We start from the raw sequence: 72,089 nt of genomic DNA on the forward strand, positions 1-72,089 counted from the left end.
ATTGAAACTAAAAAACAAATGTAGACACTAAATTAAATAATTTTGACACATATCACGACCGTGAAGTGACATGTGTAAGAAAAATAAAAAAATAATAACAAAAAAAAATCACAAATTGACACGTGACTTTAATATCATTTGGTCAAACTAATGGTAATGACTAAATTGAATCATTTTTAAAAAAACTACGACGAAATTAGGAGAGCGAAAGACTTGAGCACTAATTTGACACTTGTTAACCAATAGAATGAACAAAAGTATAATTTAACCTTCTAATTATTAGAACAAAAGGTAGAAAAGAAAAGATGAAAATGAAAATATGTTGCATGGTTAGCCTCACGAGGAAGAGTGTAATAACTTAAAAACAAATTAAATTCTACCTTTTTTTTTTTTTACTTTTTTTTACTTTTTTTTTCTTTTTTTTTGTTAAAATTAAACTTTGAAAATCTTTGGAGAAAATTTTATTTCACTCCTTCCCATTTTCTAAAAAATATTTATTTATTTATTTTTATTTTTTTAAAAAAATAAATTAATTCATTTGGACAAAAATTGAATATTGACAATGAAGATTGTGGAAAATATGCATATAAGGTGATCACTTAATTTCTGGAAATGTAACAACTATTAACCACTATAAGTTCAATGTGCACAAAAATAACTCCAGCCACATGTTTGCAGAATATATAAAATAGGTCATCACTTAAATCAACATAACTCATATTTTAAAATAATTGGTCACTTATGTCCTAATACAGTACTAGTAATCTTAAAATTCATGGCATGCAAAACTTTTGCAAAAATAGCTTTTAAAGTGCTTGCTTCAATGAAACCCAATAAGAATAATGCCTATATAATACACTGTACATTCAATTTAATGAGGCCAATAGTCAAACCATTTAGCAATCAAACATGTTCTCTTATTAGCAAATGTCCAATAAGGATCAAACACCAATTTCAAGGATAATAAACTACATCAACTCTTACACACTGAAAACCGTGTGCACAACATGCATTTTGATTTACCAAATTTCAGAAACAATTACGACATCAAATAAAAACCTAACCAAGTTTATCGTACCCAGCCACAAAAGAGGCAACAAACACAGCCCCAAACACACAAGAAATTAAAACCAACATATCACATTTCAAATTAAAAAACTCTGTTTTTACAAACTAAAACAAAGCATAGGCAAAGTAAAACTAACAAACACAGCCGATGCTTCAAATCTTATTGATAATTTTATTGACTTGAGATAAAGTCAATTCACAATATATAAAATCTTATTGATAGTCTCACATCAATTAAAGATAAAATCAATTCACAATATATAAGTGGATGTAATTCTCACCTTACAATTCAGTTTTGTAGTTCGAAAATCACAAATCAACGAGACTGCCACCGTAGCAAAGGGAGGACGACCACGACGAAAAAACCGTTGTTGCCATTGTAACGGTGAGGGAGGCGCAACTAAAACCCTGTCACGTAGGATTACAAGATGGATTCGTAGTGACCAAACCAACTTTGATAGTCCTTCACGAAGAGCGACGACACAAAACTTTGAAGAAGCACAAACACGAAGTAAACACCATTATCACGACTCCCTGACCAACACATAAAAGCAAACTTTGACGACATTGTGTATATATACAATATTTATAGGACTCACCAATGAGATAATTTATTTAAACTTTTAAATATGCATTTTTAAATAATCACTTCTTCAAAAGCCACTTATTTAAAATATACAGATTCCACAAGCATATAAAGAAAGTATAAGCCTATTTACTTTATTGACAAATAACTTATTTTAAAGAATAATCATAAAAATTATTCAAGATACTATCATTATTTATTAATTTTATTTTCATCTACAGATATATAGAAGTAATAAAAAAGACTTATGTGAAAGACCAAATAAATTGTACAAGGACTATAATATCATTACCTTATCCACCTTAGTATTAACGGAAGACTGCTACTTTGACATAAATATTGTCTGCTAATTTGTTCAAGAACTTGAAATAGGCATGTCTCCAGGAACGCTTGAATAAAATTGAGAAGAATACCATCACAAAGCTTATCACAAATCCAAATGCCATACTGATGAGAAAATCATTATCAAGAAATGAATATTCATCTTGATGAATTTTAACATTTTTATCTTGTGCCGGTTTAATACACAATTTCTCAAGTGGTAGTCCACAAAGATCGAAATTATTTTCATAACTCGATGCATTGAAACTTTGCAATTGTGTGCCAATTGGAATTTCTCCGGATAGATAGTTATGTGATAGATCTAACATAGTGAGTCGATTAATTTGAGCAAGACTAGTAGGAATTGAACCAACTAGTTTGTTTCTTGAAAGATCCAAAAATTCAAGTGATGCAAGCTTTCCAATATTTGAAGGAATTTTTCCTATTAAATTGTTTCTTGATAAATTCAATGAAACCAATTCAAATAAATCCACTATTTCCATGGGAATTTCTTTGGAGAAGTGATTGCTCGAGAGATCAATGCTTTTTAAGAGAGATAGCTCTTCGTTCATGAACATTTGTTTTGAACCTTTCCACGTCAAGATTTCATTCAACTCATACGAACCGGTGCCATGATCTTCCCCTATGTGGAAACTATAATCATGGTATCTTTCTGAAGATGTCTTTTTAGCCATTGCAACAAAATTTTTTATACATTTAGGAATTTTCCCAAATAAGTAGTTGATTGAGAGATCCAATAGTTGAATGTTTCTGAGATAGCAAATTTGTATTGGTAAAGTTCCATACAAATTATTACTTCTTAAACTTAAAAATTGAAGCTCTTTTAAACTATTTCCAATCCAAGCAGGAAAAAGTCCTGATAATTTATTTTCTGCCATATCTAACATTACTAGTTTTGTGCAACTTCTCAAAGACAAAGGAATTCCACTTATTAAGTTATTGTTTCTCAATAACAATGCTTGAAGATCAAAAAGTGAACCCATTGAAGTAGGAATTTTTCCCGAAAAATTATTGTAACTTAGATCCAAATAAGTTAATGACTTGAAATGACTCCAACAATCTGGAATTTGTCCAGATAATCTATTATTTGAAAGGTCTAATTGGTACAAAGTCTCAATTGTATCATTCAAACATAAAAACAAACTAGAACTTGAGAATTTATTTTTTGACAAATCAAGGGTTCCAGAATTTCGTAGAAATTGAGGAATAGGACCATCAAATTGATTTGATCCAAGTGACACATGTTGTAAAAGATTCTTCGGTGGAAAATTTGGAATTATACCTCGTAAATTGTTGCATGAAATATTCACACTGATCATTTGTTGTAATTGTAAATTAGCCCAAAACCATTCTGGAACAACATCTGATATTGAAGCATTTGAAATGTCTATATAATAAAATTTATTTTGTGTCTTGAGCCATTTGGGAAATGTTGGACCTAGCTTGCAAGATCTTAATTCTATCGAGAACAGCTGAAAAGGTGGGACCCAATTTTGGGTAAATACCAAGGCCAATGAATTGTCAGATAAATGCAATTCATGTAACTTAGACACATTAGCAAAATGGTAATCAGTGAGCACACCTTCTAAATAATTTGAATGAATGTCGATTATCTCTAACTGAGGTGGAAGTTGAATATTTGTAGGAATCCATCCATTTAGCATATTTCCACCAACATCTAATATTTTTAAAGAAGTGAATATGGAGAAGTCAGATAGTGTGCCATTAATTTGATTCCTGCCTAGATTTAATTCTTCCAATGAATATCTAGCACATCCTGACAAATGATGGATTATCCTTGGAAACTCTTCACTCAAGCTATTATATGACATATCCAGTAAACGTAAAGCACATGCATTCCCAAATGATTTTGGGATTCCACCTTCAAAAGAGTTGTCCATAATTGAGAGAGACTCCAAGTTAGGCGGTAACATGATGTCTTGAGGTATCTCTCCACTTAAATGATTTTCATTGAGAAACAATGCTTTTAGAGATGAAAACCCTGAAAGCATAAGCAAATTGCCAGTAATTTGATTTCGTGACAAATCAAATTCTTGTAGTGAGTGTGTAACGCAACCACCGGACAAATTACTGAGAATGGATGAGAGGTCTTCAGTCAAATTGTTTGCAGCCATGTTTAAAGAATGTAAGGTGCATGAATTCATGATGGATTTCAAATCCTTGTCCTTGAAAGAATTAAAGGAAACGTCAAGGTGCCTAAGCGAATTCATGACCATGACAAAATCACTTGATATGGAACCCTCCAATTGGTTATCGCTAAGGTCAAGTTCAATAAGGTTGGAAGTGATGTTTGACACCCACTGAAATACCATTGTTGACGTGAAGGTGTTCGTAGAAAGATCAAGAACAGAGAGGGAAGTAGAGAAATTGAACTTAGAGGGTGTGGATGAGAGAATGAAATGATCGGAAAGGCTACAATCAACTAAACTTAGTTGTCTTAGTTTAGGTAGCTTCGCAATCTCTTGCAACCAACTATGAGAAGGATTAGGATTTGATACAGAGCTCAAGTAAAGATGGGTTAAAGAAAAGAGATTTGAGAGCCACTTACCTTCATGGGCTAAGTTAATCCCATATCCTCCAAGATAGAGCTCATGCAATTGGGAGAGATTTCCAAGTTGAGATGCTATATTTCCTTCAAAATTATTGCAGTTGAGATCAAGATACTGTAACCGGGAGAGATTTCCAAGATAAGATGGTATATTTCCTTCAAGAAAATTGTACCCAAGATCAAGATGCTGCAACTGGGAGAGATTTCCAAGCTGATGAGGGATTGAACCGTTCAGAGAATTACTAGCAAGATTTAAGTATTTCAAATGAGAAAGAGAGCCAAACTGACTTGGAATTTCTCCGCCAAAATAACATGAAGAGAGATCAAGGTATTTCAAGTTTTTGAGAGAACCAAGAAACTCTGGGATTCTTTGATATCGAAAATAATTGAAACTGAGGTTCAAATATTGTAATTGTGGCAACTCCATCAACGACTTGTGGATCTCTCCGCTCATATATTTATAAGAGACTTCATCATAGACATATTCGTCAGGAAACCCACCGGGAAGGTGGAGGCCTATAATATGGGAGGTGAGGTTGCTGCAGCGAATCCCCTCCCATTGGCAGCAGTGAGGAGTGGTCCACGAGGAGAGCATGCCGAAGTCATCAACAATGGCAGCCTTGAATTGAAGCAGTGCTTCCCTCTCCTCTGGAATGCATCTGATTTTCTGTTCACCGTGAACAACCTGCGACACCACACACACCATAAACATCATCAATCCTAATCGAACTGGATTCTTCATTGACATCGCTGTGGGTGTTATCATGAGAAAGGAAAAGTGACGAATAAAATGCAGTAGTGAGTATTCAAACTGGATTGGTATTGATGACTAAAGCACTCTCCATAACCACATATATATATAACATTCAATGCATCCACTGTTCATAAATCACCAAACTCAAAACTACTGCGGCTGCCATTCTTTTCTTGAATTCATACTTGCCAAAAAGAGTTCTATCCTTTTAAAATTACAAAAATTATTTAGCAACACCCTTACAACTTTTCCAGAGCTAAACAATTATTATTTCTATTTCATGTTTTACAATTTTGCTATATTAATTACTTTTGCTTAAGTGTTATTAATATCAACCAAACTTTTTACCATAGTTATTGTTTTCCTGTTCTTTCATTACCTTTTATATTTGAACTATTTAAATATGAATTTTTATATTTGCGTATATATTTCTATTCTATTTTTAAAGTCTCTTACATGTATAAATGATATAAAAAATTATATTAGCTCTATCAATTTTATTTTTATCCTGTTTAAAAGCTAATACAAACTACCTAGGAATCTGTATCTTAACTTCAAAATTTATTTCAGTCTTTTATGTACCTAAAATAAAAAAAGAATATATATATATATATATATATATATATATATATATATTTATATATATATATATTTATATACAGATTATGAGACTTAAGTTTTAGGTAATTTTCTAGTGTAATGTTTGAACTAAGTTTTAGATATGATTTTTGAGTGTAATGTTGAAAAACAAATTAAGATAACTTCCAAAACTTAATTAATAAAAGTGAATTACACAAGTCATTAAAAAGATAAGAAAATCTAATATTAGAAGTTTCATATGATTTTTATTATGTTTAAGTATTTTACGTGAACATGATTCTATTTAAATAGTTTCATGTAAGTAAACAAACTTGGAGAAGACTGGAGCAATCATCACGTAAAACAATAAATGTGGGAATTGTACAGTGAAACAAAATCAAGACGACTTTGAAAATTGGGTCATCCGCGATGAGTCATTGGTTATCCTCCACAAAATTTCTAACAATGTATATTTGTCTTGGTGTTGACTTTTAAGACCAAAGCAAACATACAAGTTAGTTAAAATTAAAATTATGCTTAGGGTTGTCATTGGTTCATATAATCATAAATCAAGATCATGGAATCGTGACACAGATAGTAAATTTTGCTTTTTTATAAAAACATAACATATATCATCAAACACACATAAAAAAAATAAAATTAATTCCCGTTAATACTTAATCAAATTTTAAGTTTATAAAATTCATCATCTTTTCAATACATCATTAAACTTAATTTATCTAATATAAATCATTAAACTTAAAACAAAAACTAAAAGGATTTTCTATCTCCTCATGAACTATGTTTTTTGTCTAATATATTAATTTTTAGGATTAACTATGATTTTTGTCCTTAAACTTTTAATAAAAATTGGAATTAGTGTCCTCTTAAAAATCTTGAATCAATTTAGTCTCTCAACTAAATAAATGCGTGGATTTAGATCTTTTAACAAAATTTTATTAAGTTTATTTGACATTTCAAACACAATTCATTATAATATTTTAGTTTGTTTATACCATTTCACACATTTTCGCTTCAATATTAGTTGAGAAACGCGTTTGAAACATCAAATAAATTTGAAAAAATTTGGTTTAAAGGACTAAATTCACGCATTTCTAAAGATCAGAGACTAAATTGATTCAATGTTTCTAAAAAAGACTAATTCCAATTTTCACTAAAAATTGAAGGACAAAAACATATTTAATCCTAAGTTTTAATTGAGTGTAGTCTTCAATAAAAGCCAGAATCAAAAGTTTTGTGTTAAAGTTTTGAATGACATATAAAAAATAATTATAACTATTGAGCCAAAGTTTTGTGTTAAAAGGCGGTAGTGTAGTCTTCAATAAAAGCCAGAATCAAAAGCTAGAATTTATCATAAACTTTTATAATCTTTAAAAGCTAATACAATTCTAGGAATTTTTATCTTGACTTAAAACTTTATTTCTGTAATTTACCGAGTCTAAAATAAAAAAGAATATATTTTTTTAATAATGAACGATTGTCACTTAAGTTTTAGATATTTTCTTACTGTATGTAATGTCTGAACTATGTTTTAGATATAATTTTTTACTGTAATGTTGAAAAACAATTTGCAAATAACATAAAAATCTTAATAAAAAGATACACAAGTCTCTAAAAAATAATAAAATTTAATATATATTTTTTTCGGTTGTTATTGAGATTCAACTTCATATGATTTTTAATACTATGTTATTTTACGTGAACATGATTTTATTTAGATAGATCATATAAGTAAATAAAAAAAAAAGGAAAAGACTTGAGCAATCCCTTCCCCTACGCGGAAATTTTCATGAAATGCATTTATGTGACATTCCACGAAAGAAACAAAAAGAGTTGGAAAAGACTTTTAAAAAGCCTGGAAGCATAATCACGTAACAGTAAACGTGGAAATTGTATTGTGAGATGGTCCCTTCCACACCACTTCTCCAAAACAAAACAAAACAAAAAGACTTTGAAAAGTCAGTTACCAAATATCATTATACTGTTTCTTCACTTTTCAAATAAATCCAAAGTACAATAATACTTAAAAGATAACTTCTTTTATGCTTCATAACTTAGAAAAGCTAGATATGTTTTAACTTGCTTACAGGGGTGCTCGATTTACAAATCCAAATAAGTTCATATTCTGGTAGGTCAAAAGAATTCGAATGAAATTTGTAAAGAATAGAAACGAATATTACAAATAGATACGCATGGGCACGGGTAATGGATACATATATTTTATATATTTGGAGGTTAATAAAGTAGGTACGGATATCTAGTATTTGTATTTATGGTTACTCGTATTTATATACTATAATTTAAGTTAAAAAAAACATGATTAAAATATTAACACATTGATCTCAAATAAGTTATTTTTTATCAATTAATTTTAAAAAAATCTTCATTTTTTTATAAATGGTCATTCAACACTATTTAAATAAATTATTTAGACTTTGTTTGAAATTTATGAATGTTATGTATTGTATTTTATTTAAATTTACAGTTAAAATATATTGTTGAATATTTTATTTTATTTTATTGTAAATATTTGTGGGTACTCTTGGATATCCATAGATATTAGAAAAATATGCGAGTATCTGCATCACAGATACTCGTACCGATATAAGAACGGATAAGAGATGAATATTATCCAGTAAATAAGATACGAGAGAACTACTATATGTATCCTACCCACCCTGACATCTATATTCGTACTACTTTAAATTTTGACATCTTAAATTATGTTAGCATCTCAATATCTATATATTATTTGTTATCAAGGAATAAAAAAATATATTACTATATAAGAATGAAAGTTCATAATTTTGTAAGGTTTTGAATTAGAAATAATATTAAATCTTTTGTGACAATTGATTTCGTGTCTCATTTATATATTCAAGAAAGTGTTGAGACTCTATGCGTAGCAAATGTGGTTGTGTAAAGGAGGAAAATTTTAGGATGTGTTGAGACTTAGTGTTGATTGTCGTGACAAGAGTGTATGACCATACTAAAACCCTTTGGATTTGTATTATTCTCACATTCAATTTCATATGATTTTTATTATGTTTATATAATAGTTTCATGTAAGTTAAAAAACTTGGAGAAGAAGACTGGAGCAGTCATCACGTCAAACAATAAATGTGGAAATTGTACAGTGGAACAAAATCAAGAAGACTTTGAAAATTGGGTCATCGCATTACAGAAAACGAAATACAACACAACCACATATATATGTAAGTTCAAAACTCAAGTTTAGATCCTACGTAGTACAAGCCTACCAAAAGAAGAGTCAAGTCAAGAAATGAGAGAAGACAAAATCATACCCTGATTGAAATTATGATTGGTTAAAATTAGCCTTTAATTACTTTAATACCATCACATACACTCTCAAACAGAAAATGTTTACGAGAATTATCTGTTAGATTATGAAAAGAAAAATAATTTTGTGTTAATTTTTCAATCAAAAACATATCATATATATATATATATAGTTGTCTTTTTCTTACAGTTTTATATTAATTCATAAATTAATGTTAAGTTATGTAAATATAAATAATCCAATAATAACTTCTTCTTTTTTGTTTTAAAAATTTCCTTTTTTAATAAGCACAACAATATTTGTGACTTTCCTATCTCAAATAGTTTCTCTTAGCAAATAAAATTTCAAAAATAAAAGATAAAAGAATTCATGTATATTATATAGTTAAAACACAGAAATAAAACGGGGTTTGCATTAGAAGTATAATATGAAACTTAGCTTGTTTGAATGATTTGAGAATTGCGTGGTAGTTGTGTTTGGTAGGTGAATAGAGTCTAGGGTGCAAAGATTCAAATACTATTAAAAATAATAAATGAAGCACAACGTTACTTACAACATCCTATATATGTCAATTGAAGAAACATAAATTTTACTCAGATACCACCATTTTATTTCTTTTAGTATAAAATTGATATAAAAAATTAAATTAACTCTATCAAATTTATTTCTATCATGTTTAAAAGCTAATACAATTATCAAGGAATTTGTATCTTGACTTAACATTTTATTTCAATAATTTACAGTATCTAAATAAAAGGAATGTGATTTTTTAACTAACTATTATGACTTAAGTGTTAGATATTTTTTTACTGGTGTTTGAACTAGGTTTTAGATAAACAAATTACAATACAATAAAATCTTAATAAAAGTGAATTACAAAAGTCATTATAAAAAAAAATCTAATATTTTGTTTTCAGTCGTTAGTTATATTCAATTTCATATGATTTTATTATACTATTTGATGTGAACATTATTTTATTTAGACAGTATCATTTAAGTAAATAAAGAAACTTGGAAAAGAGTTGAGCAATACCATTCCAGAAGTGGAATATTTTATGGAGTGTATTGGCCATATCACATTCCACGAAGCAAATATAAAGACTTGTCAATGACTGGAAGGATCATCACGTAAAACAATAAATGTAGGAAATTGAAAATTCTCATTACAGCAAACCTAAAAAAAGAAACCAAAGACTTGTCAATAATTGGAAGCATAATCACTTAAAAACAATAAATTTGGGGATTGAATACCACAAGGTATAACGGTTTGAGTTGAATAAAAGAGTGTTTGGGTTGCATGAAAAGTATAAAAACATATTTGATGTGAAAAATAGTATGTATCTAAAGTGTTAAAATTGGATTAAAAACATATTCAAGGGATGATTTCAAAATTTAAAAGACGTGTTAAAGTTAGATTCACCACCTTCTTCATCTTTTGTATTGATGCACATTTTATTTATAAAGATACAATCAAACATGTTTTAGGAATTTTCTTTGAATGTCTTTCCGTACACCCAATAATTCTCACATCACTTAGAAGTTGAGATCAAGTTCGGTTTAAATACTATTTCCTCTCTCCATCTCTTGAGGTACCTTTTAAGGACAAAATCAGGATTGAGTTCCACGTCCAAAGCAGACAATACAATACTACAAGAAAATATTTAATTAACAACCAGTTTTAGTGACCAAAAGTTGTTAGTTACTATAATAACCAATTTTAGATATTGATTTGCAAAATAAAAAATTATTGGTTACTAAAATAGTTACTATTATGAATAAAAAATTATAATTAGTCGTTAAATTAGTGACAAATTAATTAAAGACTAATTTAGAAATCAATTCCCTTGGTAAGAAAAACTTTGGTAGCTAATGTTTAGTGACCAATTTCTTTTGGTAGCTAAATTTTAAAAACCAATTTAGAGACCAATTATAATTTTTTATTCATAATAGTAACTATTTTAGTAACCAATAGTTTTTTATTTTGTAATTTGATATATAAATTGGTCATTATAGTGACTAACAACTTTTGGTCACTAAAATTAGTTGTTAATAATGCATTTTTTTGTGGTGTAAGAGAGTTCCAAAGGGGTTACATCTTTGCTTCAACATTTAAAAAGATTTAGCTCCTCTGACTAGATGAGAACATTACAACATATGGAAGAATTGTCTCTTCTTTTACCCTCAAATAATGTTTACTAAGTACAAAGGAAAGTGTCTACAAAAACTCTATAGGAGTCTCTCAAAAGAACCCTCACAAAAAGTCTCTCTAAACAAGGGTGCAACTCTATTTTTATAAATTATCCAAGGTAGTGTCAGTAGTGCATTTGTGGCTTTAGTTGTATAGTTTCCTTCCTAGGTGGGTTTCTTATATGGATCAAGCCTCATATACTTCGGTGTTGTAGTTCCTGAGATAACTTCCTAAAGAAGGGATCATCATGGCTTAGCCTTAGGTTCAATGCTTGAGGTTTCCTTCTGCAATAGGTTTACTAGTGTGGTGGCTCAAGCCTCAACTTTACCGCCCAACTGCACCGGTGTCAGTTTTGCCTAGAATTGCTTGAAATTTATTCATTTTCTTTATTTTTGCACTTTGACTCTTTCTTGATACTAGGAACTGCAAATTAAAAGTTAGAGATTATACATTAATTAAAAATGTAATTAAATTATTACATATAAATAATTTTATCATAGTATAAGACTTTCTTAATTATTTTTCTTTTGAATAAATAGTTGATTAAGTATAACAAGTATTGGTATATTTATTGAGTACCATAAAAATAAGAAAAAAATTACAATATTAATACAATATTTAATTTTGTTAGTTTTGTTTAAACTTCATTAATAATTAAGATAATTTAATACGTATTTGATTTTAGTCATATGTATTTATTAAAGTAAAAATGAATGTCATTATGCAACAATGAACACAAAGAAACCTTAAAGAATTCTAAATTTGCAAAGTAAAAAATAGTTGTTTTAAATTTTTTATGAAGATTAGGATGAGTCACCACATGATGATCAAAAATTTGAAAATGAGATTTGAGAGAACTCAAGACAATTCACTTGTGTGAGCTTAGCGAATTTGACTACCAAGTGTTTGAGTTGCCCGACAACTGGTAATGTCGTTGAGTTAAAATATTTTCTAAAAATATTAGAGGACTCAAGATGGTTAGGTCGTCAGACGAGGTATGACCTCATTTGGAAAAAATTCTTAAATTTTCACTCCACTACTTGGTTGATGGGCAAGTTAGTTTTATCGTTGAGTGAAAATATTTTCATAAAATCCAAAAATCTCAAAGGGAATTGGATACTAAGCGAGTCAAGTATTCGTTGGGCGAGACCACCTCTTGGAGGAACTTGGTGGGCAAATGATGAGGGTGATTGGGTAGGTGTTATTATTTGAAAACTCCTAAGGTATACACATAAATAAATAAATAAATAAATATAAATAAAATGGATGAGACGGTAAAAAAACTTTATTATGGAATTCGTAAAGAAGTCTATGATATATCAATAAAATTTTACATATTTTATCATATGCAGCGAAAAACACAAAATTGCTAAATTTCATAATTTAGGATTATACTAATTTGAGAGAAATATCGCAATAGAAGAATCATGAATACACAAATAATAATAGGATACTAATATTGATTCATGAGAGATATTATGATAATGTGTTTTTTAATCTTTATGTTTTTCCAATATTTGTTTCCCCATTTATCTTTTTAGCTTTCTTTCTACCCTCATGCTTTTTTGATGACGTACTGTGAATGAACATTAAAGACAAAATTCTACTTCTTTTTTGTCATAGTTGATTTTTATTTTATTTTTTAAACAATAAATATATATAAATAAATATAAATAAAATGGACAAGACGATAATAACCTTTATTAAATTTAATATAAATAACATAATAATATATAAATATAATTTTAAAAAATATATAATTTTTTAATATATATATATACACATATATGTATATATAAATTAAAAATTTTGGAAGAATTGTGGCTCCTTGTGTCACAACAACAATGGTCTGCCCTTGATTAATATGAAGTTAATTGAGTCCATGATTTTCTATGGTATCGATTAGTTGATGAATCCAAAACGCATCGCATAATCTAATCTAAGCTTTGAATCGAAATCCTGAAACTGGGATCACAAACTCTCCTTTGTTCATCAATTTTATTATAGTGAGTAATACAACATGGTCCATTTCAATAAACAGAACATCAAGACAAGTGGATAGCCCGAATGGATGAAGGATTTCACTTTTTAGTTAACACAAAAATATTATGCATTTTATTTTCCTTGTACGTCCAGGGGATTTTGGCCCAAAAAGAATACCCTATTTAGGGTTGTTGCTTGTTAAAATAAAGTTGTTGCTTGTTAAAATAAAACAGAGAACCATTTTGCTATACCAAGTTTCCCTTTTACTCTTATCCTAGTATAATTATTGCAAAATCCTAACATTGGTGTTGTCATTGTTTCCTTATTGTAAAATATTTTTAGAAATATTTAATAAAAATGTTAATTTTAGTAAGAATATAACTATAAGATTTATCCAAAAAGTAAATTGAATCTCAAGTTAAGGAAGGACAATATTGTTATATTTTTACAAGTTTTTAAAAAATTATTTACTTATCTCTTTTTTCTTTTTTCTCCTATTCATCAACAATTATTTTCTCATATTTTTTTCATACATTTCACTTTATTTTTGATAAATATAATTTTATTTTATTTATTAACTTAATAACATTACAATATCATCTATTACTAATATAATATTATGTATATTAAAAAAATGTGTACACACAGTCGCGATAACGCCTATATTTACACTAGTATTTGATAATGTTAATATGAATAGAAAATGATTAAAATTAAAATCGTTAGATTTTTTATACATTTAAAAGTTAAAAAATAATTAATGTTTACTTTTTAATAATATATTATTTAAACTAACGTAAGTGTATTACAATTTTAAATAAAATACTGTTTTTAATATTTTATTATTTAGTTTATTAATAATATCATTATATTATTATTATTATATATCATTTTAATTTATCTTATTATTATTTTAAATTATTGACATATTTTTATTTAATTCTTCAATTCTTCATCTTTAAATTTTAATCCTATCTTAAATACGAATATTTTTTGAACTTTATGAATTTTAAATTTCAATTTCAAACTTCATTATCTTCTTTTAAGATTTTTAGAGATTTTAAATTTTAAATTTAATTTTTTTGTTATTATATATTTTAAATTCACGGAATTAAAAAATATTTATAAAATAAATTTATGTTTATTAAACTATAAATAAAATTTAGTATAAATATTTTATTTTGTAAATTGAAATAATAATATTATTATTATAAAAATGTATTTAAGTTGTTTATTGCTTTTTTAAATAATAAAGTATATTTAGTATTATAAATTTAAGTTTTCAAAATATCATTACAATTTAATATAATTATCAAACTAAATAATAATGTTTATTTTTATTTATAATAATTATTTATATATTTGTACCTATTATTTATTATTAGTTATTATTATGAATTATTATTTATATATTTAAGTTGTTTATATCTTGATGTACTGGTTTTTTAAATAATAAAATATATTTAGTATTATAAATTTAAGTTTTTAAAAATATGATTAAAAGTTAATATAATTATCAAACTATATAATAATATTTGTGGTTTCTTTTGAATTTTTTGAATTGTTTTTGTAACTTTTTTGTAATTGTTTTTACATATGTTACTTCACAGTTGTATCACATATCAAAATGATTCTATTTTTGTCATCATATAAAGGTATAGTGTCATATACAAATTTATTGAAGATTAAAAATCAAATAACTTGTCACACATAACTTTAGAAAGTAAATTTCATATTCAAAACAAAACCAAAATTTAAAGTTTCGTATACAATTAATTTAAAAATATTTTTAGAAATATTTAATAAAAATGTTAATTTCAGTAAGAATATAACTATAAGATTTATTCAAAAAGTAAATTGAATCTTAAGTTAAAGAGGGACAATATTGTTCTATTTTTACAAAAATTGGAACTAAAGTGAAACTAAAAAAATAATATAGGGATCAAATTGAATAGTTTTGACACGTGACACGAATGTGAAGTAACATGTGTACAAAAAATAAAAAATGATAAATATCTGAAAAAATTAAAAATAAAAAAAATTACAAATTGACTCATGACGTTGACTTTAACATTATTTAGTTAAACTAATGGTAATGACCAAATTGAATCATTTTAAAAAAAAAACTAGGACCAAATTGAGAGAGAGAAAAACTTGAAGACGGATTTGACACTTCTTAACAAATAGAAAGACCAAAAGTATAATTTAATCTTCTAATTATTAGAATCATATTATTCTTTTCTCTATCAGAAACAAATGGTAGAAAAGATAAAAACAAAGAGTAACAATGAAAATATGTTTTTAGGCTCCCTTTTTCTTCTTTATTTTTTTTTCCTTTTTTTCACTTTTTTTCATATTTTTTTTATTTCTTGTTTTGTTAGAATTAAGTTTGAAAATTTTTGATTCACATTTTTTATTTATCATTACCTAAAATACATTTTTATTTATTTATTTTTTCAAAAATAAATTTATTTATTTAAACAAAATTGAATATTGACAGTGTCGATGGTGGAAAGTATGCATGTAAGATGATCACTTAATTTTTGAAAATGTAACAACTATTAACCACTATAAATTCAATGTCCACAAAAATAACTCCAGCCACAGGTTTGCAAAATATATAACATAGTTCATCACTTAAATCAACATAACTCATATTTTAAAATAATTGGTGACTTACGTCCTAATACAATACTAGTAATCTTAAAATTCATGGCATGCTAAACTTTTGCAAAAAATAACTTTTAAAGTGCTTGCTTCGGTGAAACCCAACAAGAATAATGCCTATATAATACACGGTACATTCAATTTAATGAAGCCAATAGTCAAACCATTAAGCATCAAACATGTTCTCTGATTAGCAAATGTCCAATAAGGATCAAACACCAATTTCAAGGATAATAAACTACATCAACTCTTACACACTGAAAACCGTGTCCACAACATGCATTTTGATCTACCAAATTTCAGAAACAATTACGACATCAAATAAAAACCTAACCAAGTTTATCGTACCCAGCCACAAAAGAGGCAACAAACACAGCCCCAAACACACAAGAAATCGAAACCAACATATCACATTTCAAAATTAAAAAATCTGTTTTTACAAACTAAAACAAAGCATAGGCAAAGTAAAACTAACACACACAACCAATGTTTCAAACTTTATTGATAATCCTACGTCAACTAGAAATAAGACCAATTTAAAATATATAAGTGAATATAATTTTCACCTTACAAGTTAGTCTTATGGTTCGAAAATCACACATAAACGATACTGCCAGCATAACGAAGGGAGGACTACCTCAAAAAACCATTGTTGCCACTATAACGGTGAGGGAGGCGCAACTAAAACCCTGTCACACGTAGGGAGTATTACAAGGTGGATTCGTAGTGACCAAACCGACTTTGACCGTCCTTCACGAAGAGTGACAACACAAAACTTTGGAGAAGCACAAACACGGAGCAAACACCACTATCACGACTCCCTGACCAACACGCAAAAGCAAACTTTGACGACATTGTGTATATATACAATATTTATAGGACTCACCAATGAGATAATTTATTTAAACTTTTAAATATGCATTTTTAAATAATCACTTCTTTAAAACCCACTTATTTAAAATATACAGATTCCACAAGCATATAAAGAAAGTATAAGCCTATTTACTTTATTGACAAATAACTTATTTTAAAGAATAATCATAAAAATGATTCAAGATACTATCATTATTTATTAATTTTATTTTCATCTACAGATATATAGAAGTAAAAAAAAAGACTTGTGTGAAAGACCAAATAAATTGTACAAGGAGTATAATATCATTACCTTATCCACCTTAGTATTAACGGAAGACTGCTACTTTGACATAAATATTGTCCGCTAATTTGTTCAAGAACTTGAAATAGGCATGTCTCCAGGAACGCTCGAATAAAATTGAGAAGAATACCATCAAAAAGCTTATCACAAATCCAAATGCCATACTGATGAGAAAATCATTATTAAGAAATGAATATTCATCTTGATGAATTTTAAGATTTTTATCTTGTGCCGGTTTAATACACAATTTCTCAAGTGGTAGTCCACAAAGATCGAGATTATTTTCATAACTCGATGCATTGAAACTTTGCAATTGTGTGCCAATTGGAATTTCTCCGGATAGATAGTTATGTGATAGATCTAACATAGTGAGTCGATTGATTTGAGCAAGACTAGTAGGAATTGAACCAACTAGTTTATTTCTTGAAAGATCCAAAAATTCAAGTGATGCCAGTTTTCCAATATTTGAAGGAATTTTTCCTATTAAATTGTTTCTTGATAAATTCAATGAAACCAATTCAAATAAATCCTCTATTTCCATGGGAATTTCTTTGGAGAAGTGATTGCTTGAGAAATCGATGCTTTTTAAGAGAGATAGCTCTTCGTTCATGAACATTTGTTTTGAACCTTTCCACATCAAGATTTCATTCAACTCATACGAATTAGTGCCTCCAAGTTTGCCTATGTGGTAACTATAATGATGGTATCCTTCTGAAGACGTCTTTTTAGCCATTGCAACAAAATTTTTTATACATTTAGGAATTTTCCCAAATAAGTAGTTGATTGAGAGATCCAATAGTTGAATGTTTCTGAGATAGCAAATTTGTATTGGTAAAGTTCCATACAAATTATTACTTCTTAAGCTTAAAAATTGCAGCTTTTTTAAACTACTCCCAATCCAAGCAGGAAAAATTCCTGATAATTTATTTTCTGCCATATCTAACATTACTAGTTTTGTGCAACTTCTCAAAGACAAAGGAATTCCACTTGTTAAGTTATTGTTTCTCAATAACAATGCTTGAAGATCAAAAAGTGAACCCATTGAAGTAGGAATTTTTCCTGAAAAATTATTGTAACTTAGATCCAAATAAGTTAATGACTTGAAATGACTCCAACAATCTGGAATTTGTCCAGATAATCTATTATTTGAAAGGTCTAACTGGTACAAAGTCTCAATTGTACCATTCAAACATAAAAACAAACTAGAACTTGAGAATTTATTTTTTGACAAATCAAGGACTCCAGAATTTCGTAGAAATTGAGGAATAGGACCATCAAATTGATTTGATCCAAGTGACACATAGTGTAAAAGATACTTTGGTGGAAAATTAGGAATTATACCTCGTAAATTGTTGTATGAAATATCCACACTTATCATTTCTTGTAATTGTAAATTAGCCCAAAACCATTCTGGAACAACATCTGATATTGAAGCATTTGAAATGTCTATATAATAAAATTTATTTTGTGTCTTGAGCCATTTGGGAAATGTTGGACCTAGCTTGCAAGATCGCAAGTTTATAAAGAACAGCTGAAAAGGTGGGACCCAATTTTGGGTAAATACCAAGGCCAATGAATTGTCAAATAAATACAATTCCTGTAACTTAGACACATTAGCAAAATGGTAATCAGTGAGCACACCTTCTAAATAATTTGAATGAATGTCGAGTATCTCTAACTGAGGTGGAAATTGAATATTTCTAGGAATCCATCCATTTAGCATATTTTCACCAACATATAATCTTTTTAAAGAAGTGAATATGGAGAAGTCAGGCAGTGTGCCATTAATTTGATTCATGTTTAGATTTAATTCTTCCAATGAATATCTAGCACATCCTGACAAATGATGGATTATCTTTGGAAACTCTTCACTCAAGCTATTATTTGACATATCCAGTGAACGTAAAGCACATGCATTTCCAAATGATTTTGGAATTCCACCTTCAAATTTATTGGATTGGGTAGACAAATACTCCAACGAAGATGGCAATTTGCTACCTTCAGATACCTTTCCATTTAATTGATTTTCACTAAGATCTAATCCTTTTAGAGTTAAAAAAATTGAAAGGTCAGGAAGGGTACCATTGATCTTATTTCCTCTCAAACTCAACTCTTGTAATGAGTTTCTAGCACATCCAGATAAGTTATTAATTATCATTGAAAACTCTTTACTCAAGCTATTATAAGATATATCCAATGAGCACAAAGCACATGCATTCCCAAATGATTTTGGGATTCCACCTTCAAAAGAGTTTCCCATAATTGAGAGAGACTCCAAGTTAGGCGGTAACATGATGTCTTGAGGTATCTCTCCACTTAAATTATTTTGATTGAGAAACAATTCTTTTAGAGATGAAAACCCTGAAAGCATAAGCAAATTGCCAGTAATTTGATTTTGTGACAAATCAAATTCTTGTAGTGAGTGTCTAACGCAACCACCGGACAAATTACTGAGAATGGATGAGAGGTCTTCAGTCAAATTGTTTGCAGCCATGTTTAAAGAATGTAAGGTGCATGAATTCATGAGGGATTTCAAATCCTTGTCCTTGAAAGAATTAGAGGAGAGGTCAAGGTGCCTAAGCGAATTCATGACCATGACAAAATCACTTGATATGGAACCCTTCAAGAGGTTATAACTAAGATCAAGCTCAACAAGGTTGGAAGTGATGTTTGACACCCACTGAAATACCATTGTTGACGTGAAGGTGTTCCAAGAAAGATCAAGGACAGAGAGGGAAGTAGAGAAATTGAACTTAAAAGATGTGGATGAGAGAATGAAATGATCGGAAAGGCTACAATCAACTAAACTTAGTTCTCTTAGTTTAGGTAGCTTCGCAATCTCTTTCAACCAACTATGAGAAGGATTAGGATTTGATACAGAGCTCAAGTCAAGATGGGTTAAAGAAAAGAGATTTGAGAGCCACTTACCTTCATGGGCTAAGTTAATCCCATATACTGATGCAAGATAGAGCTCATGCAATTGGGAGAGATTTCCAAGTTGAGATGGTATATTTCCTTCAAAATTATTGTAGGAAAGATCAAGACACTGTAACTGGGAGAGATTTCCAAGCTGATGAGGGATTGAACCGTTCAAAGAATTACTAGCAAGATTTAAGTATTTCAAATGAGAAAGAGAGCCGAACTGACTTGGAATTTCTCCGCCAAAATAACATGAAGAGAGATCAAGGTATTTCAAGTTTTTGAGAGAACCAAGAAACTCTGGGATGTGACTGTCTTCAAATAAATTAGAACTGAGGTTCAAATATTGTAATTGTGGCAACTCCATCAACGACTTGTGGATCTCTCCCCTCATATATTTATATTCAGAATCATATTCGTCAGGAAACCCAGCGGGAAGGTGGAGGCCTATAATATGGGAGGTGAGGTTGGTGCAGCGAATCCCCTCCCATTGGCAGCAGTGAGGAGTGGTCCACGAAGAGAGCATGCCGTACTCATCTACGATTGCAGCCCTGAATTGGAGGAGTGCTTCTCTCTCCTCTGGAATGCATCTGATTTTCTGTTCACCGTGAACAACCTGCGACACCACACACACCATAAACATCATCAATCCTAATCGAACTGGATTCTTCATTGACATCGTTGTGGGTGTTATCATGAGAAAGGAAAAGTGACGAATAAAATGCAGTAGTGAGTATTCAAACTGGATAGGTATCGATGACTAAAGCACTCTACATAACCATATATATATAAATCATGAAAAATGATATTTTTATCCGTTTTTTTATTCACTTTTAACTCATTACATTTTAGTGTTGTGATGTGATCAGAATGATTGAATTGATGAATTAAAAATAATAAAAAAATAATTTAAAATATCATTATTCATTAAACATTATATCTATGCACTGTTCATAAATCACCAAACTGAGAATTACTGCGGCTGGCATTCTTTTCTTGAATTCATACTTAGAAAAACAGCAATGACATTTTTTAACATACAATTCAATCCTTGCAACTATTCTAAAATAATTCAATCTATAAAATGCAAAATTACAAAAATTATTTAGCAACACCTTTACAACATTTCCAGAGCTAAATAATATTATTATTTCTATTTCATATTTTACAACTTAAAATTTTGCTATATTAATTACTTTTGCTTAAGTGTTATTAATATCAACCAAAATTTTTACCATAGTTATCGTTTTCCTGTTCTTTCATTACTTTTTATATTTCAACCATTTAAATATGAATTTTTATATTTGCGTATATATTTCTATTCTATTTTTTAAAATCTTTTTAGTGTATAAATGATCTAAAAAATTGTATTAACTCTATCAATTTTATTTTTATCCTGTTTAAAAGCTAATACAAATTACCTAGGAATTTGCATCTTAATTTATTCCGGTATTTTAATGTATCTAAAATAAACAAATATATATATATATATATATATATATATATATATATATATATATTTATTTATTTATTTATTTATTTATTTATAGTTAAGGATTATGACTTAAACTTTAGGTAATTTTCTAGTGTAATGTTTGAACTAAGTTTTAGATATGATTTTTGAGTGTAATGTCGAAAAACAAATTAAGATAACTTCCAAATCTTAATTAATAAAAGTGAATTACACAAGTCATTAAAAAGATAAGAAAATATAATATTAGAATTTTTTTCAATTGTTGAGATTCAATTTCATATGATTTTTATTATGTTTATACTATTTTATGTGAACATGTTTCTATCTAAATAGTTTAATGTAAGTAAAAAGAAATTGGAGAAGAAAACTCGAGCAATCATCACGTCAAACAATAAATGTGGCAGTTGTATGGTCGAACAAAATCAAGAAGACTTTGAAAATTGGGTCATCCGTATTCCACAAAATTTTTAACAATGATATCAGAGTTCAATTTGTGTTGGTGTTGAATTTCTTATAATTTTAGTTGAGGTGGCTACGTAACTTTTTATTTTTTCCATTTTCTTATTATTTTATATTCTAAAATTACTTATAGAATATTACTTTTAAGTTATAATAAAAAATTATTAAAATATCACTGTCCTTGAAATAAATGAACAGGACAAAGTATGTCTGTGGTAGAAACTCATTATAAAACTCACTTATAGTTGATAAAGATATTCTTAAGAATCAAAAATATTAATCGAAAATCTCACATGAAGACATAAAAAATAATTATAACTATTGAGCCAAAGTTTTGTGTTAAAAGGCGGTAGGGTAGTCTTCAATAAAAGCCAGAATCAAAAGCTAGAATTTATCATAAACTTTTATAATGTTTAAAAGCTAATACAATTCTAGGAATTTTTATCTTGACTTCAAACTTTATTTTTGCAATTTACCGAGTCTAAAATAAAAAAGAATATATTTTTTAAATAATGAACGATTGACACTTAAGTTTTAGATATTTTTTAACTGTAATGTCTGAACTATGCTTTTGATATAATTTTTTACTATAATGTTGAAAAACAATTTACAAATAACATAAAAATCTTAATAAAAAGTTACACAGATCTCTAAAAAATAATAAAATTTAATATATTTTTTTTTTCAGTTGTTAGTGAGATTCAACTTCATATGATTTTTAATACTTTGCTATTTTATGTGAACATAATTCTATCTAAATAGTTTCATGTAAGTAAATAAAAAGAAAAGGAAAAGACTTGAGCAATGCATTTATATGACATTCCACGAAAGAAACAAAAGGAGTTGGAAAAGACTTGTAAAAAGCCTGGAAGCATAATGACGTAACAGTAAACGTGGAAATTGTATTGTGAGATGGTCCCTTCCACACCACTTCTCCAAAACAAAACAAAACAAAAAGACTTTGAAAAGTCAGTTACCAAATATCATTATAGTGTTTCTTCACTTTTCAAATAAATCTAAAGTACAATAATACTTAAAAGATAACTTCTTTTATGCTTCATAACTTAGAAAAGCTAGATATGTATTAACTTGCTGACAGGGGTGCCCGATTTACAAATCCAAATAAGTTCGTATTTTGGTATGGCAAAAAAGTTCGTGCTTATCAATAAAATTCGTAATAGGTAGGAAATGAATATATAAATAGATATTTATGGATAATGAATATAAGTATTTTATATACTTGCATATTAACAAGGCAGGTACGAGTATCTAATATCTGTATCATGAATACCTATATCCGTTATTATATAATTTAAATTAAAAAAATATGATTAAAATATTAATACATTGATCTTGAATGAGTTATATTTGATCAATTAGTTTTACGAAAATCTTCATTTATTTGTAAATGGTCATTTAACATTATTTAAATGGATTATTTAGATTTTGTTTAAAATTTACGTATGTTATGTATTGTATTTTATTTGAATTTATATTTTACATATGTTGTTGAATATTTTTATTTTATTGTAAATATCCGCGGGTACCCTTTAATATTTGTGGATATTAAAAAAATATGTGGGTACCCACATTACAAATACCCAATATAAAAACTGGTACGGGACAAATATTTATCCAACAAGTACAATACGAAAAAACTATTACTTGTATTCTACCTCCACGAGAGAACTATTACGTGTATGTACGTATCCTGATATCTCTATTCGTACTGAACACTACTTTAAATTTTTACATCTTAATATCTATATATTATTTGTATCTTAATATCTAAATTCGTACTAAACATGATTCTATCTAAATAGTTTCATGTAAGTAAAAAAAAAAAAAAAACTTGGAGAAGAAGACTCGATCAATCATCACGTCAAACAATAAATGTGGGAATTGTATAGTGAAACAAAATCAAGAAGACTTTGAAATTTGGGTCATCCGCGATGAGTCATTGGTTATCCTCCACAAAATTTCTAACAATATTGTATCAGAGTTAGATTTGTCTTGATGTTGACTTTTAAGACCAAAGCAAATACAAGTTAGTTAAAATTAATATTACGCTTAGGGTTGTCATTGGTTCGTATAATCATAAATCAAGATCATGGAACCGTGACACAGATAGTAAATTTTGCTTTTTCATACAAACATAACATATATCATCAACCACACATCAACAAAATAAAATTAATTCCCGTCAATACTTTAATCAAATTTTAAGTTTATAAAATTCATCATCTTTTCAATACATCATTAAACTTAATTTATCTAATATAAATCATTAAACTTAAAACAAAAACCAAAAGGATTTTCTATCTCCTCATGGAGCACATTAATAAAAACATATCCTCTTTTAGTAGTTGAATAACAAGAATATCATCTTCTTTACCACCATATTGAGTTTGACAGGTATGATTATTGGTTTTTAGTAGAAGTAGAAAATAATCAAATTTTAACCTTTAAAACTTAAATAATAAGGTACGGGGATACGAAGATAATTGAAATGAAATTATATAGGCAAAATAAGTGTTTCATTTTTATCCAAAATTTGTGGCTAAAAGAAAGAAAATTTTAATTATATTAATTTTTAAGGTTAAATATGTTTTTTATCCTTAAATTTTTAGTAAAAATTGGAATTAGTGCCCTCCTAGAAATCTTGAATCAATTTAGTCTCTCAACTAAATAAATGCGTGGATTTAGTTCTTTTAACAAAATTTTATTAAGTTTATTTGATATTTCAAACACATTTCATTATAGTATTTTAGTTTGTTTATACCAGAGGCGGAGCTTATAAGGAGCAGGCGGGGGCCACGGCCCCCCCAAACTTTTCCAATTTTTTTTTTAATTTTTTTAAATTATATGTATATTTTTTTAAATTCTGTATATTTTTAAATTATTTAAATTAAATGTATCTTTTTAAATTATTTAAATTAAATGTATCTTTTTAAATTAGATAGTATTACATTGAAAAATTAATGAAAATTAAATTAATTATTATTTTATTTCTTTTATAAAGTATAATATTTAATGTTAATAAATAAAAAAATATAAAATTAAATATAATAAATCAAAACAATTATTAAGATAATTTTTATTTTTTCTACTTATTATTTTTTGAGTTTTTCATATGTTGTAGTCATCTCTCACCTTTACCTAATTTCTTTTGTTACCAAAGAAAAAAAAAGTTAAACAGAAACTCATTATTTTTGTTCTCATTCTTTATATCTTTTCTTCCATTTTTAAAGAAAAAAACTTGTGTCACTTGACAGTGAAATACTTGTTTAATATTTAACACTATCTTTTATCTCATGACATTTTGTATATTATTTTTTATGAATATAGAAGAGTAAATAATGTATTATGTGATTTTTTATAAACAATTTTTAAGTGGACTTGATTATCATAATTTTTTGTTGTCTCTTAATTTTTTATTAGATTATGATAAATTATTTGTTAGTCTTAAACTTATTTTTTAAATAGGTATATTGATGAAAAACAAAAGAATAAATCTATTTTTTAAAATTGATAAAAGAGAAGTGAAGATCAAAACATGACAATATAGTTGGTCACCGCATAACAATGAAATAAAATGTTTGTGATGACTTTTGTATCGATATGTGTACATTAGTAAAATAGAAAATGAATACTTGTAGATAATATGGTTATTTATATTAAAAAAAAAAGGTGAAAAATTTAGTTATGATTGAATAATTTGATAAGTTCAAGAATATGAAAATAATGGATAATTCTTCGTATATGTGAAGTTTCTTTTATAGTTATAACTATACTAAATTATCTATTTATTTTTTATTGAATTAGTAATAGTAACGTTAAATATATAAATTTTAAGTATATTATTTTGGCTCCCCCAATAATTTTGGTCAAGATCCGCCATTAGTTTATACCATTTGACACATTTTCACTTCAATATTAGTTAAGAAACGTGTTTGAAACATCAAATAAACTTGAAAAAATTTGGGTTTAAATGACTAAATCCACGCATTTATAAAGATGAGAGATTAAATTGGTCCAAAATTTTTAAGAGGGACTAATTCCAATTTTCACTAAAAGTTAAAGGACCAAAAACATATTTAACCCTAAGTTTTAATTGAGTGTTGTGGTGTTGCAACTTGTATTAATTTTTAATTGGAAAATAAATTTTGATAATAATTATATTAATTTTTAATTGGATAAAATACAGTGATAACACACCTAAAAATAGAAAATTTTAATTACATTAACTTCTAGTTAGGCTTAGGCTTAGGTAGGTTTAATTTAAGTTGAATGCATTTACTCAAGAAGATGAAGAAGCGATCAACAAAAAGTTTTAAAAGATGTAGATTTATATCATTTTACGATTTTGTAGGATGATCTTACCCATTTTACTATGTACGATTATATGTATAATCTAATTCGTACATACTATGTAAAATTATAGAATCTTACTATTTAAATATTTTGATTTTGACTAACTTGCAAGTATATTTTGTTGGGATAAGATCCATCAAGAATTACATTTAGAGGAAAAACACATTGAAATAAATGGACAGAACAAAGTATGTCAATATTGTGATAGAAACTCATTGTAAAACTAACTTAGTTGAGGAAGAGATTCTTAGGAATCAAATTATTATTCGAAAACCTCACATGAAGACATAAAAAATTTGAATGACATATAGAAACAATTATAACTAGAGCCAAAGTTTTGTGTTAAAGGCGGTATAAGTTATTTAAAGGTTTTCACTCTTCCCGCTCTATCCCAATAAAATAAAAACCCAGCAGTTTATTGTAGGGTAGTCTTCAATAAAAGCCAGAATAAAAAGCTAGAATTTATCATAAACTTTTATAATGTTTAAAAGCTAATACAATTCTAGGAATTTTTATCTTGACTTCAAACTTTATTTCTGTAATTTACTGAGTCTAAAATAAAAAAGAATATATTTTTTAAATAATGAACGTTTGTCACTTAAGTTTTAGATATTTTTTTACTGTAATGTCTGAACTATGCTTTTGATATAATCTTTTTACTGTAATGTTGAAAAACAATTTACAAATAGCATAAAAATCTTAATAAAAAGATACACAAGTCTCTAAAAAATAATAAAATTTAATATATTTGTTTTCAGTTGTTAGTGAGATTCAACTTCATATGATTTTTAATACTTTGCTATTTTACGTGAACATAATTTTATTTAGATAGATCATATAAGTAAATAAAATAACAAAGGAAAAGACTATCCCTTCCCCTACGCGGAAATTTTCATGAAATGCATTTATATGACATTCCACGAAAGAAACAAAAAGGGTTGGAAAAGACTTGTAAATAGCCTGGAAGCATAATCACGTAACAGTAAACGTGGAAATTGTATTGTGAGGTGGTCCCTTACACACGACTTCTCCAAAACAAAACAAAACAAAAAGACTTTGAAAAGTCAGTTATTCTTTGGTAAACCAAATATCATTATGCTGTTTCTTCACTTTTCAAATAAATCTAAAGTACAATAATACTTAAAAGATAACTTCTTTTATGCTTCACAACTTAGAAAAGTTAGATATGTATTAACTTGCTTACAGGGGTGCTCGATTTACAAATCCAAATAAGTTCATATTCTGGTAGGTCAAAAGAATTCGAATGAAATTTGTAAAGAATAGAAACGAATATTACAAATAGATACGCATGGCACGGGTAATGGATACATATATTTTATATATTTGGAGATTAACAAAGTAGGTACAGATATCTAGTATTTGTATTTATGGATACTCGTACTTATATACTGTAATTTAAGTTTAAAAAAATATGATTAAAATATTAATACATTGATCTTAAATGAGTTATTTTTTATCAATTAATTTTAAAAAAATCTTCATTTCTTTATAAATGGTCATTCAACACTATTTAAATAAATTATTTAGACTTTGTTTAAAATTTATGAATGTTATGTATTGTATTTTATTTAAATTTACAGTTAAAATATATTGTTGAATATTTTATTTTATTTTATTGTAAATATTTGTGGGTACTCTTGGATATCCATAGATATTAGAAAAATATGCGAGTATCTGCATCACAGATACTCGTACCGATATAAGAACGGGTAAGAGATGAATATTATCCAGTAAATAAGATACGAGAGAACTACTATATGTATCCTACCCACCCTGACATCTATATTCGTACTACTTTAAATTTTGACATCTTAAATTATGTTAGCATCTCAATATCTATATATTATTTATTATCAAGGAATAAAAAAATATATTACTATATAAGAATGAAAGTTCATAATTTTGTAAGGTTTTGAATTAGAAATAATATTAAATCTTTTGTGTCAATTGATTTCGTGTCTCATTTATATATTCAAGAAAGTGTTGAGACTCTATGCGATAGCAAATGTGGTTGTGTAAAGGAGGAAATTTTTAGGATGTGTTGAGACTTAGTGTTGATTGTCGTGACAAGAGTGTATGACCATACTAAAACCCTTTGGATTTGTATTATTCTCACATTCAATTTCATATGATTTTTATTATGTTTATATAATAGTTTCATGAAAGTTAAAAAACTTGGAGAAGAAGACTGGAGCAGTCATCACGTCAAACAATAAATGTGGAAATTGTATAGTGGAACAAAATGAAGAAGACTTTGAAAATTGGGTCATCGCATTACAGAAAACGAAATACAACACAACCACATAACTCAAGTTTAGATCCTACGTACGTAGTACAAGCCTACCAAAAGAAGAGTCAAGTCAAGATATGAGAGAAGACAAAATCATATTCATATTATTATTGGTTAAAATTAGCCTTTTATTACTTTAATACCATCACATACACTCTCAAACAGAAAATGTTTACGAGAATTATCTGTTAGATTATGAAAAGAAAAATAATTTTGTGTTAATTTTTCAATCAAAAACATATCATATATATATATATATATATATATATATATATAGTTGTCTTTTTCTTACAGTTTTATATTAATTCATAAATTAATGTTAAGTTATGTAAATATAAATAATCCAATAATAACTTCTTCTTTTTTGTTTTAAAAATTTCCTTTTTTAATAAGCACAACAATATTTGTGACTTTCCTATCTCAAATAGTTTCTCTTAGCAAATAAAATTTCAAAAATAAAAGATAAAAGAATTCATGTATATTATATAGTTAAAACACAGAAATAAAACGGGGTTTGCATTAGAAGTATAATATGAAACTTAGCTTGTTTGAATGATTTGAGAATTGCGTGGTAGTTGTGTTTGGTAGGTGAATAGAGTCTAGGGTGCAAAGATTCAAATACTATTAAAAATAATAAATGAAGCACAACGTTACTCACAACATCCTATATATGTCAATTGAAGAAACATAAATTTTACTCAGATACCACCATTTTATTTCTTTTAGTATAAAATTGATATAAAAAATTAAATTAACTCTATCAAATTTATTTTTATCATTTTTAAAAGCTAGTACAACTATCTATCAAATTTATTTCTGTCATGTTTAAAAGCTAATACAATTATCAAGGAATTTGTATCTTGACTTAACATTTTATTTCAATAATTTACAGTATCTAAATAAAAGGAATGTGATTTTTTAACTAACTATTATGACTTAAGTGATAGATATTTTTTTACTGGTGTTTGAACTAGGTTTTAGATAAACAAATTACGATACAATAAAATCTTAATAAAAGTGAATTACAAAAGTCATTATAAAAAAAAATCTAATATTTTGTTTTCAGTCGTTAGTTATATTCAATTTCATATGATTTTATTATAATATTTGATGTGAACATTATTTTATTTAGACAGTAAATAAAATAATGTTCAAAACTTAGAAAAGAGTTGAGCAATCCCATTCCAGAGTGGAATTTTTTTATGGAGTGTATTGGCCATATCACATTCCACGAAGCAAATAAAAAGACTTGTCAATGACTGGAAGGATCATCACGTAAAACAATAATTGTAGGAAATTGAAAATTCTCATTACAGCAAACCTAAAAAAAGAAACCAAAGACTTGTCATAATCACTTAAAAACAATAAATTTGGGGATTGAATACCACAAGGTTTTAGTAAAAAACACAAAGTATAACTGGTTTGAGTTGAATAAAAGAGTGTTTGGGTTCCATGAAAAGTATAAAAACATATTTGATGTCAAAAATAGTATGTATCTAAAGTGTTAAAATTGGATTAAAAACATATTCAGGCAAGGGATGATTTCAAAATTTAAAAGACGTGTTAAAGTCAAATTTTTCCACCATTCTTCGTGTCTTGTTGATGCAAATTTTATTTATAAAGATACAATCAAACATGTTTTAGGAATTTTCTTTAAATGTGTTCTCGTATATCCAATAATTCTCACATCACTTAGAAGTTGAAGTCAAGTCCAGTTTAAATACTTATTTTTTCCTCCATCTTCCGAGGTGCTTTTTAAGAACAAAATCGGGATGGAGCTCCACTCCAAAGAAGACTATACAACACTACAAGAAAATATCTCATTAATAACCAATTTTAGTGACCAAAAGTTGTTAGTTACTATAATGACCAATTTAGATACTGATTTACAAAATAAAAAATTATTGATTACTAAAATAGTTACTATTATGAATAAAAAATTATAATTAGAGACTAAATTAGAAATCAATTCCCTTGGTAAAAAAAACCTTGGTAGCTAATGTTTAGTGACCAATTTCTTTTGGTAGCTAAATTTTAAAACCCAATTTAGAGAGTAATTATAATTTTTTTATTCATAATAGTAACTATTTTAGTAACCAATAGTTTTTTATTTTGTAATTTGATATATAAATTGGTCATTATAGTGACTAACAACTTTTGGTCACTAAAATTAGTTGTTAATAAGGCATTTTCTTGTAGTGTAAGAGAGTTCCAAAGGAGTTACATCTTTGCTTCAACACTTAAAAAGACTTAGCTCCTCAAACTAGATGAGAACATTACAACATATGGAAGAATTGTCTCTTCTTTTACCCTCAAATAATGTTTACTAAGTACAAGGGAAAGTGTCTACAAAAACTCTATAGGAATCTCTTAAAAGAACCCTCACAAAAAGTCTCTCTAAACAAGGGTGCAACTCTGTTTTTATAAATTATCCAAGACAGTGTCAGTAATGCACTTGTGGCTCCAGTTGTATAGTTTCCTCCCTAGGTGGGTTTCTTATATGGATCAAGCCTCATACTTCAATGTTGTAGTTCCTGAAATAACTTGCTAAAGAAGGGATCTTCATGGCTTAGCCTAAGGTTTTGTGCTTGAGGTTTTCTTCTGCAATAGGTTTGCTAGTGTGGTGGCTTAAGCCTCAACTTTACCTTCCAGTTGCACTGATGTCAGTTTTGCCTAGAGTTGCTTGAAATTTATTCATTTTCTTTATTTTTGCACTTTGACTCTTTCTTGATACTAGGAGCTGCAAATTAAAAGTTAGAGATTATACATTAATTAAAAATGTAATCAAATTATTACATATAAATAATTTTATCATAGTATAAGAGTTTCTTAATTTTTTTAATAAGTAGTTGATTAAATATAACAAGTATTGGTATATTTATTGAGTACCATAAAAATAAGAAAAAAAAATTACAATATTAATACAAAATTTAATTTTGCTAGTTTTGTTTAATCTTCATTAATAATTAAGATAATTGAATACGTATTTGATTTTAGTCATATGTATTTATTAAAGTAAAAATGAATGTCAATATGCAACAATTAACAAAAAAAAACTGAAAGAATTCTAAATTTGCAAAAGTAAAAAACAAATGTTTTAAATTTTTTATGAAGATTTGGATGAGTCACCACCTGATGATCAAAAATTTGAAAATGAGATTCGAGAGAACTCAAGACGATTCACTTGTGCGAGCTTAGCGAATTTGATTACCAAGTGTTTGGGTTGCCCGACAATTGGTAATGTCGTTGAGTTAAAATATTTTCTAAAAAATTAGAGGACTCAAGATGGTTAGGTCGCTAGACGAGATATGACCTCATTAGGAAAAATTCTTAAATTTTCACTCCGTTACTTGGTTGATGGGTAAGTCAGTTTTCTCGCTGAACGAAAATATTTTCATAAAATCCAAAAAGCTCAAAGGAAATTGGATACTAAGCGAGTCAAGTACTCGCTGCGCGAGATCACCTCTTGGAGGAACTTGGTGGGCAAATGATGAGGGTCATTAGGTGGGTGTTATTATTTGAAAACTCCTAAGGTATACACATAAATAAATAAATAAATAAATATAAATAAAACGGATGAGACGACAAAAAAACTTCACTATGGAATTCATAAAGAAGCCTATGATACATCCATAAAATTTTACATATTTTACCATATGCAGCAAAAAACACAAAATTGCTAAATTTCATAATTTAATGTTATACTAATTTGAGAGAAATATTGCAATAGAAGAATCATAAATACACAAATTAGGGGTGGGCAAAAAATTTAATTTTCTTGATCCAATCCACTTTTGCTTCAATCCACTCCATTTATAATCCATTTTATTAAAAATCTAATCCATTTAAAATCCATTTAATGGATATGGATTCCAATCTAATTTACATTTTATATATTTTATGGATTGGATATCCATTTTATAAATCAAGATTTTTAAATATGGATAATCCAAAAAATCCAATCCAAATTTTCAATTTAAATTTTTAGTTGGGTTAAACTAAAAGTTGAGATGAACTATGCTATATTCAGACTTGGATAGGCCTTGCTCGACGACCTATACGGATCGGACAGGCCCGACAACCATAAGAGGTTGGGCGGGCCTAAAGATATGAACGAGATAGGCGGGCCCGACAAACCGAACGAGTCGATCAGGCCCAATGACCTGATGAGTCACGCGGACCCGAAAACCCGAACGGACCAAGCAGAACCAATGACGAAAACAGGTCAAGCAGCCCAAAGACCCGAACGAGTCAAGCAGGCCCAAAAACCTGAACAAGCCTGACAACCCGAACGGGCCCAAAGACCCAGATGGGCCTGACGACCTGGCGACCCGGATGGGCCTAACGATCCAGACGGGCCCGACGACCCGGACGGGCCCGAAGACCCGTACGGGCCCGACGACCCGGATGGGTCTGACGACCTGCACGGGCCTTACGACCCGGATGGGCACGACGACACGAACGGGCCGGACGACCCGAATGGGCTCAACGATCCGGACAGACCTGACGACTTGGACGAGCCTAACGGGCCTGGCGACCCGGACGAGCCTGACGACCTACACGGGCCTTACGATCCGAATGGCACGATGACACGAACGAGCCCTACGACCCGGACGGGCCCTACGACCTAGACGGGCTCGACGTCCCGGACGGGCCCTACGATCCGGATGGGCCCGACGACTCAGACGGGCCTGATGACCTTGACGTACCTAACGACCCAGACAGGCCCCACGATTCGAACGTGCCCGACTACCTGATTCGGCCCGACTATTTGGACCTGTCCGTCCGGGTCGTCTGGCCCGTCTGGGTCGTTGGGCCCATTCAGGTCGTCCGGCCCGTTCGCGTCGTCGAGCCTATTTGTGTTTTCGGGCCCGTTCGGGTTGTCCGGCCCGTTCGGGTCATCGGGCCCGTCTGGGTCTTTCGGGTCGTCGGGCCCGTCTGGATCGTCCGGGTTGTCGGGTTCGTCTGGGTCGTTGATCCCATCCGAGTCATTCGAGCCTTAATGACACAAGTTTTAAGAAATTCAATTTAAATTTCTTTTATTAAAAATGGATTCTGGATTTTAAACTTGATCCAAATATTTGGATTGGATTTAAATCTTGATCCAAATATTTGGATCTGGATTCTAAAAAAATCCAAACTACTTTTGCTAAAAAAATGGATTTGGGTCAAAAATCTAATCCAATTATTTGGATATAAAATGGATGTGGATTGGATCATTAAATATCCAATCCATGCCCATCCCTAACACAAATAATAATAGGATACTAACGTTGATTCATGAGAGATATTGATATTGTGATAATGTATTTTTTAATGTTTGTCCAATATTTGTTTTCCAATCTATCTTTTTATCTTTCTTTATACCCTCATACTTTTTTGATGATGTACTGTGAAAGAACCTTATGATCAAAGACAAAGCTCTACTCCTTTTTTGTCATAGTTGATTTTTATTTTATTTTTTAAGCAATACATATATATAAATAAAATGGACAAGAAGATAAAAAACTTTATTAAACTTAATATAAATAATATATAAATATAATTTTAAAAAATATATAATTTTTTAATATATATATATATATATATATATATATATATATATATATATATGTATTTATATATAAATTAAAATTTTTGAGAGAGTTGTGGCTCCCCTATGTCACACCAACAATGGTCTGCCCTTGATTAATATGGACTTAATTGAGTCCATGATTTTCTATGGTATCGATTAGTTGATGAATCCAAAACGCATCGCATAATCTAATCTAAGCTTTGAATCGAAATCCAGAAACTAGGATCACAAACTCTCCTTTGTTCATCAATTTTTTTACAGTGAGTGATACAACATGGTCATTTCAATAAACAGAACCACAAGACAAGTGGATAGCTCGAATGGATGAAGGATTTCACTTTTTAGTTAACACAAAAAATATTATGCATTTTATTTTCCTTGTAAGTTTAGGGGACTTTGGGCCCAAATAGAATACCCTATTTAGGGTGGTTGCTTGCTAGAATAAAACAGAGAACCATTTTGCTATACCAAGTTTCCCTTTTACTATTATCTTAGTATAGTTATCGCAAAACCCTAACATTGGTGTTTTCAATGTTTCCTTAATGCCTCACAAACCTCAATTCAAGGAACTGAAAGAACTCTTTCTAACAATCTAGGTGCGTCTTTTAAACATTAAAACCCACATGGAGTCACACGACCATCGCCAAAACACTCTAGAGGAGAAATAAATAAGTCCATTCAATCCTCCCATTCTCTCATAAATCAGGTTTCCGCTTTACCCCGTTCTTGTCACTCTACCTTTTAGCTCCCCTATACAAACCATACATTTTCAATCCATGGTGAATCTCACAACACCACCTCCATACCCTTTTCTCACCAACAACATGAATGCTCACTTTCACCACACCACCACCATGACCACATAAGCTCAACATCATTTTCTCCCACCACTACTTATTAGATTACCCAAGTTACAACTTGCATTCTTTGAAGGTCTTGATCCTCTTGATTGGTTGCTCCAGGTCGAACAATATTACACCTTCTACCAAATACCCTCAAACATAATACTACCTATGATTGTCTTCCACATGAAAGGAGAGGCCCTAGCTGGTTTAAGTGGATGCACCACAAAAACCTATTTACCAACTTGCCACCTTTCACCCGATCTCTTGAACTTTGTTTTGGCCCATCCTCCTACACCAACCACCAAGCATATATTTTCAATCTACAACATGGTATTATCACAACATACAAAGCTCATTTAAAAAAAAATGAAATGTATTCCTTAATACCATCCTTAATTGTTTTCTATCAAGTCTAAAACCTAATATTTGACAAAAACTCACCATACTTAACCTATATTCCCTATCCCAAGATATTGGCCTGACCAAATTATAATAAATGATAAACTGCAAGACTTAAAACCCAAACTTGATCACCCTTTTATCCCTAATGCCACCATTACTCCTTCTACAACCACAACTCGTCCCTCCCATACCCACACCACATCCTCTCACATATCCGTTAAACGTCTCACTCTAACCCAACTCCAAGAGCGTCGTGCCCAAGGACTATGTTACAACTGTAACGAAAGGTTTACACCAGGTTACAAATGTTATATCTCATGTTTTCTATTGCTATTGGATAATCAGGAGAGCCCCCAAAACTATTGTGTTGACCCTACAATCATCATTAATATCCCATACACCATCCACTTTCATTTATCCCATCAAGCTCTAACAGGAAACCCATCCCCTAAAACATTAAAATTCATTGGCCTCATTCACAACCTGTTAGTCACTATTCTAATTGATTCTGGCAGTTTCCACAGCATCCTACAACCCAAAAATGCACACCAGCTCCACCTACCCATTCAACTAACCCTTGTTTTTTCCTGTCATGGTATGGAACAATGCCTTTATTCACTTCCAAGGAATTTGTCCTTTAGTGGATATAAACCTCTAAACCTCCATCTTCAGCATCCTCTTCTCTCTCTTACCTATTGAAGGTGTATATGTTGTTTTAGGCATCAAATGATTACACACCTTAAGAACCATACAAGCAGAATTTTCCATCCTAAGATAACTTTCGTTCAACATAACCAACAATTCACTGTCCATGCCACTCCAACCACCTCCCCTACCCCAACCAACTATCACCAATTTTGTCAATTTCTATCTAATCACTCCATTGCTTCCATTAACCTACTATCTATTGAACAAACCTCACACCATCCCTTTCTTTAGATATGAGCTTACAAACCCCTTCACCACCCTTGTATTTACTCCCATTTCCAATCTAGTTCGTCCTCTTTCCTAACACCCCTCCTATCAATGTCAAACCATATTGTTATCCTCACTATTAAAAAGACATCATTTCCAAATTGATTTATGAAATGCTTAAGGAAAGGTTTCATTAAATCTTACACTAGCAACTTTTCAGTCTCATTACTATTAGTACAAAAAAGAAGGAAATTGACGATTTTGTGTAGACTACATAGCCCTAAACGTAGTCACCATCCATAATTATTTTATCATCACACCATAGATGAATTGTTTGATAAATTAGGTTTAACATATTTTTTTACTAAAATTGACCTCTATTCATGTATTACTATGTCAACACTCAATATTATCTGAATCATTTAAATTTTTTATACTTTAAAAATAGAGTAGAGATTGAAATAGTTTCTTTTAAAAGGAAAGAGATAATAAAAGTAAAATATATAAATAATAACAATGTTATAGAAAAATGAAAATTAAAAAGGAAAAAGTGACAAATAAAATAAAAATTATTGAAAAAAAGCAGTCATCACGTCAAACAATAAATGCGGAAATTGTATAGTGAAACAAAATCAAGAAGACTTTGAAAATTGGGTCATCGCATTACAGAAAACGAAATACAACACAACCACATATGTAAGTTCAAAACTCAAGTTTAGATCCTACGTAGTACAAGCCTACCAAAAGAAGAGTCAAGTCAAGATATCAAGTCAAGTCAAGATATATATATATATATATATATATATATATATATATATATATATATATATATATATATATATATATATATATATAAAAGAATTTATAACTTTAATTGGGGTTTATTATTTGGGATTATAATAACCTCCACTAAAATATATAGATAATTGGGGTTTTATAAACCCTCACTAAGTATAAGGGGTTTTGTGACTAACCCCAGTAAAATTATTCTATTTATTTTATAACTTTTAAGATTTTAATTTGGGTAAGATTTTTCTCTTTATGCAGATACTTTTTCTCTTTCTCGGTGGCTCAATTAACTATTTTTGCTCTGGGAGAAGGAAGAAGGTGTTTGTTGGTAGGAAGAATAAAGAGGCTCATGCTCTTCGCTTAAGGTAAATCGTGGCTTTCAATTTCATTTTTGTTTTTCTGATTCCATCTCTTTCGATTTCAATTTCAATTTCGTTTCTTTGCTTATCGTTCGTGTCCAAGGAGGTTGCGGCTCCTGTCTTATGAGGAAGACGTTTTCTCTTTCGAGTCCATCGTTCTCTCTGAAATTAGGTAATAAACACCTTTCTCCTTGCTTTCAATTTCGTCTTTGTTTCAATTTCATTTCCACTACTTTCAGTTTCGTCGTTCTTTCAATCTCCATGCTTTTATTTTCGTCTCAATGCAATTATGTCTTCTGATCTCAACGTGTCTCTCACTGTTCTCACCACGAACATGTTTGTTTATTTATCTCTTCATTTTGCCCTAACTTTCCTTGTTTTGTTGTGTGGTTGTCAATTTCCTTTGCAAAGATACTGATACAATCAATCAGACTAGGGATAGAAGTTTTAGGCCGAGTTCCAAGAAAAAAAGCATTTTGTGATGTTAGTTAATATACTATGGCCACAAGCACTCCAGACATTTTGGTGATTCGCATAACTTCTGGTTCATTCTGCTTTGCAAATACTAGATGGGAGCTAGATCCTGCAGTGGCTTCATTTCTGGATAATTGTTCTTCTTTTTTAATGCCAAAGGAATTCTAGCTTTGGAATGGTTCCATATCGAGGCAACAGGTCTAACTCCACACGTCAAATTACTTACTTTGGAAGAATGATAAAGGCAAGTAGTACATGCCTCTCTATGTTACTACGATTCCTTTCTATGAACTTGCTTGCTGAGGAAGATATAAAATAGTGATACTGGACATGTTCTGGTGCTAATATTATATCCTCTAATCTATTGCCCTTTACAGGAAACACAATGTGCTAGGCGGTCTATAGTGAGTGCATATTCACCTGAAGGTTTGTTCCGATGTAATAGTAGAGGTTAACACTATAAGTAGATTAAACTCGCTAGGTTCAGCTTCAAAAACCATTTCGTTGTGATTAAGAAATTTGTGGCTCTTTTCATAGCTTTTTCTCTATTTAACAGAGTTAAAGACACCCCAGTATTATATTCATCAACCTTGACTTTTATTAGGGTAGTAGTTATTTATATTTTTACAAGGATGTTCCATAATATGAATCCTCTTACCTTTTCCTTTAATTTTTCCTTGGATTTCATTTGATTTTTAGTTTTCCTTATATTTTGTTCAGTCAGTTGTCAAGACCAAAGAATGGAAGACAGGGATCTCGGGGGAACGAAAAATGTGTGTATGATAATGATTACAAATATGGATAAAAAGTTATCATCTACAGTTGCAGAGTTCTTACGAAGATATACTTCTCTATCAGTCAGAGTCTTCATTTTTCCAAATTTGTCAATGGAGGTATATACTAGGGGAGCCATTATGGTGCATTCTGAAAAAGAGTTCCAAGAGTTGTGTGGCTTTTTGAATAATCCCAACTGCATCATAACATCTTCAACTGGCAGGTCTTCTACATTTTGATGGTAACTTGCTACTTTTTGTGAATGTTGACATGAATTGGTTCTTTTCAAAATGGTTCCTGTAGATGGCTTTTGAATTATATGGTATGCTTGCCGGCAATGTCAATCCAATGATTGGAGAGAATGTGAAGCCAGCTTATGGAGGTGGAGAATAAGCTTTTTTGGTATGGTTAATGTTTTACTTTTTCTCTGTATTGACTGTCATACCTGTCAATGATTTAAGTTTTAACAATATACTTGTAGGCCTACTGATTGTTTTCTATTAGGTTGGCCTATGCGTGCTGATGCTGATTTCTTTTGCTTACCGCCTTCTGAAAAGTTGTTTTTTGATAAATCTAATGTAAGTATTGTAACTTTAGACTTTGTCCTGATTTTATAAGGTTCTTCTGATGCTTCTATATATGCAATAAATGAAATTTTGCATTTGCTCTGTTTTGAATGTTTGTAGCTATATGTTATATTTACTATTGTAACTTGTATGTACAGGATGACAAACCACCTAGCAAAGACAAATTGGTTAGGAAAGTGAATTTTGTTGAGATAAGATCATTTTAGCATATTTTCAGGAGTTTTGATCGGATGTGGAGTTTTTTCATTCTGTGTTTACAAGTTTTAAATATTCTTTGCATTTTGTTGCTCTCCATCCTTGTCAGTTATTTTTTCCCTTCAATGCTTTGCAGAATAGAGTCTATCTCTAAAAAAGGTTAATTTTTTTATTAGGCTATGATTATATTTTTTAACAGGGGTTAAAACTATGAAGTAGTAATAGAATATATATATATATATATATATATATATATATATATATATATATATATATATATATATATATATATATATATAAATGAGAAGAGTTAGGAAAAGAATAATATAAATAAAAAAACTTTGAGAACGGAACAACTGATAAAAAATTATTTTATCTGGATTAAAGTTAGTTTGTATATCATAAATAAATTAGTTTGGAATAAAGTCAATAACATATACCAAATTGTCTGTATAATTTTCTGTTGTTTAGGTTCATTTTCTGGAATAATGAATCAACATCTTATCTTTTTATTTGTTAATATTTATACGAAGGTAAAACGGAGTAATTTTATTATATATATATATATATATATATATATATATATATATATATATATATTCTAATTTTGGTAGAATTATTACAACACTCTCGACCTTTTTTTCCTATGCAACCAAACTCATTAAACTATCAATCAAACAACAATTGTATCAACTCTTAGGTTTTTATAACTAGTTGTATACTGACCTGCACGTGTTATATGACTAATCACCTCTTTATTTGGACTTACTTTCACATGATGACATGGGTAGTGTAGAAATTAGCATGAGATATATATGTAGACCATGATCAATTATGTTTCTTTATTTTTTTTACTTTCGTGTTTTCTTGTTATGCAGAAATTGTGGTTTGACAATGGGTTGGGGCAACATCATCCAATTTAAGCGTACTCTTGGTAGATGCAGCAGTAATTTAACCAGTAGCAGGGAGAAATAGTGGAGGATTGTGCATGCATGTGTGTCACATACCAATATTGCAACATCGTCCAATTTGCATTAATAAAATAAAAATGTGTATGTACTCTTGAAGATATTATGACGAAAATAATGGATCTCAAGATTGTCTTAGTTTCCATATATGTATATCTTCATTCCTTAGATGCGGTGAAGTGCAGTTTCTATTCATTTATATGTTTATTTATACTTAAGTTGATAATCAGGTGATTTTAGTGGTTGTTTCTTTGGTGCAATGATTTTGTGTAATTTCTTGTGTAATTTCATTTATAAATATGCAATTGAACAAAGTTCACAAAATCCATAGAATAAGGTTCTTTTCATACTCAAAAAATTAACTCAACAAATCAATTATCACGAAAGTATAACTTTAGCATTATAGCAATGTCATAATAATATAAGTCCAACTTTGGGTATTAACAGGGGTTTTCGAAACCCCAAAAATTAATGGGGGTTTTCGAGCCCCATGCATTAACGGGGGTTTTCGAACCCCAAGCATTAATGAGGGTTTTCGAACCCCATGCATTAACGGGGGTTTTTGAAACCCTCGGTAAGTTACGCTATTTCCAGGGGTTGTTAAAAACCCCCGGTAATCCGTTAGCTACGCTTGCTCTTCCGGGGAAATTGCAAACCCCTGGTAAAACCATTAGTGGGGGTTAAAACCCCTAGAAATGTCAAATATAACCCCCACTAAAAATAATTATTTTTGTAGTATATATATATATATATATATATATATATATATATATATATATATATATATATATATATTAAAAGTTGTCTTTTTCTTAGAGTTTTATATTAATTCATAAATTAATGTTATGTAAATATAAATAATCCAATAATAACTTTTTTTTTGTCGAAAAATTTCCTTTTTTAATAAGCACAACAATATTTGTTACTTTCCTATCTCAAATAGTTTCTCTTAGCAAATAAATTTTCAAAAATAAAAGATAAAAGAATTCATGTATATTATATAGTTAAAACACAGAAATAAAGAAATAAAACAGGGTTTGCATTAGAAGTATAATATGAAACTTAGCTTGTTTGAATGATTTGAGAATTGCGTGGTAGTTGTGTTTGGTAGGTTGAATAGAGTCTAGGGTGCAAAGATTCAAATACTATTAACAACATCCTATATAGTCAATTGAAGAAACATAAATTTTACTCAGATACCACCATTTTATTTCTTTTAGTATAAAATTGATATAAAAAATTAAATTAACTCTATCAAATTTATTTTTATCATTTTTAAAAGCTAGTACAACTATCAATCAAATTTATTTCTATCATGTTTAAAAGCTAATACAATTATCAAGGAATTTGTATCTTGACTTAACATTTTATTTCAATAATTTACAGTATCTAAATAAAAGGAATGTGATTTTTTAACTAACGATTATGACTTAAGTGTTAGATTTCTTTTTTAGTGTAGTGTTTGAACTATGTTTTAGATAAACAAATTACAATACAATAAAATCTTAATAAAAGTGAATTACAAAAGTCATTATAAAAAAATCTAATATTTTGTTTTCAATCGTTAGTTATATTCAATTTCATATGGTTTTATTATACTATTTTATGTGAACATTATTTTATTTAGACAGTATCATTTAAGTAAATAAAGAAAATTAGAAAAGAGTTGAGCAATCCCATTCCAAAGTGGAATTAATTTTTTTATGGAGTGTATTGAACATATCCTATGATGCACTATATAATGACTAATTATTTTTTGTCACTAAATTTGCTCATTATTTCAAATATTTTCTTGTAGTATACTTTGACTTTATAAATTAAATACTTTATTGATAAGTATTGATAAAATATTTTAAAATATCGGACGCGATACATATCAAACACAGATACGTGACCCAAATTCAAGATTCTCATATCACATTCCACAAAACAAATAAAAAGACTTGTCAATGACTGGAAGGATCATTCCGTAAAACAATAAATGTGGGAATTGAAAATTCTCATTACAGCAAACCAAAAAAGAACCAAAGACTTGTCAATAATTGGAAGCAGTGCAGGGTCATGGCCCCCAAGATTTTTTATTTTTATTTTTTTAATTTTTTAGATTAATTTTTACTTTTTTTATAAACTATAATTTTAATATTAACAAATAATAAAATTAAAAATTAAATATAATAAAAAATAATAAAATTTATTGAGGTATTTTTTTCTCTCATTTTAAGTTTCTTCCGTATTGTATTCATTTATTATTCTTTCATATCTTCTTTTGTTCTTTATTTAACAAAAGAAATAGAAAGTTAGACATGAATTCATTCTCTTAGTTCTCATCAGTTCTCTTTCAAGATAAAAAGAGTAACCCTCTCCTTACTCTTGATAAAAAAAATATTAGTTTGATATTTATTTATTTATTTTTTCATCTTATGAGTTTTTGTATATTTAATTTTTATGAATATAAAAAGAAAAGTTAAATACTATATGTTTTCTCATAACCATTTCTTAACTATGACTTGATTATCATTTTTTTAGTAATTACGTCTCTTAATTTTTGATTAGATTTTGATAAATTATTTTTTAGTTTATTTTTTTTTAAATAGTTATATTGATGAAAAATAAAAAAATAGATTCATTTTTTTAAGTGATAAAAGGGAAGATACCCTTTAAGATAAAAAATAATATAAATTTACTTCTTCACCTATTTTCAAGCATGATACTAGAAATTCAACTGTTGAATTAGAGAATCATTTCTTAAGATTCAAAGAATTATAGGTGAGAAGTTTCATATGAATTCTTTTGAATTATAGGCAGAATGTTTTATATTAAATCTTTGAAATTTATTATAAGAAAAATGTTCTCAAATATGCAAATATATAGGCAAAAATATAAAATTAAAAAAACTTATTTAATATGAGTTTCATATCAAATACAATTTCAAAACTATAATTTGTTTTTAAGAAAAACATATAAAAATTTCAATACTAAATTATATACTTTTGTTATATTAGTAATAATAATTAAATATATAAAATTTGAATATATTATTTTGGCTCTTTCAAATTTTTTATCAAGATCGAGCACTGAAATTAGAAGCATCATCACTTAAAAACAATAAATTTGGGGATTGAATGGCACAAGGAATTGGTAAAAAACACAAAATATAACTAGTTTGAGTTGAATAAAAGAGTGTTTGGGTTGCATGAAAAGCATAAAAACATATTTGATCTCAACTTTTAAACGATGTGAGAATTATTGGGTGTACTGGAACACATTCAAAGAGAACTCCCAAAACATGTTTGATTGTATCTGTATAAAAAAATTTGCATCTATACAAGAGAGGAAGAAGGTGGTGAAATCTTTAACTTCAACACTTCTTTTAAATTTTGAATATTTCTTCCTCAATCCATCCTCCGAGACGTCATTTAAGGACAAATTCGGGCAAAGCTCCTCACTCCAAAGCGAATAATACAACACCACAAGAAAATCTCATTAACAACCAATTTTAGTGACCACAAGTTGTTAGTTACTGTAATGACCAATTTATATATTGATTTGCAAAATAAAATATTATTGGTTACTACAATAGTTACTATTATGAATAAAATGTTATAATTAGTCACTAATTAATTAGAGACTAATTTAGAATTAATTCATTTGGTAAGAAAAACCTTGGTAGATAATGTTTAGTGACCAATTTCATTTGGTAATATATATTTTGCACTGATATTTATTTAAATTTTTTTAAATATTTATATATCTATAATTTATAGATAAATATTAGAGTTGCTTTAAAAATAAAGACTTTATAAATTCAAATATAAATTTTTAATTTTTTTTATAACAATTCTAACATTTGTCTATAAATTATTGATATATAAATATTTGAAACAATATTTAAATAAAGTTCAATGCAAAATATACATTTAAATAAACTTAATTTTGTTAAAAATATCAATTATAATAAAAATACCATTGTAAAATTTATATAAAAATTAAATTTGATATAAGGATGAAATTGATTCAATTTTAAAAAAATTGGGACCAAATTGAGACAAAATAACAAATACAGGAACTACATTGAGAAATTTCACATTCAATAGTGACACGTGGCACTGTCACTGCCACATCACATTGACTCTGCCACGTGACACAATGTCAGATTGATACGTGACAATTTTAATTTTTAAAAAAAATTATAACAAAAATTAAAAAAAAAACAAAACAAAAAAATAAAAAAAACTATGTGCTGACACATGACATATAATTAACATCGTCACTGTATAAAGGAACTGATTGCAACGAATTTTAAAAAAATAGGGATTCAATTGAGTTAAATAAAGATGGGGACCTACTTGATATCTCGCTATAAGAATAGGAACCTCTGAAATGATTTAACCGTTAAAAAAATGAGAAAGTTATTTAGAGACATCAGGTGAGTATGTTAGAAGAACTTCGTTTTTTCTTTATAATTTTTTTTTTTTAATTTTGAATTTTGAATTCAAATTTTGTTATCATGCTTTTACGTTTTTTTAGATTTCAAATTTCAAATTCAATTTGAGTTACTATATATTTCGAATTTCATATTTGATATTGTTAATATGAAATTTAGAAAATCATTAAAATTAAAATCATTAGATCTTTTTATACATTTAAAAGTTAAAAACTAATTGATTTTTACTTTTTAATAATATATTATTTAAATAAAATACTGTTTTTAATATTTTATTATTTAGTTTACTTTTAGTTTATTAATAATATCATTATATTATTATAATATCATATTTTAATTTATCTTATTATTATTTTAAATTATTGACATATTTTTATTTAATTCTTCAATTCTTCATCTTTAAATTTTAATACGATCTTAAATACGAATATTTTTTGAACATTATGAATTTTAAATTTCAATTTCAAACTTCATTATGGTTCTTTGAAGATTTTTAGATATTTTAAATTTTAAATTCAATTTTTTTTGTTATTATATATTTTAAATTCACGGAATTAAAAAATATATATCTATAAAATAAATTTTTGTTTATTAAACTAGAATTAAAATTTAATATAATTATTTTATTTTGAAAATTGAAATAATAATATTTTTGTTATAAAAATGTATTTAAGTTGTACTGCTTTTTTAAATAATAAAATATATGATTAAAATTTAATATAATTATAAAAACTAAATAATAAAGTTTACTTTTATTTATCATCATTATTTATATATTTGTTATCTATTATTTATTATTAGTTATTATTATGAATTATTATTATTTATATATTTAAGTTGTTTATACCTTGATGTATTGCTTTTTTAAATAATAAAATATATTTAGTATTATAAATTTAAGTTTTTAAAAATATGATTAAAAGATAATATAAGGTTTAAATATATATTCGGTCATATTTTCGTTGTTTTTATTCAATTTGATCCTCATTTTCGTTTTGTGTTCAATTAGGTTCTCATTTTCATCAAATTTTGATCAATTTGGTCATTTTTACTAACGTGTTTAAATAGTTAACGTTTTTTAATAAAAATGTCAATTTTAGTAAGAATATAACTATAAGATTTATTCAAAAAGCAAATTGAATTTCAAGTTAAGGAAGAGTCATATTGTTCTATTTTTATAAAAATTAGGACTAAATTGAAACTAAAAAACAAATATAGGAACCAAATTGAATAATTTTGACATGTATCACGACCGTGAAGTGACATGTGTAAGAAAAATAAAAAAATAATAACGAAAAAAAAATCACAAATTGACACGTGACTTTAACATCATTTGGTCAAACTAATGGTAATGACTAAATTGAATCATTTTTAAAAAAACTACGTCGAAATTAAGAGAGCGGAAAAACTTGAGCACTAATGTAACACTTGTTAACCAATAATTGTAATTTAATCTTCTAATTATTAGAACAAAAGGTAGAAAAGAAAAGCAAAGGGTGAGAATGAAAATATGTTTTGTGGTTAGACTCAAGAGGAAGAGTGTAATAACTTAAAAAAAATTTAAATTCTACCTTTTTTTATTTATTTTTTACTTTTTTTTTTCTTTTTTTATTTTGTTAAAATTAAATTTTGAAAATCTTTGAAGAAAATTTTATTTCACTCCTTTTTTTATTTACCATTTTCTAAAAAACATTTATTTATTTATTTTTATTTTTATTTTTGAAAATAAATTAATTTATTTGGACAAAATTGAATATTGACAATGAAGATTGTGGAAAATATGCATATAAGGTGATCACTTAATTTCTGGAAATGTAACAACTATTAACCACTACAAGTTCAATGTGCACAAAAATAACTCCAGCCACATGTTTGCAGAATATATAAAACAGGTCATCACTTAAATCAACATAACTCATATTTTAAAATAATTGGTCACTTATGTCCTAATACAGTACTAGTAATCTTAAAATTCATGGCATGCTAAACTTTTGCAAAAATAGCTTTTAAAGTGCTTGCTTCAATGAAACCCAATAAGAATAATGCCTATATAATACACTGTACATTCAATTTAATGAGGCCAATAGTCAAACCATTTAGCAATCAAACATGTTCTCTTATTAGCAAATGTCCAATAAGGATCAAACACCAATTTCAAGATAATAAACTACATCAACCCTTACACACTGAAAACCGTGTCCACAACATGCTTTTTGATCTACCAAATTTCAGAAACAATTACGACATCAAATAAAAACCTAACCAAGTTTATCGTACCCAGCCACAAAAGAGGCAACAAACACAGCCCCAAACACACAAGAAATTAAAACCAACATATCACATTTCAAATTAAAAAACTCTGTTTTTACAAACTAAAACAAAGCATAGGCAAAGTAAAACTAACAAACACAACCAATGCTTCAAATCTTATTGACTAAAGATAAAGTCAATTCACAATATATAAAATCTTATTGATAGTCTCACATCAATTAAAAATAAGGTTAATTCACAATAAATAATGTAATTCTCACCTTACAATTCAATTTTGTAATTCGAAAATCACACATCAACGAAACTGCCACCATAGCATAGGAGGACGACCACGATGAAAAAACCATTGTTGCGGGAGACGCAACTAAAACCCTGTCACGTAGGATTACAAGATGGATTCGTAGTGACCAAACCGACTTTGATAGTCCTTTACGAAGAGCGACGACACAAAACTTTGAAGAAGCACAAACATGAAGTAAACACCATTATCACGACTCCCTGACCAACACATAAAAGCAAACTTTGACGACATTGAGTATATATACAATATTTATAGGACTCACCAATGAGATAATTTATTTAAACTTTTAAATATGTATTTTTAAATAATCACTTCTTTAAAACCCACTTATTTAAAATATACAGATTTCACAAGCATATATAAAGAAAGTATAAGCCTATTTACTTTATTGACAAATAACTTATTTTAAAGAATAATCATAAAAATTATTCAAGATACTATCATTATTTATTAATTTTATTTTCATCACCAGATATATAGAAGTAATAAAAAAAGACCTGTGTGAAAGACCAAATAAATGGTAAAAGGACTATAATATCATTACCTTATCCACCTTAGTATTAACGGAAGACTGCTACTTTGACACAAATATCGTCTGCTAATTTGTTTAAGAACTTGAAATAGGCATGTCTCCAGGAACGCTCGAATAAAATTGAGAAGAATACTATCGAAAAGCTTATCACAAATCCAAATGTCATACTGATGAGAAAATCATTATTAAGAAATGAATATTCATCATGATGAATTATAACATTTTTATCTTGTGCCGGTTTAATACACAATTTCTCAAGTGGTAGTCCACAAAGATCGAGATTATTTTCATAACTCGATGCATTGAAACTTTGTAATTGTGTGCCAATTGGAATTTCTCCGGTTAGATAGTTATGTGATAGATCTAACATAGTGAGTCGGTTAATTTGAGCAAGACTAGTGGGAATTGAACCAACTAGTTGGTTTCTTGAAAGATCCAAAAATTCAAGTGATGCAAGCTTTCCGATATTTGAAGGAATTTTTCCTATTAAATTGTTTCTTGATAAATTCAATGAAACCAATTCAAATAAATCCTCTATTTCCATGGGAATTTCTTTGGAGAAATAATTGCTCGAGAAATCGATGCTTTTTAAGAGAGATAGCTCTTCGTTCATGAACATTTGTTTTGAACCTTTCCACATCAAGATTTCATTCAACTCATATGAATTAATGCCTCCAAATTCCCCTATGTGGAAAATATAATCATGGTTTCCTTCTGAAGACGTCTTTTTAGCCATTGCAACAAAATTTTTTATACATTTAGGAATTTTCCCAAATAAGTAGTTGATCGAGAGATCCAATAGTTGAATGTTTCTGAGATAGCAAATTTGTATTGGTAAAGTTCCATACAAATTATTACTTCTTAAACTTAAAAATTGCAGCTTTTTTAAACTACTCCCAATCCAAGCAGGAAAAATTCCTGATAATTTATTTTCTGCCATATCTAACATTATTAGTTTTGTGCAACTTCTCAAAGACAAAGGAATTCCACTTGTTAAGTTATTGTTTCTCAATAACAATGCTTGAAGATCAAAAAGTGAACCCATTGAAATAGGAATTTTTCCTGAAAAATTATTGTAACTTAGATCCAAATAAGTTAATGACTTGAAATGATTCCAACAATCTGGAATTTGTCCAGATAATTTATTATTTGAAAGGTCTAATTGGTAAGTCTCAATTGTACCATTCAAACATAAAAACAAACTAGAACTCGAGAATTTATTTTTTGACAAATCAAGGATTCCAGAATTTCGTAGAAATTGAGGAATAGGACCATCAAATTGATTTGAACCAAGTGACACATGTTGTAAAATATACTTCGGTGGAAAATTTGGAATTATACCTCGTAAATTGTTGCATGAAATATTCACACTTCTCATTTCTTGTAATTGTAAATTAGCCCAAAACCATTCTGGAACAACATCTGATATTGAAGCATTTGAAATGTCTATATAATAAAATTTATTTTGTGTCTTAAGCCATTTGGGAAAAGTTGGACCTAGCTTGCAAGATCTTAATCCTATTGAGAACAACTGAAAAGGTGGGACCCAATTTTGGGTAAATACCAAGGCCAATGAATTGTCAGATAAATGCAATTTCTTTAACTTAGACACATTAGCAAAATGGTAATCGGTGAGCACACCTTCTAAATAATTTGAATGAATGTCGATTATCTCTAACTGAGGTGGAAGTTGAATATTTCTAGGAATCCATCCATTTAGCATATTTCCAGCAACATCTAATCTTTTTAAAGATGTGAATATGGAGAAGTCAGGCAGTGTGCCATTAATTTGATTAATGTTTAGATTTAATTCTTCCAATGAATATCTAGCACATCCTGACAAATGATGGATTATCCTTGGAAACTCTTCACTCAAGCTATTATCTGACATATCCAGTGAACGTAAAGCACATGCATTTCCAAATGATTTTGGGATTCCACCTTCAAAAGTGTTTCCCATAATTGAGAGAGACTCCAAGTTAGGCGGTAACATGATGTCTTGAGGTATCTCTCCACTTAAATCATTGTAATCGAGAAACAATGCTTTTAGAGATGAAAACCCTGAAAGCATAAGCAAATTGCCTGTAATTTGATTTTGTGACAAATCAAATTCTTGTAGTGAGTGTCTAACGCAACCACTGGACAAATTATTGAGAATGGATGAGAGGTCTTCAGTCAAATTGTTTGCAGCCATGTTTAAAGAATGTAAGGTGCATGAATTCATGAAGGATTTCAAATCCTTGCCCTTGAAATAATTAGAGGAGAGGTCAAGGTGCCTAAGCGAATTCATGACCATGACAAAATCACTTGATATGGAACCCTTCAAGAGGGTATAACTAAGATCAAGCTCAACAAGGTTGGAAGTGATGTTTGACACCCACTGGAATACCATTGGTGACGTGAAGGTGTTATGAGAAAGATCAAGGACAGAGAGGGAAGTAGAGAAATTCAACTTAGAAGGCTTGGATAAGAGAATGAAATGATCGGAAAGGATACAACCAACTAAACTCAGTTCTCTTAGTTCAGGTAGCTTCGCAATCTCTTGCAACCAACTATGAGCATGATTAAGATTTGATACATAGCTCAAGTAAAGATGGGTTAAAGAAAAGAGATTTGAGAGCCACTTACCTTCGTGGGCTAAGTTAATATCATATCCTCCTCTAAGATAGAGCTCATGCAATTGGGAGAGATTTCCAAGTTGAGATGGTATATTTCCTTCGAAATAGTTGTAGGAAAGATCAAGACACTCTAACTGGGAGAGATTTCCAAGCTGATGAGGGATTGAACCGTTCAGAGAATTACTAGCAAGATTTAAGTATTTCAAATGAGAAAGAGAGCCAAACTGACTTGGAATTTCTCCGCCAAAAGAACATGAAGAGAGATCAAGGTATTTCAAGTTTTTGAGAGAACCAAGAAACTCTGGGATTCCTTGATATCGAAAATAATTGAAACTGAGGTTCAAATATTGTAATTGTGGCAACTCCATCAACGACTTGTGGATCTCTCCGCTCATATATTTATATTCATAATAGACATATTCGTCAGGAAACCCACCGGGAAGGTGGAGGCCTATAATATGATCGGTGAGGTTGGTGCAACGAATCCCCTCCCATTGGCAGCAGTGAGGAGTGGTCCAAGAAGAGAGCATGCCGAAGTGATCAACAATGGCAGCCTTGAATTGAAGCAGTGCTTCCCTCTCCTCTGGAATGCATCTGATTTTCTGTTCACCGTGAACAACCTGCGACACCACACACACCATAAACATCATGAATCCTAATCGAACTGGATTCTTCATTGACATCGTGGTGGGTGTTATCATGAGAAAGGAAAAGTGACGAATAAAATGCAGTAGTGAGTATTCAAACTGGATTGGTATTGATGACTTAAGCACTCTCCATAACCACATATATATAACATTCAATGCATCCATTGTTCATAAATCACCAAACTCAAAACTACTGCGGCTGCCATTCTTTTCTTGAATTCATACTTGCCAAAAAGAGTTCTATCCTTTTAAAATTACAAAAGTTATTTAGCAACACCTTTACAACTTTTCCAGAGCTAAACAATTATTATTTCTATTTCATATTTTACAATTTTGCTATATTAATTACTTTTGCTTAAGTGTTATTATTATCAACCAAACTTTTTACCATAGTTATTGTTTTCCTGTTCTTTCATTACTTTTTATATTTGAACCATGTAAATATGAATATTTATATTTGCGTATATATTTCTATTCTATTTTTAAAGTCTTTTTAGTGTATAAATGATATAAAAAATTATATTAGCTCTATCAATTTTATTTTTATCCTGTTTAAAAGCTAATACAAACTACCTAGGAATTTGTATCTTAACTTCAAAATTTATTCCAGTCTTTTAAAGTATCTAAAATAAAAAAAAAACAATATATATATATATATATATATATATATATATATATATATATTTATAGTTACGGATTATGACTTAAGTTTTAGGTAATTTTCTAGTGTAATGTTTGAACTAAGTTTTAGATATGATTTTTGAGTGTAATGTTGAAAAACAAATTAAGATAACTTCCAAAACTTAATTAATGAAAGTGAATTACACAAATCATTAAAAAGATAAGAAAATCTAATATTATAATTTTTGTCAATTGTTGAGATTCAGTTTCATATGATTTTTATTATGTTTATACTATTTTATGTATAAATAGTATAAACAAAAATTGGAGAATAGTTTCATGTAAGTAAACAAAAATTGGAGAAGAAGACTCGACCAATCATCACGTCAAACAATAAATGTGGCAGTTGTATGGTCGAACAAAATGAAGAAGACTTTGAAAATTGGGTCATCTATATTCCACAAAATTTTTAACAATGATATCAGAGTTCAATTTGTCTTGGTGTTGAATTTCTTATAATTTTAGTTGAGGTGGCTACGTAACTTTTTATTTTTTCAATTTTCTTATTATTCTATATTCTAAAATCACTTTTAAGTTATAATAAAAAATTATCAAAATATCACTCTCCTTGAAATAAATGAACAGGACAAAGTATGTCTTGTGGTAGAAAACTCATTATAAAATTCACTTATAGTTGATAAAGATATTCTTAAGAATCAAAATATTAATCGAAAATCTCACATGAAGACATAAAAAATAATTATAACTATTGAGCCAAAGTTTTGTGTTAAAAGGCGGTAGGGTAGTCTTTAATAAAAGCCAGAATCAAAAGCTAGAATTTATCATAAACTTTTATAATGTTTAAAAGCTAATTCAATTCTAGGAATTTTTATCTTGACTTCTTCAAACTTTATTTCTGTAATTTACCGAGTCTTAAATAATGAACGATTGTCACTTAAGTTTTAGATATTTTCTTACTGTAATGTCTGAACTATGTTTTAGATATAATTTTTTACTGTAATGTTGAAAAACAATTTACAAATAACATAAAAATCTTAATAAAAAGATACAGAACTCTCTAAAGATAATAAAATTTAATATATATTTTTTTCGGTTGTTATTGAGATTCAACTTCATATGATTTTTAATACTATGCTATTTTACGTGAACATGATTTTATTTAGATAGACCATATAAGTAAATAAAAAAAAAAGGAAAAGACTTGAGCAATCCCTTCCCCTACGCGGAAATTTTCATGAAATGCATTTATATGACATTCCACGAAAGAAACAAAAAGAGTTGGAAAAGACTTGTAAAAAGCCTGGAAGCATAATCACGTGACAGTAAACGTGGAAATTGTATTGTGAGGTGGTCCCTTGCACACCACTTCTCCAAAACAAAACAAAACAAAAAGACTTTGAAAAGTCAGTTACTCATTGGTAAACCAAATATCATTATAGTATTCTTCGCTTTTCAAATAAATCCAAAGTACAATAATACTTAAAAGATAACTTCTTTGATGCTTCACTCTTAGTAGTTATGTATCATATATATATATATATATATATATATATATATATATATATATATATATATATATGATACATAATTAAATGTGTTAGGGTCATTATTTATAAAGTCAAATAATAAAGTGATCTGACTAAATTAAAGATTTAGCTAAAGACATATGTCATAAAAATAAATATTGTATAAAAACCACTTAGTAATTTCTAATTTGACGAGGAGCCAAATTAGAAATACTAAAACTTAAGTAATTCAGTTTATAAATGGTCTTGGTTCCCTTCTGAGAGCATACACAGAGTCATATTCTTTTCTCCCTATCTCCATCAAGAGAGAAAACCAAAGGAAAATAAAGGTGCTCTACAGGAGGAAGATCATTGTATCATTAGTGCTCTCTAATATTATCATTATGGCCAATTCAGGTACGCTTCCGTTTACTTTTTACAACAAGATTATCAGTATGGGATATTGTGGATATTGTTTATGATTGATTATTAGGATCATATTATGCGTTTATGCTTACATTCACAACTTAGAAAAGCTAGATATATGTATTAACTTGCTTACAGGAGTGCTCGATTTACAAATCCAAATAAGTTCATATTCTGGTAGGTTAAAAGAATTCGAATAAAATTTTTAGTGAATAGGAAATGAATACAACAGATATATACGTACGGGTAACGGATACATATATTTTATATATTTGCATGTTGACAAAGTAGGTACGTGTATCTAGTATTTTTATTTGTAGATATCCGTTATGGATACCGTACCTGCTATATTATAATTTAAATTAAAAAAATATAATTAAAATATTAAAATATTGATCTTGAATGAGTTATTTTTGATCAATTAGTTTTAAAAAAATCTTCATTTCTTTATAAATGGTCATTCAACACTATTTAAATGGATTATTTAAACTTTGTTTGAAATTTATGAATGTTATGTATTGTATTTTATTTAAATTTACGATTAAAATATATTGTTGAATATTTTATTTTATTTTATTGAAAATATATACAGGTACCCTTGGATATCCGTAAATATTAAAAAAATATGTGGGTATTCACATAATAAATACTCGTACCCGTATGGATGAATATTTATCCAGTGAATAAGATACAGGAGAACTATTACATGTATCCTACCCACTTTGACATCTCTATTCGTACTAGACACTACTTTAAATGTTGACATCTCAAATTATGTTAACATCTCAATATCTATATATTATTTGTTATTAAGGAATAAGAAAATTGATTACTATATAAGAATGATGTTAGTAATTTTGGGTCATGCATATATATGACACACAATTAAATGGGTTAGGACCATTATTTATAAATTCAAATAATAAAGTGATCTGACTAAATTAAAGATTTGGCTAAAGACATATGTCATGAAAATAAATATTGTGTAGAAACCAGTTAGTAATTTCTAATTTGATGATTGGCCAAATTAGAAATACTAAAACTTAAGTAATTCAGTTTATAAATGGTCGTGGTCCCCTTCTGAGAGCACACATAGAGACATAACGTACTCCTCTTCCTGTTCCTTTCTCCCTATTCCCATCAAGAAAGAAAATCAAAGGGAAATAAAGGTGCTCTACAGGAGGAAGATCACTGTATCATTAGTGCTCTCTAATATTATCGTTATGGGCCAATTCAGGTACGCTTCCGTTTACTTTTTACAGCATGATTATCAGTATGAGATATTGTTTATGATTGATTGTTAGAATCAATAATATGATTGATTGTTAGAACCCTAAACCCTAAACCCTAAACCCTAAACCTAAAAAAAGAAACCAAAGACTTGTCAATGATTGGAAGCATAATCACTTAAAAACAATAAATTTGGGGATGGAATACCACAAGGTTTTGGTAAAAAACACAAAGTATAACGGTTTGAGTTGAATAAAAGAGTGTTTGGGTTGCATGAAAAGTATGAAAACATATTTGATGTGAAAAATAGTATGTATCTAAAGTGTTAAAATTGGATTAAAAACATATTCAAGGGATGATTTCAAAATTTAAAAGACGTGTTAAAGTTAGATTCGCCACCTTTTTCATTTTTTGTATTGATGCACATTTTATTTATAAAGATATAATCAAACATGTTTTAGGAATTTTCTTTGAATGTCTTCCCATACACCCAATAATTCTCACATCACTTAGAAGTTGATGTCAAGTTCATATTAAATACTACTTCCTCCCTTCATCTCTTGAGACGCCTTTTAAAACAAAACCGGGATTGAGTTCCACGCTCCAAAGCAGACAATACAACATTACAAGAAAATGTCTCATTAACAACCAGTTTTAGTGACCAAAAGTTGTTAGTTATTATAATGACCAATTTAGATACTGATATGCAAAATAAAAAATATTGGTTACTAAAATAGTTACTATTATGAATAAAAAAATTATAATTAGTCGCTAAATTAGTCAATAATTAATTAAAGACTAATTTAGAAATCAATTCCTTTAGTAAGAAAAACCTTGATAGCTAATGTTTAGTGACCAATTTCTTTTGATAGCTAAATTTTAAAAATCAATTTAGAGATCAATTATAATTTTTTATTCATAATAATAACTATTTTAGTAACCAATAGTTTTTTATTTTGTAATTTGATATATAAATTGGTCATTATAGTGATTAACAACTTTTGGTCACTAAAATTAGTTGTTAATGAGATATTTTCTTGTAGTGCAAGAGAGTTCCAAAGGGGTTACATCTTTGCTTCAACAATTAAAGATATTTAGCTCCTCATACTAGATGAGAACATTACAACATATGGAAGAATTGTCTCTTCTTTTACCCTCAAATAATGTTTACTAAGTACAAGGAAAAGTGTCTACAAAAACTCTATAGAAGTCTCTCAAAAGAACCCTCACAAAAAGTCTCTCTAAACAAAGGTGCAACTCTATTTTTATAAATTATCCAAGGTAGTGTCAGTAGTGCACTTGTGGCTCCAGTTGTATAATTTCCTCCCTAGGTGAGTTTCCTACATGGATCAAGCCTCATACTTCGGTGTTGTAGTTCCTGAGATAACTTCCTAAAGAAGGGATCATCATGGCTTAGCATCAGGTTCATTGTTTGAGATTTCCTTCTGCAATAGATTTGCTAGTAGGCTCAAGCCTCAACTTTACCGCCCTGCTGCACCGATGTCAGTTCTGCCTAAAATTGCTTAAAATTTATTTATTTTCTTTATTTTTTCACTTTGACTCTTTCTTGATTCTAGGAACTGCAAATTAAAAGTTAGAGATTATACATTAATTAAAAATATAATCAAATTATTACATAAATAATTTTATCATAGTATCACAGTTTCTTAATTATTATTTTTTTGAATAAATAGTTGATTAAGTATAACAAGTATTGATATATTTATTGAGTACCATAAAAATAAGAAAAAAAATTACAATATTAATACAAAATTTAATTTTATTAGTTTTGTTTAAACTTCATTAATAATTAAGATAATTGAATACATATTTGATTTTAGTCATGTGTATTTATTAAAGTAAAAATGAATGTCAATATGCAACAATTAACACAAACCTGAAAGAATTCTAAATTTGCAAAGTAAAAAACAAATGTTAAATTTTTTATGAAGATTTGGATCAGTCACCACCTAGTGATAAAAAATTTGAAAATGAGATTCGAGAGAACTCAAGACGATTAACTTGTGCAAGCTTAGCGAATTTGACTACCAAGTGTTTGGGTCGCCCGACAATTGGTAATGTCGTTGAGTTAAAATATTTTCTAAAAAATTAAAGGGTAGATGGTTAGGTCGCTAGACGAGGGTATGACCTCATTGGGAAATTTTCTTAGACTTTCACTCCACTACTTGGTTGATAAGCAAGTCAATTTTCTCGTTGAACGAAAATATTTTCATAAAATCCAAAAAGCTCAAAGGAATTAGATACTAAGCGAGTAAAGTACTCGTTGGGCGAAATTTCCTCTTGGAGGAACTTGGTGGGAGAATCACTAGTACAAAATACTTATATTACATCGGTTATTTTCTACTTTTTATATCGGTGATTTAACCGATGTTAATTTTAACGATGTAGAAAATAATTTTCTTTACATCGGTTGCATTTATAACCGGTGTAATATTATCTTCTAACATTTCATCCCTACGTACCATTTCATCTATTCCAATATTCAGTTTCTAAAAATCTGAATTTTGCTATTGCAGATACAAGAAAAATCAATACTTTAAATCTTCTAAAAAAAACTAGAGCTGATGAGACAAAGAAGAAGGAAAATAGCTTCTTCCATTAATATGAGAACTAATAATTTCAGAATAAACAGAGAAATTTTACAACTATTTACATTTCTAATGGAAAATCACACTAAACATTCAATAAAAAAATAAAATTGTTTTGATAAAATCAAAGAAAGGTTGAGGAACTGAAACGGTGCAGCAGCAACACATAGGGTAAGGGTAACAACATCACAGGGCCGCACAACAACAATATAAGGCAGCGGTGCACAACAGCAGCAAAGGTAGTGACATGCGACTCACAGTAGCGACAATGGTGCAAAATATTGAGATCGGAACCCTAAACCCAAGGCAGCGACACGCAATAGCGGAAACAACGCACAATAGGGGCACCAACGCACAACAACCACAGCGACGCAGAACAGTGCGATCGGAACCCTAAACCTTGGGCAACGGAAGCATTGACGCATGAACGTTGGTCTCCTCGAGGGCAAGCTGCAACAGTACCGACGCATGACAGCGGCAATAGTAGCGGCAGCGGAAGCAGCAATTGAGCGCAACGCAAGCAAACAACGATAGAAGATGGATGGTCTCCTTGAGCATGAGTAGCGGTGGTCTTCTCGAGCACACGGACAATGGCTCCTTTTTAAGGAAGGGTAAAGGATTGGTTTGTGCTTTGGAACTCAAAATGGAACGAAGATGGAAAAAGAAATTGAGAAATGGGAAAAATGAGCCTACAATAACAAGCGGGAAGGAAAGAACCTATTAACATAGATGTTAAATCGGTTATTAATTTAACCGATGTAATATAGAATTAAAATATTACAATTATGCCACCGTCTTATATTTTACATCGTTTTATTAAAAGATGATGTTAAATCCTGATGTTAAAACTCATATTTGCACTAGTGAATGATGAGGGTCATTGGGTGGGTGTTATTAAAGCTCCTAAGATATACACACACACATATATATATATATATATATATATATATATATATATATATATAAATAAAATGGACGAGATGATAAAAAAAAACTTTACTATGGAATTCGTAAAGAAGCCTATGATACATCCATAAAATTTTACATATTTTACCATATGCAACGAAAAACATAAAATTGTTAAATTTCATAATTTAGGGTTATACTAATTTGAGAGAAATGTCGTAATAGAAGAATCATAAATATATAAATAATAATAGATACTAACATTGATTCATAAGAGATATTGTGATAATGTGTTTTTTAATCTTTATGTTTTTTCAATATTTGTTTCCCTATCTATCTTTTTACCTTTCTTTCTACTCTTATACTTTTTTGATGACGTACTGTAAAAGAATCTTATGATCAAAGACAAAACTCTACTCATTTTTTTGCCAAAGTTGTTTTTTATTTTATTTTTTAAGCAATAAATATATATAAATAAATATAAATAAAATGGACAAGACGATAAAAAACTTTATTAAACTTATAAATAGTATATAAATATAATTTAAAATATATATATATATATATATATATATATATATATATATAAATTAAAAATTTTGAGAAAGTCGTGGCTCCCTTGTATAACAACAACAATGGTCCGCCTTTGATTAATATGGACTTAATTGAGTCCATAATTTTCTATGATATCGATTAGTTGATGAATCCAAAACGCATCGCATAATCTAATGCTTTGATCGAAATCCAGAAACTAGGATCACAAACTCTCATTTGTTCATCAAATTTTTTTACAGTGAGTGATACAACATGGTCCATTTCAATAAACAGAATCACAAGACAAGTGGATACCCTATTCAGGGTGATTACTTGTTAGAATAAAACAGAACTATTTTGCTATACCAAGTTTCCCTTTTACTCTTATCTTAGTATAGTTATTGCAAAACCCTAACATTGGTGTTTTCATTGTTTCCTTAATGCCTCCCAAACCTCAATTCAAGAAACTCAAAGAACTCTTTCTAACAATCTAGGTGTGTCTTTCACAACATCCTACAACCCCAAAATGCACACCAGCTCCACCTACCCATTTAACCAACCCATGTTTTTTTTTTTTCAGTCATGGAATGGAACAATACCTTTATTCACTTCAAGGAATTTGTCCTTTAGTGGATATATATATATATATATATATATATATATATATCCCACTAAGCCTCCATCTTTAGCATCCCCTTCCCTCTCTTACCTATTGAAGGTGTATATGTTGTTTTAGGCATCAAATGGTTCCACACCTTAAGAACCACAAAAGCAGATTTTTCCATCCTACGATAACTTTCACTCACCATAACCAACAATTTACTGTCCATGCCACTCCAACCACCTCCCCTACCCCAACCAGCTATCACCAATTTTGTCAATTTCTATCTAATCACTCCATTGCTCCCATTAACCTACTATTTATTGAACAACCCTCACACCATCCCTTCTTTAGATATGAGCTTACAAACCCCTTCACCACCCTTGTATTTACTCCCATTTCCAATCTGGTTCGTCCTCCTAGAACACTAAGAAAATTTCAAACACCCCATGATCTACCCCCACTGCGATCATCACATACCCTTATTTCCTAACACCCCTCTTATCAATGTCAAACCATATGGTTATCCTCACTATTAAAATGGCATCATTTCCAAATCGATTTATGAAATGCTCTAGGAAGGTTTCATCAAATCTTGCACTAGCCCCTTTTCGGTCTCAATAATATTAGTACAAAAAAAACAAGAAGAAAATTGATGATTTTGTGTAGACTACATAGCCCTAAACGCAGTCGCTATCCATAATTGTCTTCTCATCTCACCATAGATGAATTGTTTGATAAATTAGGTTCAAGCATAATTTTTACTAAAATTGACCTCTATTCATGTATCACCACTCTCAACACTCAATTTTATCCGGATCATTTAAATTTTTCATGCTTTAAAATTAAAGTAGAGATTTAAATAGTTTCTTTTAAAAGAAAAGAGATAATAAAAGTTAAATATATAAATAATAATAATGGTATAGAAAAATTAAAATTAAAAAAAAGAAAAAAGTTATTGAAAAAAAATTATAAAATTAAAATTTTAAAGATTAGAACATTACAAATTTTAAAAAAAAATTAATTATTTTAAAAATAATAATTAATTAAAACTGTTCTTTTTTTTTTCCTTTCACTCCCTTCTCTATAGGCAGCAGCCCCTTCAATGTCTATACTGTCCACTTTTTGTCCTTTGACAATCACAAATTTCAACTCAGGTTCGTAGCCTAAGTGTAGTTTAGGGATGAATTCGGGTTATTTTAGAGACAGAGAGAGAAGAGAGGGTAAAGAGAGAAAGAGAAAGTCGTAGAAGCCTAGAGAAAAGAGAAGCCAGAGTGAATCTGGAGAAAGGAGGTTTGTTGCCTGATTACCTCTTTTTGTTGCTGTAGCATGCTTCGTTTATGAGTTTCGTGGTGAATGACATTGTAATTTTCTGCTCTTCTTATTACGGTTTTGGGTTTATGTTTCTTTTATTTGTATGTTCTGTTACTCCCGACAAACACGATGATCGAATAATAAAAATAAAAATAATAGAAAATGCAAAGAGATAAAATAATAGCATTTACATGAACTATCAACTAGGTTTGTTCTCTGTTTTAGAATCATTATCACATATAGAAATCAATCCAGTCAATTCCAGATGTAGTTATTATTACTCTGTACATTCCAGAACGCAGATTTTCAATTTAAATAACAAAAATCTTACTCAAAAATCAAAATATCGGTTCAAATTTTACTTGATTTGATGCTGAGAATGAAATTCTGGAGTTGAATCCGAGGATAACGGTGGTGGCTTTAATGTCACCTCCGGCGTAGGTTTCTTTGCGAATAACAATGAGCAATATCCAGTAGTAGTCTCTTTGGATTTGGATGAGAAGCAATCGTGCGGCGGTGATGAGCGGGAATAAAGACCATGTCATGATCATTACGTGCTAGAGTTAAGGATCGTGATTCTTTTTTGGTTTCGTTTTGTTGTGTTCTTGTCCTGGTTCTTTTGCCTTGCAGCTGTTTGGTGAAATGTGTGGCTGAAACAGAAGTTTCTTTACTTTCTCTCCAGCGCAGCATACAAAGTCCTATTTTTTTTCCTTTGAATGTTTTAATGGTATTTGTTTGGGTAGGTTGGAATGGCGAGTGAGGATGATGCAGTGAAGAAGGCAATGATAGTTGATGCTCGGGCTAGAAACATTAGTCACAATGTGAGGTGCACGGAGTGTGGGAGTCAGTCCATTGAGGATTCTCAAGCAGACATTGCCATTTTGCTCAGGAAGGTGCTTTTCTATGCACTTTTACTTTCTGATATGGGTGTCGTTACTTATTAATTAGTTCAGTAGTGCCAATTGAAACATGATTCTGTTAGTGTGTTTATTTTGTGTTTCATTCAACTACTTGTTTGGAACATCAAATAGCTTGTAAACCTGAAATAATTAGGAGAAGGGACTGAGATGCATTGGTGCATAAGGGTGGAGTCTAATATCAGATTGTTGTTTTATGTTTGCGACTTAAAAATTAACATTGAACACGCAAATTCTTTTTTTATGTAAATTCTAGAATGATTTATCAAATATTAATGTATCATTTGAATGCATTACTTTTTAATCAGCTTTCCCTTGTGGTAACAGTTCAACTTTTGTGGAGTAATGCATGGTGCTTTCTTGTTTATTTGTATAGTTTATCTTCTTTGAGACTTATTTTGGCTTTCTGTCAATTAAATGCCTGCCAATTTTCATTCTTGCAACCTACAGGAGGAAAAGAAAAAAGAAAACGAAACTTCCCCTTTCTGATTTAATTGGATACACGATTCGTAAAACTTCATTTACTTTGAATTAAGTCTTTTGTTTTCTGTACCCTTCATTGTCATTAATCTGAATTTTTGTCTTGATAAAGCTACAAAAGAATAAAACAAAATATGCTAGGCTTGTGATGGAATTTCGGGCGTGTGAAATAACTGATTTTCCTATGTTTGTAGAACATATGTTTTAAGATTTTGAAGTTTCTTGTCTAGTTTTATGTCTGCTTTTGTTCCATTTCTGCTCAGAATTTGTTTAAAATGAAAAAACAGCCATGTTTGCTACTTGTTTCTATCAAACAAACCTTAAGCACTTGTATTGTTTCTCAGTTAATTCGTGATGAAATTGGGGCTGGAAAGAGTGACAAGGAAATCTACAAAAAGCTTGAGGACGAATTTGGAGAGACTGTACTCTATACGCCCAAGTTTGATATGCAGACAGCAGCTTTGTGGTTATCACCTGTAAAGTTTTTCTCTGGAGGGCTGAAAGGACTTGTGTTTGCTTTTTACTTTAGTGTAGTTTAAATTTTGCTGATTCCGAAAATATGTTCTTTCAAATAGGTCCTAATTGCTGCTGCAGCTGCAGGAGGATGGGCTTACAAGAAGCATAAACAAAAGACTAATGTCCATATCATGGCTCTGGACCTTGTTAGAGGTGTTTCATTGACCCCGAAAGAGAAGGAGACAATGCTTGATATCCTTACGCCACCTCCTTCACAGGGAGCTAGAACACCCTTCTGGTGGAGGAGATGATAAGGTCAATGATCACGTTGACCATCTACTATTATGACTTGAAGAAAACCTTTGATGTGGTACATGTTTGTGATTATAAGTAAGTTTCACTTTGATGTTAATCCACAAATTTGTCACAATGATCTATTTCTAAGTTTATAATAGGGTGTCCTTTCAAAAGATTTTCTCCACCCCGTTTAATAAAGTTCTGTTGGTCATGGCCACAGGAAGTTTTATATCAAGAAATAGTTTGTATAAAGTGATGATCAATTGACTTATTTTTGTTGTCTAAATATAGTATAGTCAGTTCTCATCATTTACTTTGGGGTTCTAGAAACTTTCCGCAACAAGTTTTCGAAAGTTTTGGAACAAAATTTTTGAAACAAAATTTCTGAAACGAAATTTCTAGAATGTGACTCCTGTAACAAAATTTTCGAAATGTATGAAATATATTTTGAAATAACTTTTACATTGAATATATACTAGATAGAGCTTTTTGAAACATATCAAATACATTCTTGAAAAAACTTGTTGGTACAACTTTTTTTCTATACTTGCTGTCTTTTTTTTTTCTATACAGAGTCTCTTCGTTTTGCGATGGTGACGGTGATGAAAGTGGTGCCAGTAGTGTAGTGTGGTACAATGAGTCAAAATGTTTGAGTATTATATTAATATTTTGGAGTACTGTTAGTAATCCTGGAAGTGCAGGAAGCAATAACCTAATATATAGAAGATTGCTATGGGGTATTTCTATCCCAAGATTTTTCTACAGTGAGTATTGAAATTGATTCTTTTCGTAAAATGCTTGTTTGGGTAATGAAATCTTTTAGTTTTACTGAAGTATTGTGATACTGTAAAGGAACAGGTGTAGAGGGTTTAGGTTTAACAATATCTTGAATTTCCTTTCTACAATATTCCAAAGATTAATGATTCATTTGAATTGGTTTGACTTCTATTCTTATTTGTCTTTCATCAAAATTATATATATAGTATACGTTTCACACATCTCTTTTTCTATAATTTTTTTCTTCTTCGCAAGTTTCTATAAGATTACGAATATTTAAGTGAGGATCCTTTTAAATATTTTGAATTAATTTTTTGATAAAATTTAAAACAAATTGCACTTCTTTAGTAAATAATCGTCACTTTTCTCTACCTTAATATATAATGCAAGAAAAGTCACATATTGGCAAAGCAACCAACAGTTCACACCGACCAATATAGTTCCATGTCATTGCTGACCAAGTTCAAAGGAAGATCATGATGACATAAAATAAAAATTACTAAACGATACTTGACTATCTGCATGTGTGTTATTTCTGCATTTTTAAATTATTAGTAAGTGGCGGTATTGACTGTCATACAACTTGCTTTTAGTACGATATTATTTTAGAGGTTATATATATATATATATCAACGTCACTTTAGTATGATATTTTATAACGTTTGTGGTAAAGAAAATATATGAAAAAGGCTGAAAAGTGATAAGATTATTACTATTAAATATATTTTAAATGAGGACATGAAAGAAATTTGAGATTCCGCTTGGAAAGTGACGTGTTCTTTGAAAAATTAGTTGTTTAGATTATACTACATTAAGGCAAAGAAGTCCAAGTGCAGTGACTGGTGTTAGTTGGAGCTTTCGCAAGCAAGAGTGCAGTGACTGGTGTTAGTTGGAGCTTTCGCAAGCAAGAACTTTGACTTTTCTTTTTTAAGTTGATGTGTGTGTGTGTTTTTTTAGAAATATCGAAATTGGGTCGTAAGGGATAATAATTTAGTTAAGTGTAAAAGGATTTCTTATCTTTATAAAATGCTAAAATACCTTCATAATGCATGAGCTATACTGCACAAAAGCTAAGAGCATGGGAAAAAAATATTATTAGTATAAAGACGTAGAAGAAACAGAAGACCCTTAATTAATCTATGATTAAAATTTGACCGAGTGGTTAGGTTTTAATGTTGTTCAAGTTCTCAGTACGTACATTGATTTTAGAGGGATTTATTTGAGCATGTGGTAAAATTAAATAAATATTTGTACTGCTTTTGGGATAACACAATATCAATTAAAAATTAGTGACAGAATGTTGGATTGAATTGGCATTCATTCTTGTTGGCAACAAGAAATCAAACAGTGATTATTTGAAGATACGACATAGGTCATTGAAGCTAAATTAAAATATAAAAATAAATATCAATTGATAAGGTCATGTCATCATGATCACTAATAAGTAAAGATTTATATTAATAATTCTAAGATTACATGCAATAAGGCAAAATTTACATGTAAAGAGAAAGATAAATTAGATTAAAAAAGAAAGGAAAAAAATATTAATTTGCTCAAAAGGAGAAACTGGTATGTTATTCTCGTAACTCTAACCACAGAGACCGTCTCTGATCATCAAACATATAAATAAGAAGATCAAAAACTTAAAAAAACACAAAGAACTTTAGAAAATTAATTTTTAGAGAGATAGTTAATTTTATATAAAATAAATTTCAGCTATTACAAATTTTTTATGTAACTTAATCCTTTTATCATTAAAATATTACAGTATTCTCTTTTTACAAAATTAACTACTTCTGTAAATTTATTTTCTAAGTTCTCACATCAACAAAATTAGTTAATTGTTGTTTAAAAAAATTAATAAAATATTACATCTTCCTTTTATTTTTTCTAAACTAGTTTTTATGCAATTATATTATTAGTATAAAATATTCATAACCTTTATCGATATTTATTTTCAATCAAAAACCAAATTCACTACTTTTTAAGTAAAATCTCTTTTAATCACATTTTTTATTCACAAAACTCAAACTTCTATTCGTCGTTTTTATAAGCAAGATGAATATCACTAAGAAAAAAAAAAAAAACTTATTGATTACTTCTACTTATGTATAATATCATATTTCTTGAAACTAAATACAAATTATCTAGGTAAAATGCATGATTTTACTACTTATTGATTACTAGACCTTTTGTAGTGAAAAATTATCTGAAAATTGAAAAGGTCAAAACATTAAAATCTATTAATTTTCATAGTTCAAATTTGGCCTTATAATAAAATTTTATACTCTAAAAATTATATATAAATTGACGGATAAGATGCTACACCTAAATGACTCGTCAAAATAGTCAATAGTCAGAAACTGTTGAAACCATGGCCAACGTTTAACAATTAATGTATAATAACTTAATTGTTTCTACCTGCAGAAAAAAATATTATAACAGAATTTAATGTCGTTTTCTTTAATATTATATATCAGAAAAAAAATTCGGCTACTAATCTTCAAGTCTTTAAAAACTCAACTCTCAGACGCAGTAGGTTGAATTATTTTATGAATAGTGATTATTATCAAGACTCATAATTATTTTTTATTTAAATTTTTTAATTAAAAATAATTATAGCACTTTTTTTATATTTACGATATTTTTACTATAAAAATTTATCTTTTATTGATTATCAGTTAGCTTTTTATATTTTTTTTATATTGCATCAATTCGTAGCTAAACGACACCTATATGTCAAAATCATGTAGTTCATATTTCTGAGAAGATGAAAACGACAAAACATATATACATAACAAATTTCAAAAGTAACTAATAATTATGATATTAAAATGTAATATAATTTAAATAATTGTGAGATGGGAGGTACTATGAGATTTTTTTACCACGACAAACTATATTTTAAAATAAATCTTTTAACTATATCCTCACACTTTATTTTCTCAAAAACAAAATAAGGAAAATTTTAAAAATAAAAATATATAAGAGAAAAGTGATTTAAATGATTAATTAAAAACATTGAGATTAATTGTAAATAAGAAAAAAAATAAAAAAATTAAATGTAAATAAATTTTAGAAAAAAATAAAACTTATTATTTATCTTTTTTATATATCGAGGATATATTTATTTTTTATACACACACACACACATATATATATATATATATATATATATATATATATATATATATTTAAAATTATTAGATAAAGTTTTATTATTATTTAGTAAATATATAAAATAAATTTTATTAAATAACTATTTAGTGCAAATTTCAAAAAGAAAAATTTATTTTCATAATTTTAAATTTTAATTTTAACCCTGTAGTCATTTTTACTCATTTTTTTTATGGCCAAATTTATATTTTATAATATAATTTTTTAATAATCATTTAAAATAGTTTTACCATTTTAATAAAATATTAAAATATTTATAATTTTTTTTAATTTTTTCCATATTAAAAAGATTGATTATTACATAGAAAATTACAACAATTATTAAATTAATTAAATTTTATATTTTAAATTTATTTATATAAGATAAATGGTTATTTTTTTTCTTTTTTAAAAAGTTGGAAAAGTAGGTGAGGAATATAGATAAATATAAATATAAATTTATAAATATTTAAGTTATTTAAGTTGACCCGCTAGCAAAAAAAGACAACAATCACTAACATTTTTCTAAAAAGAAAGAAAAATAAATTGAAAAATATGATAAAGAATGTAAAGGCAAATATTGAGAGAAAAATTTGATAATGATGCAAATGAAAGAATGCAAATATTAGAATGTATAAAAATAAAAAGGGTAAACTATGTTTTACGTCCTCAAACTATTGAGCGTTTTTGGTTTTGGTCCCTCCTTCAAACTTTAATCTATTTTGGTCCTCCATCTTCTGAAACTTGTGGAATTGGTCCCTATTTTAGCACACCGTTAGTTTTTTATTGAGCTGGCAAACGGAGTTCCATGTCACCCGTTATTTTAAGGGTCAATTAAGCTACAGTGAAACGTGGCAAAATAAAAGTTAATTACTTTATTTTACTCATAAGCTTCTTATACAGGATCTGAACCCTAATATTGCGATTGGAGGATTGGAACGGGATTGGAACAGTGGTAATGTGCTAAAGAGTGTGACTGAAGAGGAAGATTGGTTCGTGTTGGGGAAACTAAGGCAACAACAATCATCTGGAGTCAGTTATGAAGAGTGGTAGCAAAGGTTTCAATTTCACGCAGAGGAAGATTGGTTCAAAAATGTCGCAGAGTTGTGGCTCGTCTTCGGAAATAGCATCAAAAGTATGTGGGTGTGGGGAAAGATTGTTGCTCCTAAAGGCAACTACTGTGAAGAATAAGGGCAGATTGTTTTGGAGATGTAGAAATTGGGCTGTAAGTATATCAATTTCCATCACTTTTGCTTGTTATTTATGTACGGAAATGCTATAATATTTTTGTTTTGCAGTCCAATTCACACTGCAACTATTTTGAGTGGGTTAAGAAGATGAATCTGAATTCGAAGGTAAAGAATCTGAAATTGAAGCGAACAGCGGAAAAATAGTAGAGGAAGATGAAGTTTGCTTAGATAGGGACAAAGTTATCCTGGAATTGACAAAGAGAAATGAGAAGTTGAAGAAGAAATTGCAAACAGAGAGAAGATTAGGGAAATTCCTGCAATTTTTATTTCTTATGTCGTGGGCGTTTACAGTTTTATTTGTGGTTATGTTCTTGTTGAAGGTGAATTGTAATTAGGTTAGGTATGGAGTTGTGAGCTGTGGCAGTGAAGGTTTTTATGTTTTAGGGGTTGTTTTAGATAGGTATTGTATTCGTGGGAATTTGCTATTAATGAAAGAATTGGTGTTCCATTTTACTTCGTGTAATTGGTGTTCTATTACCCTTGTGGTATTAACAATCTGTTGGCCATTTTTTTATCCGTTTTGGAAGCTTTATTTACATACTGGTTAGTTTTAAATATGCCTTAAACAAACATATAATTATTTACATATTGGTTACTTCTTTACTAATTTGAAATTTTTGACAGTTTGAACCAAACATATATTTTGAAGTGATGAAAATGTGGTCCCTGCATCATATGAATTAAACAACTGCTAAGTTATTACAAAAAGCCATATAAAGTGGACATTGATCAAAATGTGGTCCATACATCAAAAGTTGTGCCTATAACAAAAGATGGTCCACCACATGCCTACCCATCGCTATGGTGTTCCATTAGTGGGGGACAATAATCCATTCATGTACACAAAAAAAGAAAACAAAGTTACAATGAATCAAATCACGTGGGTTGTCCAGTGGGTGCAGCGCTACTTGCTTGGGACCTTATAACTTGTGGAGTTGAGTTTGTTGTTATTGTAGTTGCTCGTTGCCTGCTCGTGCCAGCCAAAGATGATGATCTCTCCCTCCTACGAGGCATCTGCCTTCTTCCTTGTGCAGAATTGCTACATCCAGCTTCAGTTGCTGCTGCTGCAGGGATGTTCCTCTGTGTGTTCCTTTGTGTGTTACTCTGTGAAATGGGTATTGTAATTATTTTGAATATTGTATAACATAACAAAGATAGAAAACTGGATTAAATGTTACCTGTCTGGTTGTTCTGGTTGTGTTTCTCTTTCTGCAGGTCCTGATATTATGGCCAAACTGATTACATCTTGTACACTTCATGGCAATATTTTTCTTACTTATCTTTGAGTGACTAACATGTTCATCTGCTTCCCTCCTACGTAGTTTCTTGGGTCGTCCTGGTGGTGTTTTGTAGATAGGTGGTAGCAGCTCTTGGAAATCACTTTTAGGCCACATTTGTTGTCCATTTATGGGGGTTATTTCAGGTCCATAACAAGCCAGATATGCATTTTTCTTGTAATAGGGATGAACATAATCCTCAGGATTTTCTATCTTGTAGTGAATTGCAGCCACTGCATGCCTACATGGAATCCCAACCAAATCCCAGAAATAACAACTACAACTATGTTCAGTTAGGTCAACAATAAATTTTTCCATGGTGAACCCCTGAGTCACTTCAAACTTTGCCCCCCCTGCCCAGACTGGAATCCAATTTGCACTTTTTTCAATTTCCTTATCTAGTCTTTTTTGAGGTTTAGGCATCACATTTGCAGTATATAAGCTACATTTGTGTCTTAGGGATGCAAACCTTCCCATGATGTATGATCTAATCCACTCCATCATAGTTATGATAGGTTTATCTCTAGCAATCAGAATTGAACTATTGAAGGATTCAGATAAATTATTCATCAACACATCACACCTAGGATACATACTAAATTCATGTTTGCACCAACATTTCCTAGGTATTTGAAGTAACCAGTTATAAGCATCAAGATTAATTTTCTGCAACTCACCCATTTTTTTTCCCCAAGCTTGATAGAAGGTAGCCTTTGCAGCCCCCATCATAAGGTCTCGAATGACAACTCCTCCACCAAATCTCTTTTTAAAATTACTGTAAAGGTGTCTCAAACAGAACCTATGCTCCACTCCTTCCAATATCTCATCAAAAACTGTCATTACTCCCTGCAAAGAATACAATAATATTGCTATCATGTCAATTAAGATGTATGAAACAACAAAATTAAAATTGTTTCAGATTATGTTTACCTTCTGTTGATCCGAAATGAAAACCCAACGATTGGATTGGATGTCCCCAATATCTTCCAATAATAATGATAGAAACCATCTCCAGGTTTCTTTGCATTCATTTTCCACCACTGCAAAGGCTAATGGAAAGTACTGATCATTCGGGTCTCTACCAACTGCAACCAATAATTGTCCACCATAGGTTGTCTTTAAATGACAACCATCTACACCAATGAAAGGCCTACATCCAGCCAAGAACCCCTGCTTACAGCCATCTAAACACATGTAAAAACATCCAAATCTTGGTTGCAAAGTGGGAGTGGGTTGGTTAATTTTGATTTTAAAGGTTCCAGCCTTTACTCTTAATAACTCAGCCACATAATCATAAAGCAGAGCATACTGTCGTTGACCATCTCCCACCATGCAGTCCATTGCAATCTCCTTTGCTCTGGCAGCTCTCCAAGGTGTTACCCCAACACTATAATTCTTTCTAACTTCATCAATTATTTGGTTTACAGTCATGTTCCCCATATCTAAAAATTTGTCCAGCAATACCTGTGCAATCCAATCTTTATTTGCATTCTTGTTGAACATAACCCTCCCACATCTATGACTGCCAACAAGTGTCTTCACTCTAAAGGTTTGGCTACCACCAACCTTGCTCACCATTATTAGAAAGCCACATTTCTTTTTACAAACAGCCCTTCCTTCCCATTCAATACACTATGCTCCATAAGGGCATGCTTGAAATCCTTCAAGGAACAAAATTCCATCCCTAATCTGAATTTGAAGTTCTTGTTCATATCTTCATCATTATACTTCACAAATTTTGGCACTTTATCACTAGCACCTTCGTCACTATCAACATCAGAGCATAGTTGCTCACTATCGTATTCTTCATTGATCTCATGTTGTCCAACGCAGTCATTAGTCACAAATGACCCTTCACCAACATTTCTCTTTTTCCTACCTGAATTGGACTTTGCTTTCAATCTATTCCACCTCTCCAAAACCTCCTGAAAATTTCTTCGTGGCACATTATCCATGCCAAACCCATCATCATCATCAACAACCCTTTCTTCTTCACTCTCATCAAGTCTATCTCGAACCTCTTCTTCCCTACCATCTTCTCCCCTCACCTCTTCTCCCCTCAGTTCCTGTCCCCTAACCTCTTCCCTCACCTCTTCTCCCCTGAGTTCCTGTCCCCTAACCTCTTCTCCCTCAACCTCTTCTTCCCTAATTTCTTCCATAACCTCTTCTCCCTCAACCTCTTCTTCCCTAACTTCTTCCATAACCTCTTTTTCCCTAACCTCTTCTTCGTCCCCCATTACCACTTTATCAGCAATCACTTCCTCG

General features: G+C 29.3%; 6 protein-coding genes across 15 annotated transcripts; 2 read left to right on the plus strand and 4 right to left on the minus strand.

The window, feature by feature from the left end:
* Positions 1–1,942: 1,942 nt before the first annotated feature.
* Positions 1,943–5,381, minus strand: LOC114180848 (receptor-like protein 35). Its single transcript, XM_028067140.1, has 2 exons — positions 4,566–5,381; positions 1,943–2,043 (listed from the first exon to the last, which is right to left on the minus strand). Exons 1-2 carry the CDS (start codon positions 5,329–5,331, stop codon positions 1,943–1,945), a joined length of 867 nt encoding a protein of 288 aa, XP_027922941.1. The 5' UTR covers positions 5,332–5,381.
* An 11,192-nt stretch (positions 5,382–16,573) lies between these two features.
* On the minus strand, positions 16,574–20,880 carry LOC114181738 (receptor-like protein EIX1). The gene is made up of 2 exons (XM_028068272.1): positions 17,224–20,880; positions 16,574–16,879 (listed from the first exon to the last, which is right to left on the minus strand). The coding sequence occupies exon 1, from the start codon at positions 20,828–20,830 to the stop codon at positions 17,240–17,242; it is 3,591 nt and encodes a 1,196-aa protein (XP_027924073.1). The 5' UTR covers positions 20,831–20,880; the 3' UTR covers positions 16,574–16,879; positions 17,224–17,239.
* A 16,529-nt stretch (positions 20,881–37,409) lies between these two features.
* Positions 37,410–40,876, plus strand: LOC114182494. 10 transcript variants are annotated; one of them, XM_028069370.1, is made up of 8 exons: positions 37,410–37,642; positions 37,740–37,808; positions 38,270–38,354; positions 38,488–38,536; positions 38,831–39,107; positions 39,188–39,286; positions 39,366–39,462; positions 40,545–40,876. In XM_028069370.1, the coding sequence occupies exons 1-6, from the start codon at positions 37,530–37,532 to the stop codon at positions 39,234–39,236; spliced, it is 642 nt and encodes a 213-aa protein (XP_027925171.1). In that variant the 5' UTR covers positions 37,410–37,529; the 3' UTR covers positions 39,237–39,286; positions 39,366–39,462; positions 40,545–40,876. The 10 variants fall into 10 exon arrangements, with proteins under 10 accessions (XP_027925171.1, XP_027925170.1, XP_027925174.1 ...); XM_028069369.1 differs by having other exon boundaries at positions 39,389–39,462; XM_028069373.1 differs by having other exon boundaries at positions 38,831–39,103; positions 39,389–39,462.
* A 6,726-nt stretch (positions 40,877–47,602) lies between these two features.
* Positions 47,603–51,483, minus strand: LOC114180849 (probably inactive leucine-rich repeat receptor-like protein kinase At2g25790). Its single transcript, XM_028067141.1, has 5 exons — positions 50,885–51,483; positions 48,939–49,252; positions 48,743–48,812; positions 48,195–48,631; positions 47,603–47,847 (listed from the first exon to the last, which is right to left on the minus strand). Exons 1-4 carry the CDS (start codon positions 51,481–51,483, stop codon positions 48,211–48,213), a joined length of 1,404 nt encoding a protein of 467 aa, XP_027922942.1. The 3' UTR covers positions 47,603–47,847; positions 48,195–48,210.
* Positions 51,484–60,975: 9,492 nt separating this feature from the next.
* LOC114181353 (cytochrome c-type biogenesis CcmH-like mitochondrial protein) lies at positions 60,976–63,581 on the plus strand. The gene is made up of 4 exons (XM_028067779.1): positions 60,976–61,193; positions 61,958–62,107; positions 62,956–63,087; positions 63,187–63,581. Exons 2-4 carry the CDS (start codon positions 61,964–61,966, stop codon positions 63,376–63,378), a joined length of 468 nt encoding a protein of 155 aa, XP_027923580.1. The 5' UTR covers positions 60,976–61,193; positions 61,958–61,963; the 3' UTR covers positions 63,379–63,581.
* A 5,842-nt stretch (positions 63,582–69,423) lies between these two features.
* Positions 69,424–71,402, minus strand: LOC114180850. Its single transcript, XM_028067142.1, has 5 exons — positions 70,755–71,402; positions 70,465–70,670; positions 70,294–70,365; positions 69,843–70,065; positions 69,424–69,651 (listed from the first exon to the last, which is right to left on the minus strand). Exons 1-5 carry the CDS (start codon positions 71,400–71,402, stop codon positions 69,424–69,426), a joined length of 1,377 nt encoding a protein of 458 aa, XP_027922943.1.
* Between the last annotated feature and the right edge of the window lie 687 nt (positions 71,403–72,089).

This window comes from Vigna unguiculata, chromosome 4 (genome assembly GCF_004118075.2).
Source record: "Vigna unguiculata cultivar IT97K-499-35 chromosome 4, ASM411807v1, whole genome shotgun sequence".
NCBI classification, from domain to species: Eukaryota; Viridiplantae; Streptophyta; class Magnoliopsida; order Fabales; family Fabaceae; genus Vigna; species Vigna unguiculata.

Coding starts and splice junctions, on each gene's coding strand:
- LOC114180848 (XM_028067140.1), bottom strand. CDS start 5,331: ATGATAACACCCACAGCGATGTCAATGAAGAATCCAGTTCGATTAGGA. Junction 2,044..4,565: donor GATTAACTTAGCCCATGAAG/GTAAGTGGCTCT, acceptor ATTTTATTCAAG/CGTTCCTGGAGACATGCCTA.
- LOC114181738 (XM_028068272.1), bottom strand. CDS start 20,830: ATGATAACACCCACAACGATGTCAATGAAGAATCCAGTTCGATTAGGA.
- LOC114182494 (XM_028069370.1), top strand. CDS start 37,530: ATGCAGATACTTTTTCTCTTTCTCGGTGGCTCAATTAACTATTTTTGC. Junction 37,809..38,269: donor ATCGTTCTCTCTGAAATTAG/GTAATAAACACC, acceptor TTAATGCCAAAG/GAATTCTAGCTTTGGAATGG. Junction 38,355..38,487: donor ACTTTGGAAGAATGATAAAG/GCAAGTAGTACA, acceptor TGCCCTTTACAG/GAAACACAATGTGCTAGGCG.
- LOC114180849 (XM_028067141.1), bottom strand. CDS start 51,483: ATGTCAATGAAGAATCCAGTTCGATTAGGATTCATGATGTTTATGGTG. Junction 49,253..50,884: donor TTCGAAGGAAATATACCATC/TCAACTTGGAAA, acceptor AAGTTACAATAA/TTTTTCAGGAAAAATTCCTA. Junction 48,813..48,938: donor ATTTGGGAAAATTCCTAAAT/GTATAAAAAATT, acceptor TGATGTGGAAAG/GTTCAAAACAAATGTTCATG.
- LOC114181353 (XM_028067779.1), top strand. CDS start 61,964: ATGGCGAGTGAGGATGATGCAGTGAAGAAGGCAATGATAGTTGATGCT. Junction 62,108..62,955: donor TTGCCATTTTGCTCAGGAAG/GTGCTTTTCTAT, acceptor ATTGTTTCTCAG/TTAATTCGTGATGAAATTGG. Junction 63,088..63,186: donor CAGCTTTGTGGTTATCACCT/GTAAAGTTTTTC, acceptor TCTTTCAAATAG/GTCCTAATTGCTGCTGCAGC.
- LOC114180850 (XM_028067142.1), bottom strand. CDS start 71,402: ATGGTGAGCAAGGTTGGTGGTAGCCAAACCTTTAGAGTGAAGACACTT. Junction 70,671..70,754: donor TCATTTCGGATCAACAGAAG/GTAAACATAATC, acceptor TATTCTTTGCAG/GGAGTAATGACAGTTTTTGA. Junction 70,066..70,293: donor AGATCATACATCATGGGAAG/GTTTGCATCCCT, acceptor GATTCCATGTAG/GCATGCAGTGGCTGCAATTC.